We start from the raw sequence: 72089 nt of genomic DNA on the forward strand, positions 1-72089 counted from the left end.
CCATCAATAGGTACTCTTTAATAGTTAAATTTTCTTACATAAAATAGCAGTATTCACAAAATTGATAATTTCATAACTTCTGTTCTACTTGGAATTTTTTCACCAGGTAAAGTGTTTTATATTTCTGAATGTGTATGTGTTTGAGCTAGAATATATTTATTTGAATATATCTCATCGAAAATTTATACCTGAACCCCCTACAATAGGATTACCTCCACAATGAAACGTTTGTTTGCTTCTCTTTTCTTCTCTGTCTAATAAACAGAATATAAAAGCTCTGCTTCCAGGGGTAAATTCTCTACCCCGTCTTTGATAATTTATTACAAACGATCATAAGGGATCACTTACTTTTAGTTTTGAAAAAAAATAATAAGGCACTTAAAGAAGTAAAATTAATTTTGAAAAAAATGGATAAATATATATTAATCTTAATCGGCATTGTGATCCTCTTCTAAAAATCAACCGACATTATTATTCACAGAAGAATGAGGTATGAAAAATCTTGGCAATTAGCAAAAATTTAAAATATATACTAATGCTTATTTATAAGTTTTGAAAATTTGATCAATTCCTAGGGAACGTATTATTAGCTGTGAAAATACTTTTTAAATTTGAATTTATCCAATTTGTCGATTATTATTTTGAGCGTTTGAGAAGAATTAAATTAAAATACAGGTGTTTAGAGGCACATTGATAGAAAAAAAATCAGTGCATATTGTTTAACCGACATATTGAAGAAAATGACACTGATAACTTCTTAAGTTACACTGACTTTTATTGTACATTTGAATTTTTAAATACTAGTATTGATTGATTAGACAACTTTCCTTTTCACATGTTTTATTTGAGAACAATATTGCATATAGAGTATATGGCAAATACACATTATATGTCCTTATCTAGACATATTGTGCAAGACTTCTTTTAAATGATTCTCATATACCATTTACTTTCTTCGAACATTTACTTGTTTGAAAAGTCAATAAAGTACATTTCATAAAGCTTGATAATCTTGTTTACTCGCCAGTCTTCCCGTAGAAGTAGTAGTTCATAATATTTCTAAACGGAAGTATCTGTATCAAAATACAGAATGATCAATGATCGATTTAAGAAGAACCAGAAGTCTCTGTCGAGACTGTAGCTCTACTGGTTTGTACTTATTAAAAACCATTGCACTATTTTATGTGTCTTTGTGTAGTCTACTTGTGTGCCAACTTATTTTGAAATCAAACTAAAACTGTAGAAGGAGTAGCGATTTAAAGGAATTTCAAAGAAAATTCTATTTTTAGTAACCATGGTAACACCGTTCATCGAAATCAAAAACCGATGCACTATTCCATGTGCCTTAGTGTAGTCTACTCATGTGCCAAGTTATATTTAAATCAGACCAGAACTGTAGAAGGAGTAGCGTTTTAAAGGAATTTCACAGAAAATTCTATTTTTAGTAACCATGGCAACACCGTTCATCGAAATCAAAAACCGATGCACTATTCTATGTATCTTAGTGTAGTCTACTTGTGTGGCAAGTTTTATTGAAATCAGACCAAAACTGTAGAAGGAGTAGCGTTTTAAAGGAATTTCACAGAAAATTCTATTTTTAGTAACCATGGCAACACCGTTCATCGAAATCAAAAACTGATGCACTATTCTATGTATCTTAGTGTAGTCTACTTGTGTGCCAAGTAATATTGAAATCAGACAAAAATTGTAGGAGGAGTAGCATTTAGAAAAATTGTTTACAGACAGACGGACGGACGGACGCCGGACACATTACTATCGCATAAGCTCTTCTGGTCTCTGACCAGTAGAGCTAAAAACTGACTCCTGAAAGTTCAAGAGGTGGGATCCGTTGCCTAGAAGAAGTAAGCATCCCTCGTTGACAGGTTACACCCGCAGTGAGCCTACACATCTGGAGCTCTCTGATATCAATAGGTTCCACCCGTGCATTTTAGGTCGAAAGGTGGCGCTACTGTTTCATAAGTGGTATGCGGGACGCTTTGTCTTGAAGACGCTTGAATGTTTTCGTATGACGCTAACTTACTGACTGTATAGGTAACGATAGATTTCATTACAACGAGGGATGCCGCAATATTGTTGCGTTCCTGGGTGTAAAAATACAGGCGGGCATCGCTTTCCGTCTGATAATACACTGAAATTGAAATGGCGAGTTGCTATTAGACGAACGGACCAGAGAAAGCGTCTATGGACACCTGGCAAATTTGACGTTGTGTGTCACGCCCACTTCCTCCCCAGTGACTTCAAGACGACGCTATTAGGTTAGTCACGGTATTAATTACACGTTCATAGATTGTTTTTTGTTGAATTTTCATTTCTTTTTTTCTATGATTGTTTTTTTTTAACTAATAAAATGAATTCCTGTTCGTGTTGCTTTGTGGTTTGTTTTCAATTTCCCAGGTATACGTCCTGTTAAAACAGACATGCAAGCAAGGATTATGGAGATGAAGCGGATGAAACTATTTGGGAGTATTTTAATTCCATTGTATAGGGCCTATAGTAAAAATTATTCAAATATATATTTCGGCAACCTAAGCATAAGCATGATAATTGTTTTTATAATAAATACGAGTACGTACTCAATGATAATTCATTTGATTTTAATTTAAGGAACTTTTGATATGTTTTCCTAATTTTATTTTAGCTTGTGGTTATAAATATCAACATCCAGCTCAATACTTTATAAATATTCAATAAAATTACAATCAAAATTTCAAACTATTTTCCTCATCTTATAAATTAATTTCATTTTATTTCTTTTTGATAAGGTGACAGATCACGACTAAAGGAAGATGCGGTTCCTTCAATTTTTACATTTAATGCAAGTAATGAAGAGTCATCAAGAGAAAAACGATTTAAGAAGAGGCACACACACCTAGAAAATTTAATTCCATTCCAGGAGATTTGCTGTCAGCAAGAAGTAGAGGTTAGTACTGAATCAGAACTTGTTGACTGTGATGATTGTCCAACTGAAGAGCCTGCACTGCAACACCAAGGTATACAATGTGAAATTCCAACATTCGGAAAACTGTCTGTTGAAAGTGTCATGAATAATGATAAAATCATTAACTACTACACTGGGTTTCAAGATTACAACCACTTTATGATGTTTTTTCACTGCCTTGGACCCAGTGCATATGAGCTCACATACCAGTGTTCATTACTTCATCCAAAAGATCAGTTGTTTATGACTCTTATCAAACTTAGGCAAGACAAAGAAGATGTTGAATTGTCAATGCTTTTTAATGTGTCAGAGTCCACGGTATCCAGAATAATTATTACATGGATAAATTTCATGTATTTTCAATTAAAAGAGATTAACTTTTGGCCATCTCCAGTTGTCATCCATGAACACATGCCCCAAGACTTTAAATCAAAATTCCCTAACACCAGAGTAATACTAGATGCCACTGAGATACCTATTGAAAGGCCGTCCCATGTAAACTGTCAGAGTGTGACTTGGTCAAATTATAAGCACAAAAACACTCAAGACCATGATTGGCTGCAGTCCAAAGGGTGCTATAACCTTCATTTCTGATTCTTATGGTGGTTCTGCTTCTGACAGACAGATTATTGAAAAATCTTGTCTTCTGGAGCCTACATTAAAGCTTTTTGAAAAGGGCGATTCCATAATGGCTGATAGAGGCATTATGGTTCAGGATTTATTTGCTAATCAGGATGTTCATATTAATACCCCTACGCTGTTAAAGGGAAAATCGCAATTAGACCCAGACGAAGTGGTTCATGATCGACGAGTGGCGTCTAAAAGAATCCACATTGAGAGAGTCATCGGTTTGTCAAAGAGTTTCAAAATATTAAAGCATGGGATTTCGAAGAGTAAACTTCAGTTAGGGTCTCGTATCATATTTATTTGTTTTGCCATATCAAACTTCAGGAGAAATATTGTTCCAAAGAATGCATAAGATGATATTCAATGTTACTTTTTATTTGAAAAAGAAAAACTGTTGCTAATATGTACTGATAATTTATGGATAAAATTCAGTTTCACCACAGAAATAGTGTTGACTTGAGATTAATACCTTTTATCATTCAAGTTTTTGCAGTATTCAATACATGTATAAAGATCATTCATGTTCTTGTGGAAGCCCTAAACATTACAAACTGGAGGGTTCTAATTCCATTGAGTGTTAAAAAAAACGTAAAATCCATGTAAAAGTATATATATTTTTAAATACTGTAGTACAGTTGAAAATTACATGTATATACTGTACAACATAATATAATGACTAGGATGCACTATTTTTTAAAGAAACATGCTCTTCAAGGCAACATTGAAAATCCATATTTAGCAAACTGTAACTGTTCAGTATTTGAGAGCTGTGGTGGAATATCAGTACAAATAATTTTTGTTTTTGTTTTTAGACAAGATGAAATAAAATATATGTTTGTTTATATAAAAATTTATGACATGTACCCATTGATAAAATAAATATTTCCAAATGCAATAAACATGTATTAACACTGTTTGTTATACTTATTATTTTTATAAGTATCTTGACCATTGACCACTTTGAATGGCAAATGGATTATCGAAAGATAGTTCTGTGCAATGCAATACAAATAACATTTTCATTTTAAAACAGTGATGCAACATAGCTTCTGAAAAACGTTTTGTAAAAAGTTTCTAGCTTAGGAAGGAGACAATTGTTACAGTATTCATCGTCAAACAAGATTTTCTGTACAAACAAATCGCTTAAGGTATATACAACAAAGTAGCACAGAGACCTTTTAGTTACATAAAGCTGGCCTTGTATCTGGTCATAATATTTGCTTGAAGTCTTCAAAACAATTTTACCCTCATCATCATATTTCAAAAATTTGAAATTTTTCCCTGGTTTCACAACATCATTTCTGCCATTAAATGGACATTTAATTTCAACAATACTACTTCCATCAACAACAGCATCAGGAGAAGCACCCAAAAAAGGCTTGTCTAAACAAACAAAAAACCCACATTTCTTAGCATTTACATTAAATTTGCTGTTGAATACTTTCAAAGCTTTTGCCTTATAATTTTTTCCATGCCGCAAAGCTTCACTGTTGATTTGAACATCAGACAATAATGCAGCACACAACTTCTTGGTATTTCGACGAGAAGTGGCCTTGCATATTTCCCCAAACTTTGATGCTGTAAGGCGCCACTTCCTCTCGATGAACCAAATCTGGCTTGCACTCTGTTGTCTTGTGGACTCTTCAATCCTTACTACATCAGATTCTGTAACCTATATATGTGTAAAATTAGCATTAATTGATAAACAACTAAAAATCATAAGAGTTACATTTATTTTAACAAAATCTATCACATGTACCTTAATGGAATCATCAACCCAGTGCTCAGTAAAAGGCAATTGGCAATAGTCGTGGTCTTTGACAGCAGCCTTGAAAAATTTTTTTTGTCATATTAATTACTTGTACATTGTTAAAAAATACAACTTCACCAGAATGTAATTAATTTCTTATTTCATTCAAATATATATACCTGAATATTTGCCTTCCCATACATGTATCGGAATGAAATATCATTTGATGACTGGCTGCAGTAATTGGTAACTATAGATTGTACATAGTCGTTGTATCCAGGACAGTTTCTTCTTTTCTCTGGCCTTGGGTCACTGAGGAAGTCTGCAGCTAACTTTCTCTTTGTTGGAAGGTTTTCAGCTTTGACTGGAGATCATTGAAAGCACACAAAAAAATAAACAAATGCACTACTGTGAAATGAACAAAATTTTTTTTAAAACTAATAAGTTAAATTATACAGTATCAAAGAAACTTACAATATCCAGAATTTACTGAATTATTTAAAGGAATAATAAATTACCATCATAGGAGGATTTTGGTTTTGTAAACATCATTAAAGTATCAGTGCACGACTTCCCTAGTCTGAGTTCTCTTGATTCTGTAAACTCTTTTATCATCAGGAGGACTGCAGCAATGTGTTTGCAGCTTCCATGAGGCCCCTTCCCTGCTGGACACTCACAGTGTGTGTTTACAGGATCTCCAGACTTTTTGTCTAGTTTTATCTTGTATATGTAGGAGACCTGTAGCAAAAAATATTATGTAAGGAATGAATTTAATAGCTACTCAAGTTATACTGGTATAACCTGTGTTGGGGCAGTTTACACTTTAATTTACAAACTACAAAGCAGTTTATTAAAAAAAACATAAACTCTTCAAACTCAGGTTATATGCAAACCAGTATAACTTAGGTAGTCATTTAGTTCATTCCTTATAATTTAATTTTCCAGTTATTAAATGTAGAAAATAAAATGATTGTTCCTTCAACATGTTCAAAATTGCTGTATTTTAGGTGAAACATCAATTGGACTGATATGTTTTTGACGTAGGCAATCCAGGTTATATGATTTATATTCATTCAATTAAATGAGACGTTAACAACTAAAACTGAATCATTATGAAATTGAAATAAATAACATGAAGAGCACTAATGCTCACTTTGTCATGTTGAAATAATTTCAGTCGTACTCGATTAAAAAATATATAACCTTTTTCTTCATTGCTGCTCCTACAATGCCACTTAGGTATATGTTATCATGAATAAGTAACTATGGAGCATGCCAGTACTCTGTCACTTTCATACATCAGTTGTCCTTTTGTTATAGACTTTAAATCATTCCGTGCTTGTCTGTCATCTGAATGAAAGTAACGAAGTACATGTATTTTAAGTTGAATGATATTTCTGAATTCCAGGAACTCTATTGTATCACTGTATAGTTTACTTTCATTTAATTGAGAGAAAAAATCCATATTACTGTATACAGGGTTATTTTCGCCCCGTGTTATTTTCGCACTTGCGAACTATTTTGCCCCGTTTTAAATTCGCCCAGTCAAAGTTTTGTTTAAGAAATTATGCTGTGTAATTTGAATTTGCACCGTTTTAAATTCGCCCATTCAGAAAGAGGGCAAAAGGGGCGAAAATAAAACAGGGGCGAAAATTTCCCTGTATACAGTATTTAATTTTTTCTTATTTTTAAAAATTGAAATTGTATTTACAAAGATTATGTCATGTTTTACCCTTTTATTTTAACATACTATATAAAGAATTTCCCATTGATTTGTGGTAAGATGTGTGATTTTTTATCAAAATTTGATGTGTTTTTTTTATCCCTTTTTCAAGGCTTAAGAACAGAAAATGTTATCTAGTTGAATAAAATTAATATCCAACCATATCCAACCATAAACCATGAGAGATTCTATATTTATGCAAGCTTATTCATTATACCAGCCATTCTGTAAATGAAGTAGGCCTCTATCTGCTCCTTGGATATTTTACGAAGGATAAGATGGTGGTCCTTTTGAAGCTGCTTAAATCCTGATGTGGGCCAGTCCACCACAGAAGGCTCAGGTAGTTTGATGGACGCTGGCGTGAAGTTGTCATTTCTGATGTAGGCTCTTAATCTAATATAGTAATGATTATACATGTACATCTATATAAAGAGAAAAAGGGGAAACAACAGCACTCAAAATCGTTGCTGAGATGCATCTGCCGTACCTGTTCCATCTTGCATTTTATCACGAAATCCTCTCTGTTTACTAATCATGCTTTGATGTATGTATTTGTTGTTTAATATACAGCAAGAAAAATAAATTATTACATGATAAATGAAACTACCTGTCAATAAGCTGAGTCTTTCGCCCAGTTGTCCGAGCTCCGCGATCGACCAACTCCTTTTTTAAGCGCGATACCGGCCAATCTACCAGATCCACAGCGTCGGAATCCATGTTGTTTTTATTAGTTACAAGCGCTTTCGAGATTCAAGCGTCCCGCGTACCACTTATAAAACAGCAGCGCCGCCTAACGTTTAATGACGTGAATGAAAGCTATTCATTTACAAAGTCTCTGCTCAGCCATCTTTTTTTCTCTGACTAGCCAGCTGTAGATCGACACTACTCCAAATCCATTACTAGTAATCTAAAGAATTTAACTTATTTTTTTAGTTGTTTGCTATAGAATACATGTACCAGTAAACACAAACACTTTGGCTATGTAGATTCAAGCCTCGGTAAACAATTCTCAAATTAATTCCACGGCTACATATGGGTCATTCTCAAAAAATGTCCAAATTTCAGTGAAACAAGTTTTTTGGTAAATATTTTAATGAAACAAAAGCTTTTTTTTGTGCTGATGAATTTAACAATGATATAAAATTGAGAGAAAAGGTTTAAGTACGATTAAATATTGATATAAATACTGAAAAAATCCTTCAACATGAGTTAAATTAGAGAAAATTGCGTGTGATTTCGCCAAGGGTATGCATTCAGCTCTCCTTATTGAGACAGTAAATATAATTTGGGAGTATAAAATACCTTTAATGTATTGTAAATACTTAAAACTGTTTAAAAACATGCTAAAATGTAACTGAAAAAGAGTAAGGATATATTTTTTTAAACAGTAAGTGTTCGTTACTTTTGCCGCGTCCTTAGTGTTTCCGAAACATAAAAGTTATCTGTAACAGTTATCTTTCCTCAAGGAACTCTTCAGCATCAGCCGCCTTCTAAACATCTTTTACAAGCCAAAATAAAATCAAAGTACTCAGAAGTACAGAGAGCCGGGCTCATTTACAGAGTAGAATGGATTTCTTACATGAATCACGATTATATTCTGATGAAAAAATTATTTTAAAACTATCAATATAAATGATAAGACACTGACAGTGAGTTTTTCAATCCTAATACCACGGTCCGATTTTGTCAGAATCAGAATTAATCTGGTACCGCAGCTGAATGTAAACAAACAGGCCAGTCTGGTTCCCTCTCCTGCTTTACCTCGTATGTGTAGAGAACTAAGGTAACACTGATTATCAAAAATCCTTACGCTAATGAACTATGTTCTTTGACGTATGAAGTTTTCAAAGTCATTACTTCTAATGTTTATTTTATATAGATAAAACTTCGTTTTATTTTTGTTGCTTTATCTATAGCTTTTGTATCATCTCAAAAGCGGTTGAGAGTAAGAACTATATTTTTGCGCGTAACTTTAAAATGGCGACTATGGGGTCAACATCCTGTCTTGAACAGGATCACATAAGCCGGCAATTGCTCTTTGAGCAATAGGCCCGGCTAAAAAGACACAAAATACACGTGTTTCACCCCGTAGACACAATATATGGTTTCAGTTGAGTTTGGTTGAAAGAGTAATTATTTTTTTAGTCCTTGGAGTTACTTAAATAATGGGATGATAAATTAAAATATAATGTTTTTGATGCATTGAGCGACTTTGTTGTAAAATACACATTCTCTAGGTGCTATGCTCTGTCTTCATAAGTCAACCATTGTTTTTATACTTACAACTTTTAATGTAATAATTCCCTGGCGATACTGTCCATTTTGTTACTGTAGGAAAAGTTACTCGAAGGACATATTTAATTACTCTATGGACAATCTGTACAGAAACTTCAATATTTACAATTTAAAAAATAAAATATAATGTGTAAAGTTTATCGAAAATTATATATCAATAATATTTGTATCATCTGAGCATATGTTTTACATATAATATTTTATACATGCTACAAATTAATTCAATAAACGATACGCGTAACACTTAGGACAAATTTGATAACTCCATGGATGTCAAAATGATGAAACATTTACATCATAAATGTACTCTTGTATTTACACTTGTTTCAGCAGTAGAGTAGAGAGTCTTTATTTATTTTGAGTAAATTGGAATATCAAAATTTCTTATGAAATACATCTTTACCCCCTTTTAACCCTATAATACTTAACTGTGGTAAAATTATAAACAAATTCAGTTACTCAAGGGACACAGCAAGCATTTAAGATAGAAAAATGAAATAAAAATATCACGTATGAAGTCGTAATTGTGTTCAATGTATAAAAGAAAACAATTGTGGGGAGATGATACAATTTGACTTACATTAAAAATAATGAAGTTCTTAAAAACGAGATGGTTAAAGTAGTAACTCCAGGGAAGTTTAGGAACACAAGGGAATAAAATAAGAATGCAGGGTTTTATGATATATAACATGTTTTACTCGGAAATCTGTTGATTCTATGTCATGTTCTCTCGATGAAGATATTGGAAGGACAAAACATTTCAAAAGTTGCATAAAAAAGAGACAAACAGACAAGTGAAAGATCCAAGGAATTCAGACACCTTCAAATTAACGTCAGATATAGAACATTTGACTATTCTAGCATGGAATGAGTATGTCCGGCGATGAAATAGTTACGAATTTTTCATCACTATCAAAAGCGATATCGAAAGATTATAATTCCGAGGAACAATGCATCTGTCACCAATCATGATTTTTTGTTTGAATGTAGATGAAGACGCTCTTCATGCAGATTTGTCTAATTTAGTTTCCCCGTAAAGGTTGGAAATTGTTTGTAAACCTTATACTATAGAAGTATATTAAGGCTTTTGGAATGAAGTCGGAGCAGCTGAAGTTAGAGTGGACATTATAGTAGAGGCAGTACTTAATATGGATCTCTATCTTTCCCAGCATATCTTGAAATTTATATCAAACAACAGATAGGTATTAGGCAAAAGTATATTCTTTTTATTCTGGTGAGTATGGAGCTGATCAACACTTAACATAAAATCAAATAATTTATGAAAAAGGAAAGGCAGACAGTTGGGGTATTAAGAGGACAAAACAGTACATATGAAGAGAAACCAGAGCAACCAGAGTTCCTGGAGAAAAATAAAAATACTGAAAACACTGAGACCCTGGAAAAGAAAACAGATAAAAATGCTGAAACACTGGAAAAGAGACAATCAGAACCTCAGAAGATATGTGTTATCAAAGCAGTAATGAAAAAAAACTAAATACGACCAAAAACTGTAAAAGATGAATATTAGTACAACATAGGTGATGTTTTGGTTATAACTGGTCCTCCACATCCTGTGGGTAGGAAGTATTTAATAGATAGCCCAGTGTGGAAGGAGGTTGTATGTAAAACAACAAACAAAATGAGATGTCCTTTGTGTTACCTTTTGTCTTTGGTTACAACTTCTTTTAGGACATACAAATACTTGTACATGTACCGATCACTGATTCTAGGTCCCATGAAAGTAATCCTTCATTATTCATGCATAACTTATATTTATTTTTCGTCCATGTTGACGTATCTTTATAATTAGATAATTATGTCTTTGTTGTTACTTTTTAATCATTGGTGTTACTAGTCAGACTCCAAATGTAAAAAGAAATGAAATTCCAAGCAATTTTTTTTCGTAAAATCATATACTTTCATTAACATCTGTAAGATAATGTCATTGTTGTGCTTTTTGCGGGGAGAGGGAAACAAATTTATTTTTTATTCTTAAGGTTTGAACAAAATGTCTTTTGTGTTACTTTTATGTCCTTTGTGTTATGAATATGTCCTTGGTGTAACTCAACCATTTTTCCTGAATTTTTTTTTCTAAATCTTTCCACAATTTTATCAAAACTTGCTACATAATCCTGTTGTCTTCTAATACGAAGTATATTTGCAAAGCCCATGTGTTTCATGCTGAGGTAAAATGACATATATGCTTAAGATATATATGTAAGAATAATCAAATTTTATAATTTTAACAACTTTCAGCTTCATGTCATCTGAAATTTCTTTCTTAAGAACCCTCAGTTTGTTTTGATAGAATATTTTTGATCAAGATGTTGAGATTATGATTCTAGAAACCTGAAATTTTTGTTAGTTATTATTTTATTGCGATTTCTAAGTAAGTAACACCATGGACGTTTATTGTTGGATGCACCTACTTAAAATGGATTTTATAGTAAATGTTGATAGAATTCTTAGTGTTTCAACATTTTTTATGCATCTCTGATGTTTCATTACTAACATAAAACTTTAAAGTATTTAGTTCTCAGGATTTATTTTCTCTAAATTCTCTTGATGGAATCTGGACAAAATTTGAGAATGACCCATATCATCATTATTGATACTGTCTTACGTTGAATTAAAGTAATTTTGGAATAAATTTCATGTATAGTCTGCAGTTTGGCATCTGAACGTGAATAATGCAAACGAAAGAGCGCAAACTATACAAGATACCCCACACGTCATACATAACACAGCTTTTGCAATGCATATTTTGTTTACTACAAAACTCCTCGGGTGTTTTGGTTCGGTGGTGAAAACAAGAAACCCATCTGAACTATAAGCCAACATTTCGGAGGAACCATTTTCTTTGGCTAATCGAAGATTCACTCTTACATGACCCCAAATAGAATGTTTTTAGATGTTTGAGAAGCAGTAGCGGATTCGGAACATCTGATTTTAATTAGATTGCATCCATCTGTGACATCAGTTTGGAATGTTATTGGTTTTACTATTAAGTAAAGTATTACAAAAACAGAATGTCTGGGTTTTTTTCTCTGATGGCATTGGACAAAGATATGCATACTGAAATATCATTTCATGCACTTTTTTCGGTACATATTAGATGAAAGCATGCTAACCGCTTTTCAGTACTTTCAGTACTTTGATTAGATATTCCAATATAAGGATATCATGGTATTTGAAGTCCAAGACCAGCTAGAGGGGGTAGTTATGGACTTAACTGTTTTCAAGACAACACTGGTAAGCACATGCGTAAATTTGTAGAGGAGTTGAAGGTCCAAGAACGCAAATTCAATGATATTCCACTCAAAGGTCAAGTCAAAGGTGTGGAGGAGTGGTCATCCGACAGCCATCTTGCAACATTTATAAATGATGCAGTTAATATTTGGAGAAACGGCAAGTTATGATACAAATTTAACAAAATAAATTAAAAAAAAATTAATTCTCATCATGACAGAATAGTACATATTACGACCAATTAAAAAATTAAGAAAAAAATCAACAGTTTTACAACAATGTATAAGTTTAAATTTTAGATTCCAGAACTTTAAGGAGGCGCCCTTGATTTATTTTGAGGTATTCGACTATATATAGCAAATGGACAGCTGCAGCAGATCGGGAAGCATTTGCTATCTTTGGCAGAGACTCCATTATCGGAATCATGTCCTTCTTTTCTTCAGTCTTTCCCCAAGATGATGACTACAAGCAAGACATGCTTAGGCAGTTCAATACGTTGAAAGCCTCCCTCAAAGGAAGGGTGGGTTACAAAGTTGAAGTGCATTTTCTCTTTTTTACTCTGATCTACCTCTGGGTCTCAAGTAAATAGAGTTACAAGCATGCTAAGTTTATAATTATGATAAGCAATTGTGTCTCTTTCAAAATTATGAATTTCATGGCCTCTGGTTTAAAACAGAACCAAATTCGATTGTTGGAAAGTTGTTACATGATACTCATTTGACCTATAAGGCCCGTGGGCCTCTTGTTTACATTACAGACTTATGAGCTGATATTACCTGAAAGACCACACAGACATGACAAACTTGTCCTCATTCTAGAAATTATGTGTGTTCTGAGTCCCTGTACTGCAGAATGTGAACGTGGCTTCAGTCAAATGAAGCAGTTGAAGACTGCATTCCGCAGTACACTGACTCGGAACAACCTCCAGAATCTAATGCAGATTTCACTGCATGGATCTTCTGTCAACGAATACGACCCCTTAAATGATCTTAGGAGCTGGTTGAGTACGGGAGGCACAAAGCATGTTAAAGGCATTACATAAACCCTGCTTTGTCTCTCCAAAGAAAGGTAGCTGAAGAGCTTGAACCATGGGAAAAATGATAGCCTGTAAATGGATGCAGTTGTATTAACATAATGTCAATAAAAAGTTAAAACTCGTGTTTCATAGTTTTTTATTGGGCACGTGAAATTTATTGTATCACTTGCCCTTGAGCAAGTGAGTTTTTTAAGAAAATGCTAGACCCCTGATTTTCATGCATACCTGCCACCGTTCTGCCCACGCGCGATTCACGATCCAGGCGGTCACGTGACATGTTTTGAAGCATTCTATGCATAGACGCTAAAATATTTTCCGAGTCTTATATTTCTAACCATGCAAGTTGATTTTATGACAAGAAAAGTCCATTTGTCAGAAATGACCAAATCTCGGAAATAGGATGGTTGCACAAGGATATCCTTTTGCAGAAAATCAGTCTCTGTCGAGACTAAAGCTCTACTGGTTTGTACTTATAACAAAGGAAGAGAAAAGTACTTAAGCAGTTGGGAATTGAAACTTTACAACAGCAATTGAAACTTTACAACAGCAATGAATAGAATAATGATCCTTGATAAAGTCTCTTTACGTTTTTAGTGTAGTCTACTTGTGCATGTGCCAAGTTATTTATATTGAAATCAGACCAAAACTGTAGGAGGAGTAGCATTTTGAAAGAACTTTACAGAAATTTCTATTTTTAATAACCACGGCACCACCGTTCATCAAAATCAAAAACCGATAGACAGAATTGAGAATTATGTATCTTTGTATAGTCTACTTGTGTGCCAACTTATATTGAAATCAGACCAAAACTGTAGGAGGAGAAGCATTTTGAAAGAATTTCACAGAAATTACTTTTTTTAGTAACCACGGCAACGTCGTACATCAAAATCAAAAAACGATATATATAGAATTATGTATCCTATTGCAGTCTACCTGTGTGCCAAGTTACATTGAAATCAGACCAAAACTGTAGGAGGAGTAGCTTTTGAAAGAATTTTACAGAAATTTCTATTTTTAGTAACCACGGCAATACCATTCATCAAAATCAAAAACTGAGAAATAAAATTATGTATCTTAGTGTAGTCTACTTGTGTGCCAAGTTATATTGAAATCAGACCAAAACTGTAGGAGGAGTACCAGTTTGAAAGAATTTCACAGAAATTACTATTTTTAGTAACAAGGCAACATCGTTCATCAAAATCAAAAACCGATATATAGAATTATGTCTCTTATTGCAGTCTACCTGTGTGCCAAGTTATATTGAAATCAGACCAAAATTGTAGGAGGAGTAGCATTTTGAAAGAATTTTACAGAAATTTCTAATTTTAGTAACCACGGCAACACCGTTCATCGAAATCAAAAACCGATACTCAGAATTATGTATCTTAGTGTAGTCTACTTGTGTGCCATTTTATATTGAAATCAGACCAAATTAAAACTGTAAAAGGAGTAGCATTTTTAAAGAATTTCATAGAAATTACTATTTTTAGTAACCACGGCAACATCGTTCATCAAAATCAAAAACCGATGTAGAATGCAGTCTACCTGTGTGCCAAGTTATATTGAAATCAGACTAAAACTAGTATTTTGAAAGAATTTCACAGAAATTCTATTTTTAGTAGCCACGGCAACACCGTTCATCGAAATCAAAAACCAATACAAGGAAATGTATCATAGTGTAGTCTACTTGTATGCCAAGTTAAATTGAAATTAGACCAAAAATGTAGGAGTAGCAGACGGACGGACGCCGGACGCATTACTATCGCATAAGCTCCTCTGGTCTCTGACCAGTAGAGCTAAACATGGTGACCATCACAACCCGAGTCTTCTGTCATAGGAACGTCGTTTATCCAATATGGATAGAGTTGTGGGGACCTGTTTTTTTTTAATATTTAATATGTTAAAAGTCGAAAATAAACTATATTTTAGAGATTTAATAATTATATAATTGTTAAGATATTAAATCATTTTTCTAGCGTAAGTTCCAAATCTTTCAGAACGAATTGCCTAACAAAGGGCACATCTCTTCCCCCAGCTTGCTTTTGTTGGGCTAGCCTAAAAACAAAGTTATTTTTAACCATCTCCCCCCTTCACTAAAACAACCGAATCCAATTTATAATTGAACGTCTGGAAAGTCTTGTACCAATTATCATAAGATACTTCAAAGGAATTTCCAAGTTATACGTTAAACTTGCTCGAGTAAGACAACCATTTTTATCACGAGTCACGTACATATTGACGTCATTTTCAAATTGTGACGTCACAATTACGGAGAGAATGATTACGTTTCATATGCTATTTATAGAACATGTGCTTGATCGTTGGTGTGTCAAATTGCATTCTCATCGGAATCGTGGTTTTACAGAAATAGTTCGCGAACGTTTTTGATCACCCCTCGTAAATTAATATGTGATAACACAGACAGTTCTGATGAAAATGATGACTGTAAATCTATCTTTGACAATGATGAAGAGTTCTTTGATGCTGAAACAAATATTCTTAAAGAAATTGATAACATGCTAGACTTAAGCAATCACTGCCTAGTTTTGAGAGTATGCCAGGGCATCAACAATGGTGGGAAACATGGGATAATTTGCATAACGGGCTTCGCCCGTTTTGCTAAAATTATCCCATGTTTCCCACTTTTGTTGATGTCCCTGGCATACCCTCAAAACTAGACACTGATTACTTATATTTTCATTTTCATTTGTTTTTGTAATCGTCCAATTTAGCAGATTGGAAATATACAAGACATTCCATGTTATTTTCCATTGGCCGACCTGTGACGTCAAATTTTACTATTAAAAAAATAGTCCCATAAAACACGAAACAATCTTAATGATTATTAAATTATACTGCAGTCAAATATTAACATTTATAATATAAACAAAAAAAAATTATATTACGATCAAAGCAATCTTGCTAACTTTAATTATGTGACCTAGATTTAGGTTGTCGGAAGCAGGAACACGTGTATAGGCACTAGGTCACTTCTCCGCCGCCATTTGAATGCAATGTTGCAGTTGATGAAACAGGAGTTGATCAGCATGGTCAGGAAACAGAATTGTGTGTGTTAAAATAACAGAGGACGTTGAATTGCGTAAGAAGTTGGATGGTAATGACTGAGGGACGATGTCTGTATCGGATGATCTATGTGGCAATGCTGATTTCTCCACGTGGTTCGGATGGGCTGTTTAGTAAACATGTTTACAGAAGTGAAGTTCTCGGTCTCGCGAGGCCTCGGTGATTATGGACAGCGTTGCACAAGTGACTTGTAATCCGAAGATAGTTCATTATTTATTTTGTTTGTAAAAAGATATATAATATCTAATTACTTAGTAAACAATTATACAAAAAATAATTTTTTCCCATATATTTATACGCCAATCATATACATGCAAGTTTGACATTTGACCTTCAGTAGTATTTCAATCTTCAGAGAAATTTATATGCCACAGGAATCACGGCGAAATAAACAAGATTCACTTTTGTAGTGTTTATCATAGGGAAAACGATTGGAAATGGAAATATAAACATGTAAATGAAAATGTGCATGATGTTTTGATTTTAAGAAACAACAAATAGAGCTTTTTAAAAAAGCTTACCGTCTTTAGCAACAATCTTAAACAGTAAACTGATCTACACCTATCAGGCCGTATAATTCTTTTGAATTTCTTGATTTTTAGCTCTACTGGTCAGAGACCAGAAGAGCTTATGCGATAGTAATGCGTCCGTCGTCCGTCCGTCTGTCTGTCTGTCTGTCTGTCCGTCTGTCTGTAAACAATTTTTCAAAACCCTACTCCTCCTACAATTTTTGTCTGATTTCAATATAACTTGGCACACAAGTAGACTACACTAAGATACATAAAATAGTGCATCGGTTTTTGATTTCGATGAACGGTGTTGCCATGGTTACTAAATATAGAATTTTCTGAGTAATTCCTTTAAAACGCTACTCCTTCTACAGTTTTGGTCTGATTTCAATATAACTTGGCACACAAGTAGACTACACTAAGATACATAAAATAGTGCATCGGTTTTTGATTTCGATGAACGGTGATGCCATGGTTACTAAATATAGAATTTTCTGAGTAATTCCTTTAAAACGCTACTCCTTCTACAGTTTTGGTCTGATTTCAATATAACTTGGCACACAAGTAGACTACACTAAGATACATAAAATAGTGCATTGGTTTTTGATTTCGATGAACGATGTTGCCAGGTTACTAAAAATAGAATTTTCTGAGAAATTCCTTTAAAACGCTACTCCTTCTGCAGTTTTAGTCTCATTTCAATATCACTTGGCACACAAGTAGACTACACTAAGATACATAGAATAGTGCATCGGTTTTTGATTTCGATGAGCGGTGTTGCAATGGTTACTAAAAATAGAATTTTCTGAGAAATTCCTTTAAAACGCTACTCCTTCTACAGTTTTGGTCTGATTTCATTATCACTTGGCACACAAGTAAACTACACTAATTTACACATAATAGTGCATCGGTTTTTGATTTCAATGAACGGTGTTACCATGGTTACTAAAAGTAGAATTTTCTGTGGAATTCCTTTAAAATGCTACTCCTTATACAGTTTTGGTCTGATTTCAATATAACTTATCACACAAGTAGACTACACTAAGATACATAATTCTGTGCATCGGTTTTTGATCAGTACAAACCAGTAGAGCTACAGTCTCGACAGAGACTTCTGGTGTATTTCTACATTAGCTTTTTACTGGCATTAGCCCTACCACAGTTGTCGCTCGGTCATCTCCGTAAACTTTGACTGGCCGAGAGCTTCCGGCAAACCTCGGCTGATTCCATTCCCTTCTTCAAATAAGAAAGGGGAAAAGTACAATAACAAATTGTAAAGCCTGCAATAAAAATCAAATTTTATTTATAATGAAACTAAAGAGATCTTTTTATTTATTGCTATACAAAAATCATGTTATTAGGAATTAACTGCTGCTGATATTGTTGTTCATTTTGTCATTTTTTTTAAGATTAAAAATCTTGCAAAATTGTTAAGTCGTACGAAAATTAGACCATCAGAAAGTTATCTCCCTTGCCTTGAACTGCATTTCAACCAATAAAATAATTGAAAGTTTTCTCATCATGCATTTTCTACCAATCACAAAAGAGAGGAAGTGCATAGTCCGAAGACTGTAAAAAACTTTAACTATACAATTACCGTCTTCCTTGGAAGACGGTAATCAATGAATATTGTGACACACCTATGGAAAACGAGGCAAAACTGTTCCAGACACTGGTGTGTTATAAACCAGATATTTTTCAGAATTGGTATGAAACGCAAAGTCAAAAGGTTCAGGAAATTTCAGATGCAGTGTTTCCAAGAGTTGAATTTAGATTTACCAGTAAGCATATGAGCAGCTTTTACAAGGAGTTTAATAATTATTTAAACTCTGAACAATTTCTACAATCCACTTCTAGAGTCATTTATAGTTATACTAGTTCTAAGACCTTTGGAGTTTAAAACCATGTTATGTCATCTGTTGTGTTTAACATACAGAAAAAATTCTTAAAAGATCTAATGGAAACTATTCAATGTGATTCTCTGCCAAAAATTAATTGTAAAGAAAGTGTAAATATTTCATCAGGTGGGAGAGGTAAAATAAGGTACATTGCTGGATACTGTGTGGCAAAATAGACGACTTTCACATGTGCAAAATTTATTCCCCTTAGCTTGGTCAATCTGGGGTCAATCGGCGTAGGGCACTGTTTTCCCTCTATAACCTTACCAACTTTATGGGTCAGTATCTTAGAAATAAAGTACATGTATGTATGAATATATACATTATGTTTTTCATGTTGCCCCATAGTCTGGCAATACAGGTACAGATCAAAATTTTCCGATAACGTTTGAAGATTAAATATATTAACAGGTAACTTACAAAGGACAAAGTGGGAAAAAATGAAAGTTACGCCGACAACGGGAGATAACTCTTAGGAATGTGAAAATCTTTTATGAAAGCCCTCACTCAGGAATAAACTATTCAATATCAAGTTCCTGAGTGAGGTTCAACATTTGCAGAGGAAAATGCAACTACTCGAATCTGTTTGTATATCAGAAACAGAGTTGGCTACATGTACATCTGATGCAGGAATGTTGGAAGAGAAGAAGAGGAGACAAAACATCAAGGAAAGCTTGACCAATGTAAATGACTCTGTGTTTTCCTTTTTTATGTTTCTTAATGAGAAATGTTGGAATTTCTTGAACTATGAAACATTGTTAAGCCATGGTGAAAATCTTTTTCAGGGACTGAAAATGTTTATTCTAAATGACAAAGAATTGACTGTTGCCTGTATAGGTGTCTTTGAAGACAGACTTGTCCCACTGACTTCAAATCTAAATAAAGAAAGTTCTGCAAAAGATATTGTTCAGGATATCGTAATGGAGCAAGTACTAAATTTGGAACTTATTCTTGCCCTGAAAACAGAAATATGTGAACTTTTTATGAAAGTTTGTGCAAGTCAATTCAGAAAAGACTTTTTAAACTTTGTAAAAAAGGAACAGAGCAAAGCTTTGAGGGAAAAAGTCATGGAAAAATCTAAAAAGTGTTGAAAAACTGGATACAGAATTTTTTATTTATAGATGAATCCCATAATAAATCCGCGAGTCATTATCGTATGAAATCTGAACTAGCATCAAATCACATCTAACTAGTAAATAATTTTACTAAAAACAGTTTAATTCTCATTGGAAAAGTCTATGGATTTCAAATACCAAATCGTTTCAAGAAAGATGATATGGCTTCAAAGATTCATCAGAAAATAATGGAAATGAATGAAATGCCACACCCAGAGAAACTCGTAAAGCCCAAAGACCAGATAAACAATATTCCCTGTTCATAGGTAGTAAGAATGCAGAGGCACCCTAGATCAGACAATAATGCTCAACAAGAGACACTTCCTTCAACGTCACGGTCAGGTGAACAAGAGACACTTCCTGCAACGTCACGGTCAGGTGAACAAGAGACACTTTCTTCTACGTTACGGTCAGGTGAACAAGAGACACTTCCTTCAACGTCAGGTGAACATGATGAAGAAAAATTGAAACAAGGTGAACGTAAATGCTCAAGCCTAAAGAGAGTTTGACTAGAGAATACTAGAAAAGGAAATGGTAGGGGAAAGGGGAAGGCAAAGAAAAGTAGACGTCGTACTAATCCCTATGAAAGCTGCACCATCTGCAACAAAGAATATACAGAAGGAGAACAGTGGATACGCTGTGATACATATCATTTCTGGTTTGATAGAGATTGTGCAAAATTACAGAATTATGAACTCTGGCATCAATATTAATTTGAGGCAGCCAATTTTGATTGTCTTCTTTGTCTGTAGTTCAGGGTTGGTAATTTGTAGCATTTTATTGACAAATTTGAAAACTATGACTAATTGTAAAACATACACTTACATTATGGTTGATATATAATCCCATCTATCTAAACTAAACTCTTCATGAAATTTGTAGTATTTCATACTTCTGAAATTTTGCTGTAATTTTATCTTTACATTTTCCCTTTCAGAGGAAATCAGAGCAGTCATATACAGTATCAAAAGGCGGTCAGTTTTGAAATGATATGAATATCCCCAGGTATGATTTTATAATTACATGTAACTATAATTTTCCATATATTTTTCCAGGTCTTCTTTTGTGAAGATGACCCACATGGTATTGCTTTTCATAATAAATCAATCTATGGGTTAATTACATCTCACCAACTAATATTTTGCTTGTTAGTCATCAATCTGCATGCTCAAAAGATGACATAATATACTTGCACCCGTGTGTAAAATTTCCTGAAAAACATCAAAATATTTCCTGCATAATTTGATGCTATATTAACTTACCTCACCTCTTCAGTTTCTTATTGGATGGTGGTACAACCTGAAATGGCTCTGCAGAACATCCTCCAGAATTTGATTTTTTGGAGATCGTGGTTTTACCAAGAAATATGGAATTGATAGGTCGGGAATATGCCAGAAAGGTAGGATTTGTATATGCTCCATTATGTAATGCTCTTTCGTGGCTAAATATATTTTCAATTACATCACTGTTAATTCAACTCGGATTTATGGAGCCATTTGATCGTTGGAAAGTGTTTTGGCAAAATTCTCTGAAACCTAATATCAGGGATGCAATGTCTTGTGTTTGATGAGAAATCAGATACTTTCTGAATTCCTTTTTGAATTATCTTCTTTGATTTCTCTCTCCCAAGAAGTGAACTAATACAGAACTTTGTCATTTTCCAATGGTCTTAAGTCTGAAGCTTCAGATAATGGCCTTGAATCTCTGAATTTTTTGTAAGAATACTTGTGTTCTCCAATAGCAAAATTGAGCTATCCAGCATATATTGCTCATGTAATTCAATACTTTTCCTGTATTTCCTCATCAAATGGAGAATCTCTTCAAGTACATTTTCTGCCAGATGGTTCCTCATATTTGACTCACTTGTGAGGAAAAAATGTTCCTGATTAAGTTTCCTGTGAATGGGAAATGGGTTTGTTAAAATGTCCCACAAATATGCATTTTCTAATGTTCCCAGAAAATATACTTTTCATTACAAATTTAAGCTTTCTTATCTTGTGATTTTTACCACTTTGAAACTTTGTTTCGTATTTTTTTCATTACATGTAAAAAGTCCATGAAGATGGAGATCTTGGGCCTGTTCGGATTAAAGACATTGTGGAATGTGAATGAACCAACTTCTTGATGGTGAAGAAGAATATTCATAATGTCTCTTGGATTGTGCTCCATCCATACTGAGGAAAGGTTCATTGAAACCAAACATAGCCAGGTCATTGACTGCTTTCCAGAAAACCAAGTATAGCTCAGAGGCTGATGCTCAAGTGGATGTGAAATACGTAAATGGGAAACGGAATCCTGTGTTACCAAGGAAAAGAAATTGCAAAAGATATGTTGATAGGCGAACCTCATTTCTATGGTGTATTAGTGTGTCCATAGCAATGGACTCTTCAATAACATCTTTAAAGCCCATCATTTTTAAATTTCCATCTTTCTTAGAGAATTGAATGTCCTGCTCCAGACTCATCTCATCAATGAGTAGACCACCTTCATAACCCTCTGATGAAATATTTTTGTTTCTTGCCTCGTTCAACATCCAGTGGAACATTTCTTTGTTAAATTCTAAAGTTCATAAGTATTGATTTTAACTATGACATAAATTAACACTAAGCAAGTACCACTTATATATTTTTACTTTTCAATAGTGAACAACTGAATAGTTTCTTGTTGCATGTTTAGAAAATGTTTCTGATTTTTTGGACATTCTGGAATGACTGTCAAGAGAATTTTGTCAAAAAAATCAGTGTGGTCAGTGTCAGAAAGAATAATGTGAGATTTATCAGGTTCTTCATTTTTTTGCATTCCTGTTTTGAAACTGAGGTTGCTGTTTTCTTTCGAATGTCTTTGTGAAAAATTGGTTCCTAGGCAAATTGCGTATATACCGGTAGCATGCAAAGACTGCAGGATGTTCCTTTTTCTTTGCGCAGAAACATCTTGAAATTGGTGACTGCTAACAATTAAATTGACAGCCTGAAGTTTTTGCCTAATCTTCTTGTTGAGTGATTTTTGGGTTCTTTAAATTTAAATAATACCAATATTGTAATAATTTGTAAAAGTAAATCTAAATTGTTTTGAAGACAAATAACAAAATTTAAAAAATATATTTTGAAGTGAGGATAAACTATATATACACTGTAGATAAACATGTACATGGTAAACTTAAATGACATTAACTGTTATCAAGAGACATAATTATACAGATTGCATTTAAACATGCATCTTAAATTGCACATGTTATGAATGGCAAGAGAATATCGAAATTATAATTTGGCTAGTTCTCAGTTCCCAGTTTTTGTTTAATCTCTTAAAAATTTTAAATTTATTTAAAGCACGTGATAAGTCTTCTATCTTCGTTCCCGATAAAACTAGTGGAATGGCGTTTTGTTCTAAACAGTAATATTTATAAAATTAGACACGTTTACTTGAAAGACAAATTGAAATATATAAGTGAAAGGCAAACTTTGGTAATGCATTGCTTGTGAGGTAACAGCCCAGAGAAAGATATATCTTTTTTTTTTTTGAAAAAAGAAAATAATTTAATCCTGAAAGGAATTGGTTAAAAGAACAATTCCATTGGAATTATAATATTCATTCAATATAGCATTCGAAAGAAAATTCGCGAAGAGTTATTTTTTGTGACATTTTGTGCGATATGGTTGTGTCATTCCTTTCCTAGCTAGAAACCAATTCATTAACTAAGGCTAAGTTAATTATCTGTAGTTGAAAACGTTTTGTCAATTAGTTGTAAATCTATTCAAATTATTTAAAAATAACATTTTCTAATAGTAAATTTAAGACGTAATTTGCAAAATGTCAATATTCAGGTGAGAATACATTTACAATGTAAATACAATTATATCTAAAATGTAAATGAAGAAAAGTAATAAATAATTTATTTATAATATGTATTGTTTGAAAAAAACACACCGGGGTCTCGAAGTGTGTTTTCACTTTGAAATGACAACACTTTGAATACAATTTTCACTTAAACTTTTTTGCAGAAAATGACAACAATGTAAAAGATTAGTAATCAAATTAAGGCCTGAAAGCCACATATATTAAAATTTCATATACTTTGTATAAATTGCACTGTTAACATTAAAATTGTAAACAGTGTCACATCTTCTGGCAACTAGTTAATCAATAAACCACAAGATCCTAAATGCAGAAATAATAATAAAAGTTCCTAAAACACGAAAGAAGAGGGGATTTTTGTGTTATTTTACATTTCAACGATGACGAAATCTGAATATTATGAACTGTTGTACAGAAACGTCATAATATACCATTATATTCCACAACGTTAAGATTAGTCTAAAGCATATCTATAAATGAGGGCGTTCGCTTGTACTTGTTAATTGTTTATAACAAATCATTGTCTTTGCACTTCTTGGCGATTGATAATTAACAATGCAAAGGCACAATTCAGTTGTCAAATTCACATTAATGTCTCCAATGTGCTAATGAAGCTCACTCGGGTTGCACTTTGGTTTGCTAGTTTTTATTCTTTTGTGGTAATCCCCTTTCCGTGGGTGTATTGCGAACACCCTATCTTAACAATGTTTCCACATGCCTCTTCCTCCTCCCAGTTCTTTATGACGTAAGTAACGTTGCCAGCGTCATCTAGAATCTCGTCCTCAGCATAACCTAAAAATACAATTTTATACATCGGTGTACTGCAATGCAGATGGGATGTTGGTTCTATAATGTGCATCGTTTGAAATTAGAGACGTTTGCGTTTTATTTAGTTATAGGGTGGAACGATTTGAAATCATAAAGATGTTAAATTCCCTTTTTAGCAAAAAAATAAATAAAAAAATAAAATACGTTTTAAAAAGTTCAAACTCATTAAAACCTCATAAGAATTGTAAACCTAAAAGAAAATATATTTCGTCCCTTTTCCATACAAAAGGCCCATGGGCCTTACAGGTCACCTGAGCATCATGCAACAACTTTCAAATGATTGAATTTGGTTCATGTTTTAAGCTAAATATTGTAGCATTCACAATTTTGAAAGAGACACCATTGCTAATCATAACTATACACTTAGCAATTGTTTAGTTTGTTTACTTAACACCAATAAGCAGGGTAGGGGAACAAAAATGCATGTCAACTAATCAGTAATATTCAGCAATAATCACAAGTGTCCCTACCACACATGAACCCCTGACCCTAAGTCTACACATTGCACAATTTTTGAAAAGACACACTTGCTTATCAAAAATGTTTTATTAATACCAAGGAGCAGATTTCAAACAATTCATTTTCAGTATATAAGTAGCGCCCCCCCCCCCCCCCCAAAAAAAATAAATTTGGTATCCCTGACCCAGGGGCCTTGAAATTCACAATTCTGGAAGAAGAGCCCTTGCACATCATATCTATATAACTAGTTCATCTGCTTATTATCTAGGAGTAGAGAAAAAGATTTTCATAGATGTAATGAATTTTCACTATATAATCATTATAGAGCCACACCCTAACACCATAACCCCTGTCCATGGGGCCATAAAATTCACAATTTTGGTAGAAGCATTCTTTCTCATCATAACTGTGTACTTAATTAGTTTACTTAATACCCAGAAGCAGAGAAGCTTTTCAAAGAATAAATGCATTTTCACTATAGAATCAATAGAGCCCCCGCCCGCCTTTACACCAGAACCCCTAACACTGGGGTCATAAAATTCACAATTTTGGTAGAAGCACTCTTGCTCATCATAACTAAGTACTTAGTTAGTTTATTTAATTCTTAGGAGCAGAGAAGAAGATTTTCAAAGATTAGATGCATTTTCACTATATGTTCAACAGTGCCCCCGCCCTAACACCAGAACCTCTGACCCAGAGGCCATAAAATTCACAATTTTTGTAGAGACACTCTTGCTCATCATAACTATGTACTTAGTTAGTTTATTTAATACTCAGGAACAGAGAAGAAGATTTTCAAAGAAATAATGCATTTTCACTATATAATCAATAGAGCCCCGCCCTAACACCAGAACCCCTGACCCTGGGGCTATGAAATTCACAATTATGAAAGAGGCACTCTTGCTCATCATAACTATGAACTTAATTAGTTTATTTAATACCCAGGAGCAGAGAAGATTTTCAAAGAATTAATGCATTTTCACTATATAATCAATAGAGACCCGCCCTAACACCAGAACCCCTGACCCTGGGGTCATGAATTTCAAAATTTTGGTAGAGGGCTCAATGCTGATTACAATCATACCAACAGTTTGACTGCTTGATGTCCAGGAGTAAAGAAGAAGATTTTTAAAGATTCCACTAATTTAAGTGGTTTTTACCCCACCCCTAGGCCCCAGGGGGGCAGGGACCATGAAATTCACAATTTTTGTTCCCCTTCACCCACAGATGCTTTATTCTAAAATTGGTTGAAAGTGGTTCAGCGGTTTCAGAGAAGAAGCTGAAAATGTTTAAATGTTAACGGACGACGAAAACGAATAGCAACACTCAGGTGACCTAAAAATACAAACCCTGGCACTTGTTCAACAGGGAAGAGGTTAGTCGTTACACCAGACCTCGGTTTTTTAGGTCTCAAGCAAAGAACCATTCGTCATTATGAAAAGATTAATATGCATACTTTTTAATTTCAATAAGACACTACCATGAATCGTTGCTATTTAGTAATTTAATCATTACCTGGATGACTGACCGCCTCTGTCGTGTAATGATTATTCCAGATGCATTCTGGGTCGCCTAGTTCCTCTCCGTTTGTGCGGTTATCGTTATCCGAGTCCATCTTACACAATGTTGGCCAGTCATACTTGGAATCTTTAAAATCCTATAAATCACATTATGACATTTCAAAAAGATATTTTTTCTTCGTTTGTTAATGTATAGACGATGGCATAATTTGTAATTTGCCTGTTTTGGAGATATATATAAATACAGTGAAATATCAGTATCTCGAATTTGAGGGGACTCGGGAAAAACTTCGAGATATCCGGTGGTCCTAGATATCCAAAGTTGTCTTAAAATTTCGAATCAATAACTCCCCGTCTTGTTGATACCGGTATACGAGTGTATATCTTTTAATGCATAACACATGTGACGAGTCCTTCCGTTTTAAAGTCTCAATTATATTCGCAATAAATATACAGAACAAGAAGTGTTTGTGAAAAACTATGCACCTGGCGGCAATAAAGTTTTAAAAAACATATTTTTAGCATACAGGTTACAGTCAAGGTCACAAGGTCATTGATCTTGGTGTCATTTGAAAGAACCCGATTAGTGTAGTATGCATACCAAATATGAAATCTCTATCTCTCATGGTTCAAAAGTTATGGTGAAGGTTCAAAAAAAGCTATCTTTAGCCATATAGACACAGTAAAGGTCACAAATTCATTGACCTTGGTGTCATGTGAAAGGACTTAATTAGTGGATTATGAATGCCAAATATTAAGTCTCTATCTTTCTTCATTCAAAAGTTAATGGCGAAGGTTAAAGTTTGCAGACAAAAAAACTATATTTAGCATATAGGTCACAAGGTCAATGACCGTGGTATCATTTAAAAGAGCTGAATCAGTGGTGTACGCATACCAAATATGAAGTCTCTATCTTTTATGGTTCAAAAGTTACGACGAAGATTAAATTTTGCAGAAAAAACTATTTTTAGCATATAGGTCACAGTCAAGGTCACAAGGTCATTGGCCTTGGTGTCATTTGAAAGAGCTTTATTAATGGAGTGTGCATACCAAATATGAAGTCTCTTTCATTCATGGTTCAAAAGTAATGGCGAAGGTTAAGTTTGCAGACAAACAGATAAACAGACAGACCGGACAAAAACAATATACGCCTCGGATCTTTCGATCCCGGCGCATAAAAACAATGAGGTTGTTTTCTTTAATGTGTATAATCATAATATAATTATAAAACAATCTTTTTTTTAGGAAATTGCTACTATGGTTATCTATTTGTACGAAGATATATATCGAACAATCATTCATATCACTGCGCATTACAACTCGCTTAAAACCTATTTAATTAAAGTTGATTGTAAATTTTTATGCGCCCGAAATTATTCGGGGCGTATATTGTTTTTGTCCTGTCTGTCTGTCTGTTTATCTGTTTGTCTATCTGTTGTCAACTTTAATCTTCGCCATAACTTATGAACCGTGAGAAATAGAGACTTCGTATTTCGTATGCATACTCCACTAATTAAGCACTTTCAACTGACACCAAGGTCAATGACCTTGTGACCTCGACTGTGACCAATATGCTAAAAATAGCTTTTTCGAACTTTCGCCTTAACTTTTAAATCATAGGAGATAGAGACTTCATATTTGTTATGCATACTCCACTAATTAAGTGACTTCAAATACCAACAAGGTCAATGACTTTTGAACCATAGGAGATATAGACTTTATATTTGGTATGCATGCTTCACTGATTAAGTGCTTTCAAATGACAACAAGGACAATGATTGTGTGACCTTGACTGTGACCTATTTGCTAAAAATTGCTTTCTAGAACTTTGTTGCCGTCGGGCGCATAGTGTTTTCAAAATACATCTTGTTTCTTATATGAATTCACAATGTTATAAATAAGTTGGGTTTAACTATCAAAACGAAACAGATTTTCAGATGAAAAATGATTTCTGTAATTTTCATTTTCTTAAGCACGAGACACAGATTCTCCGATTTGTTCGTTTTAAAATAGGAGCACATTTCTTCCCTAGTAATTTTAATTTTCTACCTGTATACCAGACCCTGGACCTGAAACGAGGGCAGTTGTCACTCACTCAACCGCAGGTCAAACTGTTTGGCAAAAAATTTGGCATGTCGCATTTAGGTGTTTGGTAGCCATAGTACAAAAATATTAATCTTCAGTGATGTTCTACGACCCTTCGCCTACATTATACTTAATACCTAAATTATGAAGAATGGAACATTTCATGCTACCTTAACACAGGAAAGATGCTTGCATCTGTAAGTTGTATGACAAAGTTCTGACGTCTTACTTTTCATTCATGAAATTATTTGCAATAAATGGTTTATGTAGCATACGAAAAAAATCACGCACATTTATTGAGATACAAATCGCATGGTCTTTGTTTTATGATCTTATGTATGCTAAGATAATTGTGACTTGGATAATTTTAATAGATGGGCTTTAAAAACGCACCCATTAAATCTAACTAAAGGATTAACCTTTTGTGGCGAAGTGCTTCTGTTTGAAGATGATATCAAAATAATCCGAACTTCATGAATCTCTTTTAAAAATAAAAAGATTTTAAACTCTTAAATCCTTAAACGCCAATGATAAACTAGTGCTAATTGTAACGGGGACCGTTACAGATGTTCCCCAAACGCTCCCCAACTCTCTTTTTGTGCCATATTACCTGTAAGCTTCATTAAATAAAACAAACTTTATGTATTTGAGACTTTAACAACATTTACCCGGAAGTGTTCGAAGTTCATTCAAATTTTACCATTGCATGCGTGCGCATGCGAATGCCTGTGCGTATTGACCATATCATTTTGTCTACACAATCCATATATTTTAATATACTAAAAATTAAAGTATTTAATCCAAAAGTGTTAAAAAATACGCTCATTCAAGTGTATTTTTGATTTTGTTCATTTCACGTGCACGCACGTGCATACATGAGCACGGTGACCATACCTTCTTGTAGAAGTCCATTACATCTATCTATGTTCTAAATCCCACCCCATATGGTTGAAAACTAAGGGCGTTATACCTGTTAAAAGTTTCAGCCAATCAGATTGCAGCGCACGTACATGCACGTGTATGCATGTGCATGGTGACCATACCTTTCTTGTAGTAGTCCATTATATCTATCTATGTTCCAAATCCCATCCTGTTTGGTTGGAAACCAAGGGAGTTATAGCTGTTTAAAGTTTCAGCCAATCAGATTGCAGCGCACAAACACGCACGTGTATCCATGTGCATGTTGACCATACCTTCTTGTAGTAGTTAATTATATCTATCTATTTTCCAAATCCCATTCTGTTTGGTTGAAAACCAAGGGAGTTATGGCTATTTAAAGTTTCAGCCAATCAGATTGCAGCGCACGTGCATGCACGTGTTTTCATGATAATTGCTACACATCATATTGTAGGATATCCTAATGCATGGCTATGTTCAAAATTTCAAAGCATTTCGTCAAAAAACAAAAAAGATATTGAGATTTTTGTTTCAGCCAATCAGAGTGCAGCGCACGTGCATGCGCGTGAGATCTTGCAATTTTGACCATGTCATATTGTCTATGCTACTAATGTATCCTTATATTATGAGTTCTAAAGCATTTCATCGAAAATTTAAAAAGTTATATCTATATCAATTAAATCGGTCATTTATCATGTTGCACGTGCGCGCTCTTGCAAGCACGTGCGCGCAAAATGACCTTCGTTCCGCAAATCTACATTACATGTCTACTGACCCTAAAAACATTTCACCTTAGTCTGATGTGTAGTTTACAAGATCACTCGCGGACAAAATTTTCCCAGGAAGAAAAATAATAAGAACTAGTGCTAATTGTAACGGGGACCGTTACAGATGTTCCCCAAACGCTCCCCAACTCCCTTTTGGTGCCATATTCCCTGGAAGCTTCATTAAATAAGACAAACTCGATGCATTTGAGACTTAAAAACGTTTACCCAGAAGTGTACAAAGTTCATTCAAATTTTAGCATTGCACGCGTGCACATGTGAATGCATGTGCGTAATGACCATGTCATCTTGTCTACACAATCCATATATTTTAATATACTTAATATTAAATTATTTAATCCAAAAGTATTAAAAAGATACGCTCATTCACTTGTTTTTTTTTTATTTTGCTCATTTCACGTGCACGCACGTGCAAACATGAGCATGGTGACCATACCTTCTTGTAGATGTCCGTTACATCTATCTATGTTCTAAATCCCACCCCGTTTGGTTGAAAACCAAGGGAGTTATAGCTGTTTAAAGTTTCAGCCAATCAGATTGCAGCGCATGTACATGCACGTGTATGCATGTGCATGGTGACCATATTTTCTTGTAGTAGTCCAGTATATCTATCTATGTTCCAAATCCCATCCTGTTTGGTTGAAAATCAAGGGAGTTATAGCTATTTAAAGTTTAAGCCAATCAGATTGCAGCGCACGTGCATGCACGTGTTTTCATGATAATTGCTATATATCATGTTGTAGGATATCCTAATGCATGGCTATTTTCAAAATTTCAAAGGATTTCGTCAAAAAACAAGAAAGATATTGAGACTTTAGTTTCAGCCAATCAGAGCAAAGCGCACGTGCATGCGCGTGAGATCTTGCTATTTTGACCATGTCATATTGTCTATGTTACTAATATATCCTTATATTATAAGTTTCAAAGCATTTCATCAAAAATTTAAAAAGTTACGCCTATATCAATTAAATCGGTCATTACACATGTTGCACGTGCACGCTCTTGCAAGCACGTGCGCGCAAAATGACCTTCGTTCCACAAATCTACATAACATGTCTACTGACCCTAAAAACATTTCACCTTAGTCGGATGTATAGTTTACGAGATCATTCCCGGACAAAAAAGTACCCAGGAAGAAGAAGAAGAAAAATAATAATAATAATAATAACTAGTGCTAATTGTAACGGGGACCGTTACAGATGTTCCCCAAATGCTCCCCAACTCCCTTTTGGTGCCATATTCCCTGTAATTTCTATTAAATAAGAAATACTTTATGGAATTTAGACTTAATCAATGTCTTCCCAGAAAAATTCAAAATATATTTAAAAATAGGCATTGCATGCGTGTTCTTGTGCGTAACGACCATATAATCTTGTCTACACTATCTTAAATTTTAATATACTTAATATCAAAGCATTTAATCCAAAAGTATTAAAAAAATACACTCATTCGAGTGTATTTTTAATTTTACTGATTTCACGTGCACGCACGTGCATAATGACTACACCTTCTTGTAGGAGTCCCTTATATTTATCTATGTTCTAAATCCCATCCTGTTTGGTTGAAAAACAAGGGAATTATAGCCATTTGAAGTTTCAGCCAATCAGACTGCAGCACACGTGCATGCCCGTGATTTCAGGATTTTTTTTCTATATCATCTTTTAGGATGTCCTAATGCATGACAATGTTTTAAATTTCAAAGCATTTCATCAAAAAACAAAGGAGATATAGCCATTTAAAGTTTCAGCCAACCAGATTGCAGCACGTGCGCATGCGCATGCTTTCATGAACATTTTTATATATCATGCTGTAGATCTTCATAATGTAGGTCTATGTTCAAAATTTCAAAAGATTATGACACGAAACAAGAAAGATATTGAGACTTTAGTTTCAGCCAATCAGAGCGAAGCACACGTGCATGCGCGTGAGATCTTGCTATTTTGACCATGCCATCTTGTCCATACTACTAATGTATCCTTACATTATGAGTTTTTAAAAAAATCATCCAAAAAAAAGAAAAGTTACAGCAATATCCATTATATTGGTCATTTAACGTATTGCACGTGCGCGCTCTTGCAAGCACGTGCGCGCAAAATGACCTTGACTAGGCAAATCTACATAACATATCTACTAACCCTAAAAAGGTTTTACCTACATCGGATGAACAGTTTACAAGATCATTCCCGGACAAAAAAGTACCCAGGAAGAAGAAGAAAAATAATAATAATAAGAAACAGAGTAAAAACAATATGTTCCCCAACTTCATTTGGGGAACATAATAACTAGTGCTAATTGTAACGGGAACCATTACAGATGTTCCCCAAACGCTCCCCAAATCCCTTTTCGTGCCATATTCCCTGTAAGCTTTATCAAAAAGGCAAACTCTATGCATTTAAGACTTTATCAACGTTTTCCCAGAAGTATACCAAGTATATTCAAATTTTAGCATAGCACGCGTGCGCATGAGAATGCATATGCATAATGACGATAACATCTTGTCTCCACTATTTAGAAATCTTGATATACTAAATATTGAAGCGTTTAACCCAAAAGCATTAAAAATACGATCAATCAGGTGTATTCTTAATTTTACCAATTTCACGTGCACGCACGTGCATGCATGTGCATGATGACCATACCCTCTTGTAGGAGTCTATTATGTCTGTGTAAGGTCCAAATCACATCCGGTTTTGTTGAAAAACAAGGGAGTTACAGCCATTTAAAGTTTAAGCCAATCAGATTGCAGCGCACGTGCATGTGCATGCATTTATGAAAATTGTTACATATCATATTGTAGGATATCTTAATGCATGCCTATGTCCAAGATTTCATAGCATTTCGTCAAAAAACGAAGTAGATATTGATATTTTTGTTTCAGCCAATCAGATCAAAGCGCACGTGCACGCACGTGCATGCATGTGCATGACGACCAAACCTTCTTGTAGCAGTCTATTATGTCTGTCTATGTTCTAAACCCCATCTTGTTTGGTTGAAAAACAAGGGAGTTATAGCTATTTAAAGTTTAAGCCAATCAGATTGCAGCGCAGGCGCATGCGCATGCTTTCATGACAATTGTTATACATCATTTTGTAGGACATCCTAAAGTATGCCTATGTTTTAAATTTCATAGCATTTTGTTAAAAAACAGAAAAGATATGGAGGTTTTTCTTTCAGCCAATCAGAGCAAAGCGCACGTGCATGCGCGTGAGTTCGTGCTAATTTGACAGTGTCATATTATTAACACTATTAATATATCCTTATATAATGAGTTTCAAAGCATTTCATCAAAAAATGTAAAAGTTATGACTATATTAAATATATCAGTCATTTCACTCATTTCACGCGCCCGCACGTGCAGGCGTATGCGCGCAAAATGACCTTCGTTCCGCACACCTACACTACACACCCATTAACCCTAAAAAGGTTTTAACTTAGTTTGGTGAACAGTTTCTTAGAACACTCGCGGACAAAAAAGTACCGGAGAACAAATAAGAAAAAAAATAATAATAATAAGAAACCGAGTAAAAACAATATGTTCCCAAACTCCGTTTGGGGAACATAACTAGGGCTAATTGTAACGGGGACCGTTACAGATGTTCCCCAAACGCTCCCCAACTCCCTTTTGGTGCCATATTTCCTTAAACTCTATCAAATAAGACATACTTTGTGCAATTTAGACTTAAACAATGTTTTCCCAGAAGACTATGAAATATATTTAAATTTTAGCATTACATGCGAGCTCATGTGAATGCATGTGGGTAATGATCATATCATCTTTTCTACACTATGTATATATATTCAAATAGACTTAATATCAAAGCATTAAATCCAGAAGTATTAAAAAATACACTTATTCAAGCATATTTTTAAATTACCCATTTCACGTCACAAGCATGTGCATGATGACCATACCTTCTTGTAGGGGTCCATTATGTCTATCAATATTCTAAATACCATCCTATTTCGTTGAAAACCAAGGGAGTTATAACCATTTAAAGTTTAAGCCAATCAGATTTCAGCGCACGTGCATGCGTGTGATTTAATGACAATTGTTATATATCATATTATAGGACATCCTATTGTATGCTTATGTTTTAAATTTCGTAGCATTTCGTCAAAGAACGGAAAAGATATTGAGATTTTTGTTTCAGCCAATCAGAGTGAAGAACACGTGCACGCACGTGCATGACGACCATACCATCTTGTTGGAGTCTATTATGACTGTCTATGTTCTAAATCCCATCCTGTTTGGTTGAAAAACAAGGGAGTAATAGCCATTTAAAGTTTAAGCCAATCAGATTGCAGCGCACGTGCATGCGCATGTTTTCACGACAACTGTTATATATCATATTGTAGGACATCCTAATGCATGACTATGTGTAAAATTTCAAAGCATTTCGTCAAAAATTAAAAAAGATATTGCGATTTTTGTTTCAGCCAATCACAGCAAAGCACAAGTGCACGCATGTGCATGCATGTGCATGACGACTTCACCGCCTTGTAGGAGTCCATTATGTCTGTCTATGTTCTAAATCTCATACTGTTTGGTTGAAAAACAAAGGAGTTATAGCCACTTAAAGTTTAAGCCAATCAGATTGCAGTGCACGTGCATGCGCGTGCTTACATGACAATTGTTATATATCATATTGTAGTACATCCTAAAGTATGCCTATGTTTTAAATTTCATAGGATTTCGTCAAAAAACAGAAAAGATATTGAGCTTTTTGTTTCAGCCAATCAGAGCGAAGCGCACGTGCATGCGCGTGAGTTCGTGCTAATTTGACAGTGTCACATTATCTACAGTATTAATATATCTTTATATAATGAGTTTCAAATCATTTCATCAAAAAATGTAAATGTAATAGCTATATTAAGTATATCAGTCAATTCACTCATTTCACGCGCACGCACGTGCATGCGTATGCGCGCAAAATAACCTTCGTGTTGCACACCTACACTACACACCTATTAACCCTAAAAAGGTTTTAGCTAAATTGGGTGAACAGTTTCTGAGAACACTCGCGGACAAAAAAGTACCGGAGAACAAAGAAGAAAAAAAAGAATAATAATAATAATAATAACTAGAAACTCTTGTTGCTACAGCAACAAATAAGGTCTTCCGTTCTCCTCTATTTTTTTCTGTAAGAAGGATATTTTTCTATTTAAACAAAAAAAAAAAAAATTCTCCATCTGGTCTCGATCCCAAAACCATTAGTTGGAAAGTCGGACACGCTAACCACTGAGCCAACAAATTCCACAACATTTGAGGTATTTTGTAAGCTTATCATTTTAAGGTTGAAGGAAATAGTTTCGAATCGAAAGAAAAAGTTTCGTAGTAAAGTCCCGGTCAAATTTCTTAAAAAAACTGAGATATTCCCTGTTTGATGTAATATTGCATGTAGGAAAATGATTAGAATAATTATGAGACACATTTACAGTGCAACATGTAGGTATTACTATGACACCTAGCATATACAGACCTGTAAATGCGAAACTAATACACGTGGTCAGTTGCAGAGGAAATTAAGCTGAAAAGCCGTAAGCCTTAGAAGAAGGTGAGTGACCCCATATCTATTGGTGAATTTTCTTTAGGGCATAGATTGAGTTACAGAATACTGGGAGTTTTACCCTGCTCGGAAAAACAAACCAAAATCTGGGTAGTCCCAGGGTGCATTTTTGGTACATGTGGACTCTACTAGGCAGATTACATGTAATTTGTTGTCATAATGTGTGAGTCACGGGCATTTTCTCAACACTTCAAAGTACAAAGCGAGATAACTGCAATCTATCTGAATTGCTTAGAAATTCATTTGATAGGAAAAATTGTCATTTCCGAGATTCCTTCAATTAATATTAAATGTAAATAAAATTGAAATAAATTCTACATATAAAAGAAATCAAGAATACTTGGTGTTTAAATTTCGTATTAGAGCAAGAGAATCGAATCGAATGCTGTTGACAAAAACTGAAGAAATAGCCAATGCAAGTTTTAATTCATTTTTATTCCCATCAGCACCTAGATTTCAGACAGAAAAAAATATAGTTTTTTCCGATACTTATTAGAATTTCATTAAATACTTCAGAGACTTACCGCTACACTCTCAGGATACTTTCTTTGATGTGTCTTCTACTGCAGTCCTTAAATTTCATGTCGATATGTCGTGTCGTTTGAGTTATACAAAATTTTTCTATGTTGGTATTGATTTTTTTCAAGAGAAAAAAAAGGGGGGGGTATATAAGTATTTGTTAAAGTGAGAGATGTAAATATGTCCACGAACTCAAGCTTGATTGTGACCTTTGGGTGAATGGGGTTAAAGGTCAAGGTCATTTATCAAGGTCAAGATCATAAAAAACCTTTTTAACTTGAGTTTAACACTTGAAGCTGAATCAAGCTAAATATAATAAAAATATTTTTAACTATTGAGTAAGGGTCAAGGTCAAAGGTCAAGTATCTACGGTCTTTTGGGGGAAAGACATATATAAGCAATTTTAATACTTTTCCAATGACCTTGACCTTTTGGTCTTGACGCAGTTTTATTTCTTATAATCGGAAATTGTTTTTTTTTGTTTTGATTTTGGTGGGGTTGGCGTATTTCAAAACTACTGATTAGATGCAATAATGTAATGCAAAAAAAAAAAATGGAAGAAAAGTTGAAATTTTCGATTTTTTAAATCACTTCTTGTGACGACCGAAAGTGACGTCGGAGGCATTTATCCCAATATCTGTAGCCCACTCTCCAAGGTTTATTATTCATATTATAAGTTTATTGTCTTGATCTGTTACCATTGCTAAGATCTGGCTTTGCTTACTACTCAGTTTGAGGACCAGATATCAAGTGACCGGAAGTCAATTTTTAAAAAGATATTTGTACTTACTCGAGACATTTGCAATCTGAATAACGTGTCAAAAATCATTTCAAATGCTCATTCTACAAAATATATTTATGGAATAGTATGATACTCAATTTATAAAGTTTTTCTCTCATAACCGGAAGTTGCTGTTTTTGTTTCTTTTGGGACGGACATATATCGGAACAACAATTAAGATGCAATAGTGTGATGCCAAGTATTCCAAAAAGAAAAGTTTAAACTTATGATTTCTTTGATCACTTCCTGTGACGACCGGAAGTGACGGCGGACGATCTTATCCTAACTAGTTTTGCCTACTCATGACGATATACAACTCCTATAAGGTTGGTGTCTTAATCTCTTACCGTTTACGAGATCTAGCTATGATAACTTCTCATTTTGAGGACCGGTAATCACGCGACCGGAAGTGAGTTTTGCAAAAATTCTTGACGTTAATGTAGACAGTTGCAGTCTTAATAACATATCCACAAATCATTACAAATACTTTATAAATAAATGATATTTATTGGAAAGAAAAATACTGAAATTATGTAGTTTCCCTCTTATAACCGGAAGTTGTCTTTCTTTGCTTCCGGTGGTACTGAAACATTTGAAAACTACAAATAAGATGCTATAATGTGATGCTATAACACTTTCATGAAAGAAAAGTTGAAAATTTTGATTTTTAGGATCACTTCCTGTGACGACCGGAAGTGACGGCGGACGATCTTATCACAGCTGATTTTGACTACTCATCAAGATCTATCAATCTAGGTAAGTTTGGTGTCTTAATCTCTCACCGTTTACGAGATCTAGCTATGATAACTTCTCATTTTGAGGACCGGAAATCACGCGACCGGAAGTGAATTTTACAAAGATATTTGACGTTACTGTAGACATTTGCAGTCTGAATAACATATCCAAAAATCATTACAAATACTTTATCTATAAAAAATATTTATGGGAAAGAAAAATACTGAAAATATGCAGTTTTTCTCTTATAACCGGAAGTTGTCGATTTTTGTTTCCGGTGGGACTGATATATTTCGAAACTACAAACAAGATGCTATAATGTGATGCAAAAAAAGTTTCAAAAAAGAAAAGTTGAAATTTTCTATTTCTTTGATCACTTCCTGTGACGACCGGAAGTGACGGCGGACGATCTTAACCCAAATGGGCTCGCCTACTTATCAAGATCTATTACTCATATAAGTTTGGTGTCTTCATCTCTTACCGTTTCTGAGATATGACTATGACAAAATATTTCTGGAAAAACAGGAAATCGGACAAATCTGACGACCGGAAGTGAATTTTGAAAAAATGAAAAAAACGCCTGAGCGTATTTTTATTCTCTATCATCCCTGAAAATTTCAAGAAAATCCGCCCAGTCATCTCTGAGAAATCCGATTTACAAGAAAAGGGGAAAAAAATAATAATAATAAAAAGAAACAGTACAATCACTATAAGGTCTTCCGTCTGAAACGGAAGACCTTAATAACTAGAAAGTCTGCTATTGCAAGCAATAGCATATGTCGCCCCGTATTAGACAAGACTTTCATTTTTATCATCACTAAAACAAAAGTCCATAAGCTAAGTTTGAAAACCTTTGAGTTATATCAGTCCTTTCCATTGGAAACGAAAGACCTTAATTCGGTACATCCCTCTCATTATTTTTAGAATCGGTAGGAGAATAAAGTAGTGCAGGAAAATTACAAGTTCCTCAATTTGCAGACTTGCATAAACGAAATCTGGCAGATGTACTGAACTGAGCCTCATACTTGTTAATTGGCAGTATCTTTCCTATCATAAAAGCTTGGGAAATGTAATTTATGAAGAAGATCAGCCGAATTATTTTGTGTATTGTAACGCCAGTGGGAACTCTGAAATTTCCCTCTTTCACTTTCATTTTAGAGGTTCTACCGAAAAACGAATCTGACATGCCACCATCAATTCGAGCATTTCTGCATTGCAGAGAGCTGATGTGTGTTATGAGATGATAAATCATGTGTGAACTTTCTCAGTTTAGCGGAATCATGAACATTTTCGGCGAGATGAATGTTTTGTATACAGTGGTGATCAAGGCTTTGCGAACCATCAGGAGCGGATCAAAGAATTTATGAATGAATAAAAACTATGGAAATGACGTACCAATTTTTTAATTTATACTTGCACTATCTAATGAAATGAATAATATACAAGTGATAGATATACAAGAAAACGCGAAATGATAATAAATGCAGCTGACAATCGTTATTTTTTTTTATATAGATAAAATAAAATATTTATAAATTCAAGAGACAAAACAGAAGGAGAATGAATGATGGCAAAATATCACATGACGGGAACTGAATTTTATGAATGAAGATTTTAAAAAGTTACTTGTAAGTTGTATATGTTATATCTGTGTATTCTACTTGGCTGTGTGCTTCAAAAAAAAGGGGGGGGGGGGTCGTCTTGAACATAGTAAATAGCCATAACGTTTGAACGGTAAGTACTAGGGCTTTCGTATTTCAAATATGTAATCCTTGTGAAAAGAACTTTTATTGGATACGACGAACTTTGACCCTTTGACCTAGACCTTGGAGAACACATGTGTACATCTGAATCTTTTTTTCTGTTTCGTTTCTATGGCAACCGTGAGCGACTCATTACAATTATTTTGAAAGTAGAAATCACTTTGACACATTGCAAGGAATAAACATTGAAAGTTTCAAAACGATTGCCTGAGTAGTTATTGAGAAAATCGAAATTAAAGAATTTTTACTTTCACCCGGTTTCCATGGCAATAATCGATTATATGAAAATTTTAAATACGAGTTGCAGAACTACAGATACTAATCCTTAAAATAAGAAAAGTTTCATGACGAACGTTTAAGGGACCAGAGAGAACACTCTCGGACAAAATTTGTCGCTTTTTACAGGTTTCCATGGCAACGGTAGACATATTGGAACTGAACGACCTCACTGCACAACTACAACCAGTGATCGTCCTTTGAGGAAAGTTTCAGGAAGATTGTCCCAGCCATCTCCGAGAAACAGCCTGGATAAAAAAAACATGCGTACAATATCAATATGTCGTCCCCGACTTCGTTCGGGGCGACATAATAAGAAACCGAGTAAAAACAATATGTTCCCCAACTCCGTTTGGGGAACATAATAAGAAACCGAGTAAAAACAATATGTTCCCAAACTTCGTTTGGGGAACATAATAAGGCAGGAAAATTCAAATTCTCATTTCTTTACATTTTTACATCGGGCTCGGAGTTGGTTTTATTCAGAAAGACAGGACTGGGTTCAAGACGACTAGGGGTACCACACCGGTAATTGACCAATCAAAATGAACTTAGTCAATTGTAGTCCCATACATACAAAGCCGATTTCCCTTTCTTTTGAGATTTTTTTTTATTTCCTTCCAGGCCATTTTGACAACTCTGGTACCTGTGCCTAGGAAATTTTATCTACTCTGTAAATAAATAAAGTTTTTTGACAGGAACTATTTTCCCAGGGCATAGGAGGCTACTTCCTGGGGTGCTTTTGAGATGTTTATAAAGACATTGAAAACACGTGGATTTGAGGGTAGCCTTGTTTGCAGATGCAAAAAAATCAGAAAATGTCGTGTACGTACCCTGGTTTTTTGGTGTCAGTTAATGTGACAGGTATTGTTTAACACCCCCTCATTAATATTTTTTTCATGAATTCAAATACCTGATGTTTTACGGGGAAAGAAACGTGTATTGCTTTTTAATATACCGAAACTCGCTGTTTCTGGGGATTGTGTAATTCTAAAAAAAATTCAAATAAATTTCAAAGGTAAAATAGAAGAAGAATGCTTGGTATTAAAATATTAATTCATATCAGTAGAATTGAATGCTATTAACGACATCTAGAGATATAGGCTTTGAAAGGTTTATATCATATCTTTGTTCGTCTGCACTTAAATTTCAAACACGACAAAATTTGTCATTTTTGCCGTAAAAGTTCATTATTTCTATATACTTTAGAGACTTACCGTAAAACTTTCAGGAAACTTTCTATGAAGTCTTTCCTGCACCTTAAGTGAAATTTTATGTCGATCCCAGGTGTTGATTGAGTTTCAGGGAAATTTTCTACGTTGTTATTGATTTTTTTTTTCAGGAGAAAGGGGGGGGGGGGGTTTGACTTACTTATTGTAAGCATTTGTTAAAGTGAGTTTGTAAATACATCTACGAACTTCAGCTGGATTGTGACCTTTGAATCAAGAGGTCAAAGGTCAAGGTCAAAGGACAAGGTCATCAAAAGCATTTCATAAAGAAATATAAAACTAACGGCCATGTCAAGTATACAAGTCATTTGAACATTGCACGCGCGCGCAGGTGCAATGCATGAAAGCCATATCATCTTGACTGCACTTTTAATATGTTTCTATTCTTTGAGTTTCAAAACGTTTCATCAAAAATTTACGACTATATCAAGTATATCGATTATTTAACGCATTGCGCGCGCACACGTGCATGCATGCCCTTGCATTCAAGTTTGATAGTAGCATGATGTAGGAATCCGTCATATCTATTCATATTCTAAATTTCATCCTGTTTTGTTGAGAATCAAAAAAGTTATAGACATTTAAAGTTTTAACCAATCAGATTGCAGCGCACGTGCATGCGCGTGTTTTCATGAAAAATGTTATATATCATACTGTAGTATATCCTCATGCATGACTATGTTTAAAATGTCAAAGCATTTCGTCAAAAAACAAAAAAGATATTGAGATTTTTGTTTCAGCCAATCAGAGCGCAGCGCACGTGCATGCGCGTGAGTTCGTGCTAATTTGACCAAGTCATATTATCTACACTATTAATGTATACTTATATAATGAGTTTTAAAGTATTTCGTCGAAAAATGTAAAAGTTATGGCAATATAAAGTATATCAGTCATTTCACTCATTTCACGCGCCCGCACGTGCATGCGTATGCGCGCAAAATGACCTTCGTTCCGCACACCTACACTTCACACCTATTAACCCTAAAAAGGTTTTAGCTCAGTTGGATGAACAGTTTCTGAGAACACTCGCGGACAAAAAAGTACCGGAGAACAAAGAAGAAAAAAAAGAATAATAATAATAACTAGTGCTAATTGTAACGGAGACCGTTACAGATGTTCCCCAAACTATCCCCAACTCTCTTTTGGTGCCATATTCCCTGTAAGCTTCATTAAAAAAGACAAACTGTGTGCATTTGCAAGATGATCATACCTTCTTGTAGGAGTCCCTAATATCTATCTATGTTCTCAATCCCATCCTGTTTGGATGAAAACCAAGGGAGTTATAGCCATTTAAAGTTTCAGCCAATCAGATTGCAGCACACGTGCAATCGTGTGATTTCATGAATTTTTTTTCTGCCATATTGTAGGATATCCTAATGCATGACTATGCTTTAAATTTCAAACCATTTCTTCAAAAAACAAAGGAGATATAGCCATTTAAAGTTTCAGCCAATCAGATTGCAGCACACGTGCAATCGCGTGATTTTATGAAAATTTCTCTATATCATATTGTAGGATATTCTAATGCATGACTTTGTTTTAAATTTCAAAGCTTTTCGTCAAAAAACAAAGGAGATATAGCCATTTCAAGTTTCAGCCAATCAGATTGCAGCGCACGTGCATGCACGTGTTTTCATGATAATTTCTATAAATCATGTTGTAGGATATCCTAATGCATGGCGATGTTCAAAATTTCCAAGGATTTCGTCAAAAAACAAGAAAGATATTGAGACTTTAGTGTCAGCCAATCAGATTGCAGCGCACGTGCATGCGCGTGAGATATTGCTAATTTGACCATGTCATCTTGTCTATATAACTAATATATCCCTACATTATGAGTTTCAAAGTATTTCATCAAAAATAAAAAAAGTTACGCCTATATCAATTAAATCGGTCATTTCACTGTTGCACGTGCGCGCTCTTGCAAGCACGTGCGCGCAAAATGACCTTTGTTCGGCAAATCTACATTACATGTCTACTGACCCTAAAAACATTTTACCTTAGTCGGATGTGTAGTTTACAAGATCACTCGCGGACAAAATTTTCCCAGGAAGAAAAATAATAAGAATAATAATAATAAGAAACAGAGTAAAAACAATATGGTCCCCAACTTCGTTTGGGGAACATAATAATAACTAGTGCTAATTGTAACGGGGACCGTTACAGATGTTCCCCAAACGCTCCCCAACTCCCTTTTGGTGTCATATTCCCTTTAAGCTTCATTAAATAAGACAGACTCTATGCATCCGAGATTTTAACAACATTTACAAAGAAGTGTACAAAAATCATTTAAACTTTAGCATTTCACGCGTGCACATGTGAATGCATTTGCGTCATGACCATATCATCTTGTCTACACAATCTATATTTTTAATACACTGAATATTAAAGTATTTAATCCAAAATTATTTTAAAAATACGCTCATTCAAGTGTATGTTTGATTTTACTCATTTCACGTGCACGCACGTGCATACATGAGCATGGTGACCATACCTTCTTGTAGAAGTCCATTACATCTATCTATGTTCTAAATTCCACCCCGTTTGGGTGAAAATTAAGGGAGTTATAGCTGTTTAAAGTTTCAGCCAATCAGATTGCAGCACATGTACACGCACGTGTATGCATGTGCATGGTGACCATACCTACTTGTAGAAGTCCATTATATCTATCTATATTCCAAATCCCATCTTGTTTGGTTGAAAACCAAGGGAGTTATAGCTGTTTAAAGTTTTAGCCAATCAGATTGCAGCGCACGTGCATGCACGTGTTTTCACGATAATTGCTTTATTTCATGTTGTAGGATATCCTAATGCATGACTATGTTCAAAATTTCAAAGGATTTCGTCAAAAAACAAGAAAGATATTGAGACTTTAGTTGCAGCCAATCAGAGCGAAGTGCACGTGCATGCGCGTGAGATCTTGCTATTTTCACCATGTCGTCATGTCTATACTACTAATATATCCTCACATTATGAGTTTCAAAGCATTTCATCTAAAAAAAAGAAAAGTTGTGGCTATATCTATTATATTGGTCATTTCACGTGTTGCACGTGCACGCTCTTGCAAGCACGTGCGCGCAAAATGACCTTGATTCCGCAAATCTACATAACATGTCTACTAACCCTAAAAAGGTTTTACCTACATCGGAGGAACAGTTTACAAGATCATTCCCGGACAAAAAAGTTCCAGGAAGAAGAAGAAGAAGAAGAAAAATAATAATAATAATAAGAAACAGAGTAAAAACAATATGTTCCCCAACTTCGTTTGGGGAACATAATAAGAAACCGAGTAAAAACAATATGTTCCCAAACTTCGTTTGGGGAACATAATAATAATAATAAGAAACAGAGTAAAAACAATATGTTCCCCAACTTCGTTTGGGGAACATAATAACCACTGCTAAGTATTATATAATGTAAAGTCCAATAATTGGGATATCCCCCTTCACTGCACACTAAAGAGTTCTGATTCTAAATTAATACAGTATTTTTTGCAGTTACATGTAGAGTGGCCTGCCCTCAGATCTAAATTTCAATGAATAGAAATTTGAAATACATCATTCAAATTGTAATAAATCCAAATGTTCTTAACATTTTCAAAGACCAACATAAATTAGTTTAACGTGTTACATGTATTTTCTCCATGGAAGTAAACAACAGTGATACTGATTTGCGTTTCCTGGGGATAAATGTCATACATCATATATTGCAAATTATATAAATATTAAGCTAAATATTTACACCTTAATTCAATATAATGTCCAAAAACATTTTGCACAGGTGTAGTGAGGCTCCTTAAATTCTAAATACACTTAAAATTTTATAAGCTTTTTTTTTTTTTTAATTTCTCTGTCATTCATAACTGATCATCAGCCAAGTTAACTTATCACATAAAAACACTATAATTGACTGCCGTCACGAGAAAAGGGCCCTAAGGTCAATTTTTCACAAAAAGACTTTTTGGTAGATTTTGATAGGCGGACTCTTTCTGAATGCAAATATACATAAATTTAGAAAATATCTCACTTTTTCGGTATTTTATGAGCATTTTAGTGAGGCGCTCCAAAAATAACTTTGACGTTACCCACTGAAAACGTAATGACGTCGCCTGCGTCTAATTCAGTTTTCAAAAAATCTTAAAATTACATGTTATTTGAATAACCTCGATCGTTTTGAGAATTAATAACTTGAGAAAGTATTTAATTTTTCTTTCAAGTGACTAGTTTGTAACTATTCCTAAGGGATTGTGTATGTAATTACTATTTTCATGATAATTTTAGAGCAGGTCTAGTAATTTCGTAACAGGGGGGGGGGGGGGGGGGTCTAGACAGAATCTACAGTGTATGGACGGTTTATAACATAATCAGTAGGGAAATAATATTTGTTTAAATCCATACAAATTATTCTTTTTATATAAAATAATCTAATTCAATTTATAAATTTATAAAGCACTTGTAACCATTAAGATTAAAAGAAATATAAAGAGAGAGAGAGAGAATCCCATGCAGAAGGACACCGCGCGCAAAAAGGACATCGATCCCGATATTAAAAAAAAATCTTATGAGACAGCATTCACTCACCAACACACACGCACGTAACTTTATTGAACTTTATTCCCTATAACTGTTACGCACAGGCACTTGTTTCAAAAATAAATTTTTAACCTGTAGTACAATAATAACACATGTGTTATTATTATACTACAGGTTACAAATTTATTTCCGAAACAAGTGCCTGTGCTGTTACGATAAAAAAAACACCATGTATTTTCTGTGGTAAACCATTTTCTGTATCACCGAAAAATTCAATTGAGAAATAAATTCAGATACACCAAGATATGTAAACTTGTTTTTAAAACGTTTATTCCTTTTATAAACATTCGTGAAAAAATATACGTTCCCTTCTTCCATGCAAGCGAATTTTAAAATTTTTACGTTTTTGAATATTTTATTAAAAATGTATAAAGCTCTAAGTTTCCATTGTTGATACATTTCATTTTCTTCGCCTGTCTTAGTTATGGAGTAGAAACGTAGTACTTGTAAATAGGCAAATAAAGGACAAATGAATGATTTATATACCGTACCTTAAATTGGAACTTTCTTTGAATTTATAGCTCAAATTGAAACCGTATTTTAACTTCTTATTTTTTTTTTAAGACAATGAAAATCGGTTTCAAATATTTCTGCACATTAACCTTTTTTTTTTATTTTGTGGCACCTGTACCCTGTTTCACTTGAAAACAACATTAATTTTGTATATTACTTACAAGGACCGCTACTATGATCTAAAAAAATGATTTATGTATACTGTTGTATAATTTAATCAAAGAGATGGGAACTGTGCTGTTCTTGTCTCTTTTTATTATATGTATACTAAACGGTGCTTGACTTTTCAGTGTGAAATTACAGTTCCATTAAAATTTTGACGACATCTATTTGAAGCTGAAACTGAATGAATACTAGTATATACCTACGCAAGAACGACAGGCCCCTAGGAAGCCATTTCAGATGGGGGGGGGGAGGGGGGGCAGCTATATTTTTTCAGTTGTGGGCACTTTCAACCATCAAATTTTCCTTGACAAGCAAAATAATTTTTTTACGGCCACGGACGGTCATCTATTCATTTTCCTCCGTGACAATGGCTAATTAACTTGATACCTTATAAGCTTTTCACATTTCGATGAGATTGTCTTATCCAATAATGAACAATTACGTCCAACATACGTTAATGCTTTTTGTATGAGGCGATGCTGTTAATTAAGTAATAATATACCGCTCTAATTTGACTCTCTTTCGCTGAAACTAATTAAGCAAACCATTTTTTCCCTAGTTATTACTTCAGAACATACCAAACATATTAAATAAAAAAAAAAACATTTGACTCGTACCTTCGCCTGTCCCCACACAACTCGTTTGAAAAAGAGGGGGGAGCGTTCAGCCAGAAAAAAATTATTTACCTTAAAAAACTACTCAGCAAAAAACAAAAAGGGGGTGTCGAAACTCGAATCGCCGTTGGGGAGGGGGGGGGGGTAGGTTCAGTCTTCTTTCATTATCAAATTTTCTTAATCAAACATAATACATTGCCTTATTCTTTTGCCCTATAGTGCACGAATTTGACTATGCTGCAACAAAAGTGTATGTGTGTGTAGAGGTTGGGGGGGGGGGGGGGGGGGGGGGGGGAGACCGGACTTTCAATGTAAACCCCCATCCCCCACCCCCGTTGCGTCGAGATATGCGGGGTATTTTGATACATGTATCAAGGTTAAAGATTTCAACGCAAAATGTGACTTATTTATTTCATAGCATGAATTCAATAGTCATTGATATATATTTCACGCTCATTAAAGTTTTTAAACATTTTCACAACTTTTGGAAATTACACCCATAACAAATTGTAACATACTTTTTGCTCTTTGAGTGATGTATTCTCAAGAGATGTAGCCATATATCTGATATTATCCAGAAATTCGTACGTTTTTTTTTTTTTTTTTTTTTTGCTTAATCTATAGTTTTTTCCCTTTTGGTTTATAAATATCCTTATTCATAATATCACTGTCAATGTAATATTGTTAATTTCTTCAACATTGGGTATAATGCTTTTGGGAAAATTCTACAATTAAAGCTGTATTTAATTTCTTAACATATTGCAAAATAGGTTCCAGTGGGCTTTCATTCATTCATTTCATCGGAACAATTTCTGAAATTTGAAACAATAGTAATTTCTACCATACCATTCCTTTGAATGTATTTATTTGATAATTTTAAATTAGTTTTTGAAACAAAATTTATTTTAGCAAAATTTTCGTGGCATCCCCATCATCCGTATTTTTTTCCTTAGCATATTCTATTACCGTTAATTTAGTAAATAATTATTTATTGTTGATGTACATGTAGAAGGTTTGGATCTCCCATGTTAGCAGTATCTTTATTCAATCAAAGAGGTATTATGTTTCTCAGCGTTAACTTTTACCGGTCTTTTTATTCGGAGATTTTTTTTTGGCTCGTTTTCTTACCCCCCCCCCCCCCCTTTTTTTTTTTTTTTTTTTTTTTTTTTTTTACACACATTTTAAAATCGACAGTTCAGCGAACGCTGGCTATCGGGATACATCAGTATGATTAACTATGGATTATGATTAAAATGGCTAAATACGTTTTAAATTATGATATATATTTTTCAGGAAAAAAGTAGCGCTCATAAGAACGGTAATTACTATATGTGCATAGATCTCTCGCTCGCGCTTCTCTCTCTCTCACTCTCTCTCTGAAAAAAAATACATGTATGTGGAATATACCTTTAATATTAAGACTTCTTAACGTGAATTCAAATTTAAGCATGTATTTGTAAATTGCTCAATGCTCAGAAAACAAATTTGCAGCATCTTTAATTTAGTCATGCATACAGTAGACATCGTTTTAATCGCTGTTCCAGAGCTAGCAATGTGCATGTCCAATTCCCCTATATCAACATCAAGTTAAATACGTAAACAAAATTATGAATAAATTTACGTACTAAATTGTAATGATATTACATACCTATTAAAAAAAAAATGTCCGCATCAAGTTTCAAATTTTTGTTACACTTTGAAATTTTATTTCTTGTTTACAAAATGCAGTCAACAAAAATTACTTCCGTGTTTACAATAACGCGACTTTGACGTCGTTTTCTGAGCATTGTGACGTCAAAAGATAAGGGCCCTTTTCTCATGACGGATTCATATATTAGCTCAAATGCTATTACTTTTTTAAAATAGATAATTAATGATCAAATATAAGGAGATAACGGAGCAGTATTCAATCTCAAAAGTCTATTTAACACTACAAAAAAGGAGAGGATAAACCACGGACCTCCAAAACATAAGAGGTGGGATCAGGTGCCATGGAGAAGTGAGCCGATCAGACACATCTGCTGTGTGCTCCCTGTCATGATGGGGAAATAACGGAAAGATCCGTCGTAGATTCAATGTGTAAACAAGAAGTCTTTGAGCCAGTGCTCACTAGTAAAACTCCCCGCTCTGATGTGAATATACACTATCACAGTAAAAAGCACAAGTTCAGTTACGAACACACGCACGGATAAATTGGAAGTTGACATCATATTTATACCAAAAATTCCACCATACGGCATGCCTTTATAAAGAATGTACTCAAATTTCAAGCATCTGCAAAGAGTAGTTGCTAAGAAAACTGCGACGAAAATCTGTTACGGACAGACGCACAGATAAACACAATTTACAGAAAGTTGACATCGAATTTTAACAAAAATGAAATCTCATTATATAACATGCTTCAGCAAAGAATGTGCTAAAATTTTAAGCAGCCGCGATGAGCAGTTGCTGAGAAAACTGCGACAAAAATTTGTTATGTATGGTATGGAGAGATGCACGGATAAACAGGAAGTTGACATCGGATTTTAACAAAAATGAATCCCACCATATGGCATGTCTCAGCAGGGACATAATCTAGGGCATATTCACTACCAATATTCGGTGTTTTCCCCTTGAGAAAATTAACTCTGAAGATCTAATTTTCCCCTTTTGATGAGTAAAATATTCCCCTTCCAATAACAAAAACCTCAAATATCTTTTTTCCTTGATGAAACAAAAAATTTAAAGTTTAAATTTTCAGAATATGAGAAATATGTTTTTACTTTGCTATTTTATGCTCTTAAATTTTATTTGGCCCCTGCACTCGCTCGAGTGGTTCCCAGACCCCGGCTGATTTTTCCAATTTCTCCAGAAAGGGTAGATTCCCCCAAAATCTAGATTAATCCCTGCTCAGCAGTCTAAATGAATGCTTTTCTGAGGGAGGGGGTGTATTTAGTGTTATTTGGAGTTAGATACCTTTTGTTATTATTATACTATGGCTTAAAAATTTAGTACCGAAACAAGTGCATGTGGCAGGTGATGAAGGTACTCAGTATATTGCTGCATTAGTAAGGGAAGCTGGGGATAGAAAATATAAAGTCATCACGATTATCATTCAGCTTGGTTGTTAAATTACCATTAACGTCTTTTTCAAGTAAAATATCCAAGTATGAAACAGATGACTTTGTGTCAGACTCTGGTATCTTTTATCTCAAGCTCACCAGGATATATCGTATCGACGTAGGAATGGAAATTACCATTGTTAATTGACAATACGTCATCCATATATCTAAATGTAGAGTTCAAGGCCACCACAAGTGTTTTCTTCTTTTCACGCATAAGATTTTGCACAAATTCTGCTTCATATGAATACAAATATAGGTCTGCTTACAACGGAGCGCAATTGGTACCCATGGGAATTCCAACAGATTCTTGGCAGACCTGGTCTCCAAAAACCGCATAGATATTGTCAATGAGAAACTCGAGCAGCTTTTTGATGTCAACTTCAAAGTATTTGTGTGTGCAATCAGAATGTGTTTTAACAAAATAATTTTGCAAATGACCAATAACCAGGTAAGTAAATTTACGAGTTCCATTTTTATTGAAAAAGCAGCTGTCAATGATATCAAAAAGCCTAGAATTTAATTTACTGTGGGGAATGGTTGTGTATGAAGTTGAAAAGTCGAGAGTTTTTAAGCTGTTGATTTTGGTGAAATCTTTCGATTTCAAATTGTCCAAAAGTTCTTTTGAAATTTTGAGTATCCACATCTGATTCACACTACTTCTTGAATATATGAAGTTTTTCATTCACTATTGTCAATATTTTAGTGAGAAGTAACGAAAGAGGGTTGGTTGAACATTTACTGGAACCCGCAATGTATCTTTGTTTGTAAAGTTTCTGAATCCAATATATATAGGGTAGTTTAAATTCATTTTGGCTCTGTGGAATATTAAAACTGACATACGATTTTGAAGAATTCCTTCCTTAGAAAGGGAAGTATGAGCATAAGTAGGATTACCACTTGTAGAATTAAATTCAAGTTCTTCTAATATACAATTAATATAATGAGCCTTACAAACGAAGACAATGTTGTTACCTGCTTTGTCGGCAGGGACCAGTACGTACTGATCATGTAATCTATCTAATTTTTTTTTTGTTTTTTTTTGTTTTTGCTTCTGGATAATTTAACACAGAAAGATAGATGGTTTTCATATTGCCCCTCAGTCTTTTAATACGCGACTTTAACGTGGATCTGATACATTTAATCCATTCTGAGAAAGCGTCAATGTTTTTTCATATCCATCCCATCGTCTGGCGTAATCTTTGAGAGAATCCATAATATGAAATTCCGACGCCAGTTGAAGGATCGGGGTTCCCTACATTTAGGATCTTTTAAATTAAGTGATCTAAGATTCTCATTATTAACTGCATATTTACGTCACCTGTAAACGTCTATTTAAAGTAAATTATTATTTTTCTATATTGTTCCAACTATCTGATTGGCTCAAACTGGATCACATGATCAAGTATGAAAAGTGTTACAGACTGGATGTTTCTATTTTAAAAATTTATTAACCTGCTGTTTCTAAAATTGGAAACGTTCTTCCGTGAAGCAACAATAATGCTGACGTCACAATAGTCTTCATAAACTGGATGTTTCTAAAAACAGATACTACAGCTGGTTTTCATAGCTATGACGTCATAATGCAAATGACATAACAATGCCTTGCATGAGAAGGTACTGAGAACTAGAAAGTAGAATTTTAAGACATTTCTTATTAACTGATAAAAAAATAATAAAACAATTGTAGCCTTTTGATTCGGTAAAATCCCTTGATATATAGACCTTAGAGAAAGCATATCGACCTCGCACTTCGTGCTCGGTCGATATGCTTTCTCTAAGGTCTATATATCGAGGGATTGACCTCATCAAAAGGCTATAATTGTATTATATACTTATATGAAACAGATGTGTCAGATTTTGTAGTATTTTCTACCTCAAAAATAACATACCACAAGAAATTCGAGCATTACGTCACTAGATTCAAACTTTTCTAAAAATTTGCGGTATTTTTAATCACCAATCAAATGTCAATTTAATAGACGCGAAATTACCCTGATATGAACAAAACTTTTATGGTGTTAAAACTTAATCCTAAATTTTAAATTGTATATACATAACTTTGTTAACTTTTGGGGCAGCCAAACTGATATTAAGTAAAATATGTAGGGTAGGAGGGATTCAAAATTGCAAGCGGTTCTTAATAATGATTTCCCATTTACAATATAAAAGACCACTGTTATGTAACTATTCTATGGAAAGAAAAAAGCAACTCTGCATGAACACAAAAGAATTATTTTACATTTGATAGTGTAAAACAAAAGTATAAATATACCCACTTTTCCGAATTGATTCAGTTTGTCTTTTTTTATGTAAAAATAATCCTCTCCACATAACCGATGTCCAATAGCTGTAACTATATACACTGTTCTGTTTCCGCCACAGTTAACAGGGGCCATATTGGACGGCAGATGGTGATCCGCAAAAAATGGAAAGGACACAACTACATAGACACAAGTAAATCCAACACATAACAGAATTCGTAATAGTCCACAGGCTGCCATAATCACTTGTTTCAGCAGGTATATATATTTAAGATAAAAAGTTATGGCTTGCACCGAAGTGCTTTATATTTTTGGTATATCTATGCATAACATTTCAGTAGGTGTGACGCACTCTTTGCGGTTCGTGTTAAGATGACAACCTGTGACAGATTCACCTGAATTTTAAGAAGGAAATTACATAAAAGTAAACCAAAAGGATCACCACCTTCTCAGCTCACACATATTAATTAATTATTACAATGCCCTGTAACCACTTAAGCATGATCTTTCACAAGACATTTATAAACATAACAATACGATTTTAAGGGAAATTTGCTTTATTGTCAAGGAGTCTTATAAACCTGGAACTCGAAATACAGGTTCAAGTTCAATTTATTCTCCCGAACCAAAATATTAGTACATGGGGTACAATAAAACATATATACATATCAAACAAACTAGTCAGAGGTACAAAAAAATATATAATACATGTATATACATGTACAATACAAAATATAATAAACACTATCATGTTAATATATACATGATCAATTACAGGCAGATGCACAGAAAAATTTGAAGTTGACATCAGATTCATATCAAAATTAATCCCATTATATGGCATGCCTCAACAAGGAGTGTACTAAAATTAAACATCTGCTATGAATAGTTAATGAGAAAGCTGCTCGACGAAAACTTGTTATGTATGAAACAGGCAGACGCACAGACAAACAGGAAGTTGACATCAGATTTAAACAAATATGTATCCAATTTTATGGCATGCCTTAGGGAAGATTGTCTTTAAATTTCAAGTATCTGCGATGAGTCAATGAAGATTTGTTATATTTGAAACGGACAGATGCACAGACAAACAGGAAGTTGACATCAGATTTTAACAAAAATGTATCCCATCATATGGCATGTCTCAGAAAAGATAGTGTTAAAATTTCAAGCATCTGCGATTAGTTGCTGAGAAAACTGCGACGAAAATTTGTTATATATGAAACGGACAGACGCACAGTCAAACAGGAAGTTGACATTGGATTTGAACAAAAATGTATCCCACCGTATGGCATGCCTCAGAGAAGATTATGTTAAACAGGGGGAAACAGACAATAACAGAGAAAGTACATGTAATATATAAAGGAGGACAGACAGCGTCATAAACTTTAAAAATAAACATACATAATTTTTTCAGGACTTGTTCGTTTTGAGTTGACGTATTAAGTTCTGTAAATTTAATAACATTTGGTCTATTACAATTATAATTACCTATAGGTATTTTTCCTTACATTATCTAAAGCTTTACATACTAGAATATAATAAAATTCATCAGCAATTTGACCATCTTCGCTAGCCAAGGAATTCTGATACGCTACTCTCCTCATAATCCCTTGGCATACGGTGTTGACAGAAGTTGGGTTTTTTTTTCTCGAGTTCTGATTGGGATTGGGTACACCCGGTCGACCAATCAGCAATTGTTTTTTGTAAATGACGATATCTGCGTTCGGGATACTTCTTGACTCTCGATGAAAAACGCAAGTAAACAATGATCCGTAAGCTATGAATAGCTATGGTGTCATCCAATATCTTCTAAATATGCGGTTAAAAATCTATTAAGTTCAGATTTGTACTATAAATAATAAATAAGCATGACTCAATTATTGCTTCTTAATTATTCTTGAAAAAAACTTTGATTTTAATTTTTTTTAAACACGCGTCTTTATTTATGTCGATGACGCAATCTGTGCGTACCTGATAGATTCGAGATCACGTGACGAAAATAATCCCGTCTTTTGACTTCACCGTATGCCAAGAGTTCATGAGGAGAGTAGCGTATCAGAAACCCTTGACTAGCGAAGATGCAATTTGACCGTTATTACAAAATGTACAAAGTCTTTCAGAAAATGGTATACCACACCACCTTCCAGTTTCTACTGGTATATGATGATTTGCGGTGCGAAATTTTAACAGTATTTTCTTTGGGGGATAATTTACAAAGATAGTTTTCAAATCCAAAGTTTGGTTTAAATAGTATGTAATTTTGTCCTTTTAAGGAATTATTTATGTCACTGAACCAATTTGAATAAATTGATCTTGTAGTATTTGCTTAACAATAGCACTTATCCATTCATAATTAATATTGGCACCTTGTTGGTTCCATACATTTGAGAAGTCACACGTTACAGATTTTCTGTATACAGTTTAACCAGGGATTTGTTAAATTTCCATCACAATAAAGTTTTAACGTATATTTGTATAACACATTTACAATTTTATTTTGCGGGCCTGAAAAAAAGGTTGGCCCAGTAAGAAATCATTCTACTGTACATGCATATTGAGATATACTAGTATAGAGGAAAACGACCTGTTTCACCATAGACCATATATGATGGCGTGGAAGTTTTTAAATTAAATACATGCTTTAGAAATTTCAAAGGTAAACGTTCAATAACAGCTAGATTTTCATAACCCTATAAATAACAATATTTTCAAACAAGCCTTAAATACTAAATACATGGCAATTTTTAGTTCAATTATCAAAATTAACTTAAGAGTTTGTCTATAGTGAAATTATATAGTTAAAATAATCAATCTTTTTATTATATTTTATCAAAAAACTGCCAAAAAAAAATGACTGCAGTAATTTAAGACCTCATTATTTTAAAACAGTTTATTACTCAATATCAGTTGCCCGCATGGCACAGTGGTTAGAGCGTCTGCTGTAAGAGTCGAGGAGAAAGGGGTTGATTTTAAAGTCGCAGTTTGATTCCAATGCGGCACATGACGACGGGTACTTGGGATGAGATCGTGTAAATCGAGGTCCTATATGTCGAAAAGGATGTTGGCACGAAAAATGCCGTGTATAAATTTGCCCCCTGAAGTGGTGACGATTGAAAACTTCTCGAGAGGGATCTTAAACATCAAACATACAACCAAATGATTCTTATACCCCTTGCATATTTTAGATAATATATTTGGCAGTAAAAGACACATATGCGAGGTCGAAAAGTTCGCGAACTATTTACAAATCCTCTATTGACGCTCGAGTGGCGCGGTGGTAGAGCGTCTGCTCTTGAATCGCAGAGAAAGAAGTTAAACCTTGCGACACGGGTTCAAATTCCACTGAAGGACTTTCGGATGAGACCATATAAACCGAGCTCCCGTGTACAGTGGATGCTAACATGAAAAAGATCCGTTTTTAATCAATGGTCCTAAGGCCGCCAGCGATAATTGATGGTTAAAGCTTCTGATCTAAGATCGCAAAGTCAAGAGCTCATCCTTACGTCGCGTGTTCGAATCCCACTGTGGGATGTGGAGATTGGTCCTTCGGACGAGACCGTAAAAATTAAGGTCCCAAGTCGCAGCAGGTGGTACATGTAGAACGAAAATGATCCTTCACTGCTCAATAGCCGTAAGTGTCTAGTATAGGACAAAATTTACAGCTCTCCACCGACAAGTGGTGGCGTCTCCATATGAGTGAGAAATTCAAGAGAGGGACGTTAAACCAACACGAGAGGCCCAAGGACATTAACGTTCACCTGAGTATAATATATATACAAGAACTTAGTGGATCCATAGAATATATGATAAACTGATAGATGAACCTTTGTTTCTAAAAAACAAGAGAAATATGATGACCAGGACGGAAAGCCAAATTCAGTCTCTTTCCCCAAGCAAATCTAACAGTTAATCAAACCGTTCAATTTTTGCTGCACGTTGCTTTTTCATTTCTTCAATAATTTTGTCACCCCGGGATGTTAGTTTTTCGAAGGACTTTGATAGGGTACCTTTCTTTTCAAATTTGTGTTTTTTAGAATTCAAGTCGCTCTGGTCCGTCTGACTATTTCAGGTTTGTTCTCTTTCTTTGGGATGTTGATAGCAAACAGGCTAAAGAGGACTTACGTCAGATTGGGGACTGTTCATTATATCTTTTGAGCTTGGGACTACATTGTACCTTTCGAGCTGTCGTACGCTATTTTTGCTGTTGAAGAGGCCCTGTTACCATACGAAATGAACTCTTCAAAAATTTCCAAGTCGTCTTCCCCATTCTAGTTATTTTTACCGTCATCAACAACCTTTTTATATGTTTTTATTCAAATTTTTCACATTAATGTAATAAGAATTTTGTGCGAGTTTAGAGTCTTAGTTACTTGTGCCCATAGTATGTCATGATTTTCAACATCTTGAAATTTTTCTTCCATCTCTTTGATATCATCAATATCAAATCCCTCTCTAAATTGTCTTTCCAAATATGGATCTCTTCAAAGAAATTAAAGCTTAAATTGTTACAAGACAAACAATGAGAATTATGTATTGAAAAAATGTTTTATCCCACATTTCTTGTGTGTTATGAATGGTTCAAATTTACAATTGGCTGAGGAAAAAAATATGAAACAAGATTTGAAAATTCATTTCCACTAACTTACTGTTTCATGTTGACAGAACACCCCACCCCCTTCACAAAAAAACAAATTAGTACCTTTTCAGATCAAGGTTCTAGTGTGTTAGAATCCTCAGGGGAAGAGGCTGCATTGTTACAGTTGCTGCTAGTGTTGGGTTACTCCTCAGAAATTGTAGATTTCCTCTTTAATTGCTGACAAAGACAATTAACAGTTACATGCACTAAATACAGATGAATTATAAGAAAACCATACTTAGTCTAAATTATAGGACAAAAATGCCCATATAATATATATATATATATATATATATATATATATATATATATATATATATATATATATATATATATATATATATATATATATATATATACTACAGTTTGGTTCATTTATCATGTCATACAACTCTGGATATTAGGACTGTATATACTTTGGTCCCTTTTGTGAGGGTTATTCACACTAAAATAATAAAAGGAAAATGAATCATATAATTACTTGGTTAATTTGATTGCAAGATGTTTCCTTACAAAATCAGACTCTTTGAAATAAATTTTGTGTCTTAAGAGTTAACTTAGAAACAGGAATTCACATATAACTATGATAAAGCTAAGTGCCCAAAATCATGAAATGGTGCAAGTTCGGTACAAAGATAAAGTACAGTTTTCAATTAAGACTTTTTTTTTAAAGAAAGCAGTGCCCTTTAAATGTCTATCCAACCACTAAATTTCTATCAATAAGCCATTATATGATTGATGAGAGTGATTTATATAACCTCCTTTATATGTTTTTATGATGTATTTGTTTATACAGGGGGTATATACATATATACCTTGTTAAGTCACATAACGGCTTATTGCTTACCGGTATTGATAGTACTTCAAAGGCCTGTGAATCAACTTTTAACACTTAAAGGAACAAATCCGTGTTGACAGTTTCTTTTCTTTTCTTGCTGTGGCCTTCAATTCGACATTTAGATACCGGGTATATCGACGACGTATTGTAAATTAACAATTTTAATTTCCATTCTTATTATCCTTGTGAGCTTGAGGTTAAATATGCCACAGATCCTGACACATCTGTTTCATATTAGTTCATTTTACTTGAAAAAAACTTAATTGTAATCTAACAACCAAACTATATGATAGACGTGATGGCTTTAACTTTTCTACAGTCAACTTCCCTTACTTATGCAGCAATATACCTTCATCACATGCATACGGTGTTAATGTGTCTCAGTTGATTCGATACGCAAAAGCATGCTCAACGTTTGAACAATTTCTCAAATGAGGTAAATTATTGACAAACAAGTTGATGAAACAAGTATATTAGGTGTCTCGTTTAAAGCAATTATTTCGTAAGTTCTGTGGTCGATACTATGACCTTGTCAGCAAATACAATTTATCACTGAGTCATATGCTGACTGACGTTTTTCATACTTATTGTTAGTCCTTTATTTATACACTAAATTGACGACGGATTTTTCCGTTATTCCCGATCATGACAAGGAGCACACGGCGGGTGTGACCGTTCGGCAGGGGATGCTCACTCATCCATGGCACCTTATCCTACATCTGATGATTTGTAGGTCAATGTTTGCTCTGCTCTTCTTTTGTAATGTTTTATGGACTCTGATATTGAATACTGTTCGTTATCTCCATATCCTTATTGATGGTGTAAGAGTAGTCTTTCTTATCGTTTCTCATTCGCACGTTTTGGAGGAGAAAGGGTATTTGCTATTATTTCATTTTATTATCCCCTCGCGCGACTAGCATCGCACCTGTGCGTATGTGTATATTGTGTCCGTTACAGCTTGTGGGCAAGATTAAGAAAACAAAAGGCCCACGGGCCTTATATGTCATCTGAGTATCCCGTTACAACTTTCCAACAAATGAATTTGATTCGTGTTTTAAACCAGAGGCCATGAAATTCACAATTTTGAAAGAGACACCATTGCTTATCATTATACATTTAGCATGCTTACTTTGGTTACGTAATACCCAGAGGTAGATCAGTGCAACAAAGAGAAAATGAATTTCTATTTATAACCAGTTGATTTCAAAGCATTTATTTAAATTCAGACTATGTATCCTCCCCCTCCAAATACGTCTGACCCAGGGGCCTGGAAATTAACCATTTTGGAAGAAGCAGCTTTCTTCATCATAAATATGTACTTACATCATTGGCATAATACCCAGGAGCAAAGGAAAAGTTTTTCAAAGAGTTCGTTCATTTTCATGATATAAACATTAGCGCCCGCCCTAACACATGAAGCCCTTACCCAGGGGCCCTGAAATTCACAAATCTCAAAGAGGCATCCTTCCTTCTCATAATTATGTACATAGTTCATTGGTATTAAACCCAGGCGCAGAAAAGAAGATTTTCAAAGAAATAATTCATTTGCACTATAATAATCTATATATCCCCGCCCTAGCAATGAAACCCCTGACCCTGGGGCCATGAAATTCACAATTTTGGAAGAGGCAGCCTTATTCAACATAACTATGAACTTGGTTAGTTTATTTAATGCCCGTGAGCAGAGAAGAATTTCAAAGAATTTAAGCATTTTCACTATATAATCTTTATAGCGCCGCCTTAGCACTAACCTAAAAAAAAACCTTTTGACTATCGATTCTCAACTTCCACATACGTATGTGGCATTGTAAAAGGATGAACTCTACTTATTTTCAAATTATCAGTACATAGTGAAACATTTAAAATATTACGATTTTACTCTATTGTCAAGTCGTACATGAATATTCAGGGTATCTTCATACCCTGAAAATTCATGTACGACTTGACAATACTCACATCCGCTACTTCTGGTTAGGAGGCAGAGGACAGTTTTTTTGCAATCAAAACGTTTGACTGACGGTTTACTGAATATTGAGTTGCTTTTAAAATGTGCATTGAAAAATTCTGAATTTTCTCTAAATGGAATAATAGTATAGTCGGAGAAAGGATGACTGCACTTAACGCTGTGTTTTGGGTCTTTTTCGGTCACTGCTGTTGCTTTTAACTCTTAACCTAAGTTCCCCTTCATACATTTACTACAGTGGTCTATCAATTAGACACACAATTTTAATGTTAAAAATAATTTTAGACTGTAATGCAATAACTAATTTCATGCTTTTGTCATTACAGTTTTCCAGATATAGAGAATTTGCATTTACCTGCCCTTGATTGAACATTATGTATGTATGTATGAGAGGCGGAGCTAGCAGATCGTAAGAATGAATCTAAAATTAGACTGGGTGAATAACAATGACATGTATTAAAAAATACGAAAGATCTCCATTTTACATCTTCCTATTTATTCTGTACGGCACAAGTACATTATTCACTAGAGTTTAAACCGTAGGAACCCATCCATCTAAATAAAGAATATTTCAAATCGATGGCTGACTATTTAACGTGTTCGAACACTGTGTCCTACTTAGCTAAAACATGCTACCTATAAGTCACCTGACGGAATTTTGTATTCACAAGGGCCCACTTCGACTGGAACTATAGTAAGTGCCCGAGTTACTCGAGTAACAGCCGAACTGATAGAGTTGCGACTATAGTGACGTCATTTCAACTTTGAACTCTACTCTAGTACGGCCCACGTCTAGGCCTGGGTTATTCGAGTTTCAAGATGGCGGCGTGTGGAAACAACATGGACTTGTTAGTATAAACACTTTGAAATATCAGAGATATTATAATTAAAAGCTGATAAAACATTACGTAGAAAGATAGCTTAATTAGCAAATCTTAAACTGCGAAGGTTTCTATCTATAGTAGAGCGGGTTTTTTTATGCATGAACAAAATTAATACAAATACGCTGTAATGAATCTCTGATATTTCCAAGTCTTTATACTTATGGAACAGTATTTTCTGCATATCCTAATACGTTTAAAGGCGTTGATCTCATTTTCAGTAATAAAAACAGAAAACTATGCCTAATGAAAGCATACAATCGTTTTACATATATATTCCCCTCCTTCGTCGTCAATTATAGTTTAATAGGGACGAAAGTTTTCCATTTTTGTATGCATAATATGCATACAAAAAGGGAAAACTTTCGTCCATGTTTACTCGGGTAAGATCTTTTGCTATTAATGCTATTCGGCTGGTATTAGGGTAAGTTTAACAAAATATCTATTTTTAGAATTTGTTGACGTAACTCGAGTACGAACTAAAGTTCCAGTCGAAGTCGGCCAAGATTACCTGAGGAAAGATATCACGTGGTGAATTATAAATATTCAACGTGTCACAGTCCTTGGTTACAACAGATAGACCGAGTGTAAGAAGAAGCACTTTTTTTTCTCTTTGTCTATTAATCTCCTTTTAATAACAAAACATAATCAAGTAAAGTTGTAGATTAGATGTTGATCATTCCTGCAATTAAAAGAAAAATGTCTGTTTTGAAAAGTTTATTTTCACGCAAATTTCGCAGATCCTTAAGTGCAGTCATCCTTTGAAGCTTTTAGGAATAAAACATGTACAACTTACACAATGAGCCCTAATGATGGCACAGGGACAATCTCAAAATTTCATGTAAATCAAGCTATTTTCAATATTTCGCCGCTACCGCAACTGCTTCCAGGCCCGTGCTAATGACTTAAGCTACCACACAAATTGCAGAAATACCACTGAACAAGCTACAATTCATCCTATGAACCCACCCCACTTTTCTGGTGAAATACCGGAAGAGTGATTTTTGCTGTAGTCCATATCCCATTTACAGTAGTAGTGACATTAAAGTGTCATATTTCAATAAAATGTACAAAGCCACCAATTCCCCCCGAATGCACCCATAAAATATTCTAGCTATAAAATTTACGGTAACCTATAATATGCATACAAACCTTAGGTTTCTCTATTTTTTTGATCGGTACTTAATCCGAAACTATCATCTGCCACCTTAGAAGGCAATTTTATGAACGATTGACAATTTTCACTCCCGCTCATTCAACCTGGTCGTTTCGATAGACTAAGTACTTTGTAATTTGCGTGTTGTCATATTATTTAGCGTATCTTGAGACAATCTGTATGAATTACAATGTCATATCGAATGCTGATTAATTAAAATAATTTGATGACCGTCGAAATTTGCAGTTCTCATCAACAAGTGGTGGCGTCTCCATATGATTGAAAAATTCTCGAGAGGGATGTTAAAGCTGAACACGATTCGTAAAAGGAATGTGTCTGCCATTTTTGTTCGAAGAATCCCTCTAGACCTCTATATAAAAGTGGGACTTATTCTCCTTTCAGTGTAATCAGTCGACACTGGTGTAGATGGGCGTATGCTATACAGACTTCGTCTTGTGCAACAAAAGTAAGATATTAAAGAAACTTACAATTATTGCCTGACGTCACGGCGTCAGGCTGTATAAGGATTGACGTTTGCAAGATCCGAATCTAATAGATCATATCTAGAGAGCTAGATTTTGTGCAAGCTGATTTACATTGGAATTCTTTACCTATATTTTAAAAGAAACAGTTTTCAGAAAAAAGAATGATATTACTAAGGCAAAATACTTTAGTGTTTACTTCCTTTAATCTTTTTGCATATTCCATGTGATTCACCGTTTCAACATGTCCGTGTATCCTTTTTTTGCATTTTTATAGTACTGGATCAGTCCATTTATATTCTACGAAAGGGGTGAATCGCTCTTTTCGCGCCAAATGTCATTTAGTAAGCTCGTGACTTTTCCTTGGATTGTTTTAGTGTGTAAATGGGTGTGCTAACTTCTTTGGAATTAAATGAAATGACCTTTTTACCTCCTTCTAATACTTCAGAAATTCTATCCACAAATTGTATCTCATTCTTTTAATTGTTTAAGTAACATATATCGTACGTATTTATCAGTCTGTGGACAAGGAACACTAAAGAAAAGATTTTTTTCTATTTTTCCCCCGATCCCGCGGTTGTTTACTACATAAATGGACTAGTCCAATAATAATCAACGCAGTTCAACAAGTCGTGGTCTCCAGTTGCATTTGTATTCCCGTTTCAGATGCACACAACAGATAAGAAACCAGTACAAAATCTTGGATTTTTTATTCCACAAAGGCCTAAATATTGGATTTTCATATTTCTTTTTCAATATATATGATAGTGACACAACCCCACTCCCCCCCCCCCTCTTTTTTTAAGAGGAAAAATTAATGAACACTTTACTACTGTTTACTTCAGTGAAATAAATACACTCCGACAAAATGTGTATTTTTAATTATATCCATCGTTTAAAATGTTTACAATGCATGATTTCATCTAAGATATTATTGATGTATAATAATAGGTGTAATGTAGCTTTCAATTTAGATTCAAGGGCAGATCACTCCACTTGCAGACCCCCCCCCCCCCCCCCTTAAACAGAATAACAACTCTTTAGTATGCAGTTTAGAGATAATTCTTCTGTAAGTTAAATAAAATCAAGGATTTCATTTACACAAGGTTTTCAAAACATAAAGTAAGGATCGACATATTTTAAACCCACAAAAGTATTGCTCAAAAGGTTTATCACTCCTCATGCAGATATTGATTGGTTTAGTCAGGCAAGCTTTTTAAAAAGCTGTTACTTGTAGTTGTACAGGTCAGTGCAGTATACCAACAACCACAAATACAAGTAACTGCAATAAAATGTAAACAAAGTTAATGCATGATAACCAGCACGAACACGGGTCGCCATTCCACGCCGATACACGTGACAATAAAGCAGTCAGGCGTGACGAATCTGAAGAGTATACCCTAGCTGGTGTTGATGTATCGTAGATAATGATATCGAAAATGGCGTATGCCTATTTACGAGTCGTGTTCAGCTTTAAACAACTTTCTTTTGTGCAATCAATCTTTAACACCTCTCTCGAGAATTTATCTTTCAGAAAATATTGCCAATACCGGTGAAGTTCCTGTCGCGAGGGGGATGCTCTGCTTAGTGGTGCTCTTATTTTAAATTTCTAGTAGTCTCAGTTTGCATTCAATAAATTCATGCATGCCAAAAAACTTTTCTTACCAGTAAAGATATAACTGCAAGTTCTTATATATAGTTTCTTTAAAATCACAGTGGTGTTAATATTGCTTCGTGTTCTGGACACAGCGGTTACGACATATACGAATATTGATATTTGACTAAAATAGTTTACAGTAAAACTTGTTTAGTACGAACACGGATATAGCGAATTCACGGTTATAGCGAAGTTTTTCTGAGTCCCCGGCGAAATTCTTTACAAATCTTTGTAAAATTTAACGGTTATAACGAACTCTGATATAACGAATTTACGGATATAACGAACTGATTTTGAGTCCCGTTGAGGTTAAATATAATGAAATTTACATCTTTTATAACGAACTTTCAAAGATTATTTTTAAAATGATAAATTGAACTTACTTTATTTCCTTTTAGCATTTGTATGTAAAACTCAATTCATAAGAAAACCTTAGTTATCGAAGATATGTTTTGTTATATTTGCTTCACTAACATAGTTGGTAGTAATACTTGAAAGAAACATGCATATTGCGAATTCGCTGTAATGGTAATACGAATTCGTTATACGGATATAACGAATTACGGATATAGCGAATTAAATTCACAGGTCCCAAGGACTTCACTGTAACCGAGTTTTACTGTATATTAGATATTCCGTCTAAGAAGAGAAAGCACTGCAACATGTCGTAATTAATGATTTTCAAGTCGGTATGAAAGTTCTTCAGAGCCATAAATATGAATAATTATCATACTTCATCAAAATTACTTTTACATGAACTACCTTCGAGGTGTTTTACTTGCCTTTCGTAATCAATTTCTGTCAGTTTTTTCCCATTTCTGCACACAAAAAGCGAGCACGTTAAATCATTTAGTTTAAATTTCACTTCTCGAGTTTTATTTATAGAACGAGAACAATGTTTTATGCACGAATTAAATTTTTCAAAACGGCGTAACACGTTCATTCTACCTGCGGTTTAATAAACATTTGTCTCTTAATTTAATTCACCTAAATTTTAAGAAATACAACTCATATTTTATGTTGTAAATATCTTTTTGTTCTGTCTCTCTTTTAAAAACATTGTATATTTTCCTTAAAATGAAAAGCTTTCCAGCACGGTGTTTTGCACAGGATTTCGATATCTTATACTATGAAATAGAGAAACCAAAAAGTTATTTATCTCAAAATACAAAAAAAAAAACAAAAACAGTACACATCTCAAATCTGATTTAAAATCGGATCTGTAAGGGTGGCTTATGTATAAATTTTATCTTGTGATAGAATATGGATCATTAATCACAATTCTCGAAGAGAAGAGAAATCTCGAGATTTGCAGTCTTCTTATTCAAAGTGTGACAAAATTAAAGATATTAACTTTTTTCCCTTATTGTAACAACATTTTCCTTTTTCCTCAATAAATAAATAAATGGGGTCTCATTGTAGATTGATTATATATTGTTTAACGTCCCTCTCGAGAATTTTTCACTCATATGAAGACGCTATTACTTGCTGGTGGAGCACAGGCACTTGTTTCGGAAGTAATTTTTTAACCCATAGTATAATAATAACACAAGGTATCTAACTCCGAATTACATACAGTACCCCCTCCTCAGAAATGCACTCATTTACACATTCAGGGGAAATACACTGGCAAACTTATATTACCATTGTCTTGTATGATAATTTATCTACACAACCATATGCGGCATGCATGTTCTTGTTTTTCATTTATCTCCAGAAACAGCGTCAAAACTCTGCCCGCCGAGTGGAAAGTGGAACTCAACCACGAAATGGTATGTGCTAATCTCGGGCTGACTGCAAAACTAAATTAATCATTGAGTTTAAAAATTCAATTCCAGATTTAAAATATTGCATTGAATAAATAAAATTTGATTACGTCTCACTTTTCATAAAAACACCACGACATTATTTTAATGTAATTTTAGATACAGATTTTTAGCCAATCAAAATTGTCGTGCGGGATCAGCACATACCGTTTCGTGGTTGAGTTCCACTTTGCGGTGGAGACCTATAATCGGCACTCAGGGCCATTTTGCAGGGAAGTATCTTTTTCGCGCCAGCACCTACTGCTACACAGGACTTCGGTTTATACGGCCTCATCCGAAGCACAGGCACCTGAAGTATGGATAATACCCCCCCTTTTGTTAATGAAAATAAAATGTAAGAGTGTATAATATCTCTAAAATATAAAATTTCCCCGTCAAACACATCTATATGTCGTTATATGCAAGCAGATTGTACTTTTTCTCACGTTTAAAGAATGACCCTATTCGGTATAATAAAAATACACAAGGTAAGAAACAAAAATTATAAACAAACGGGGGGTTCCCCTGCTTCGAGACAGATTTCCAAGGTAATAATAGTGTTGCCTATCATAATTTTGCAAGCACTCTGTCAGGGAGATGTTCTCCTACTGAAGTATTAAACCTAAACCCCGCCATTAATGTTTAATATGCCGTAATCGGACTATTTATTAATCGGATACATAAAATTTTCTCCATTGGCAGCGTTGGAGGAGGTTTTGGAGTCGCACTTCTGTTTCACTTTATCTGATTGGTTAATTGTAATATAGTTTAAATATCTAAAAATGTGTCAAACTCCAAGGTCAAGAGGTGAAATTTAGTCACAAGGAATACAACTGTGAAATATTAAAGTCATAGTTCCACCCAGTCTAAGTTATGGGAAAGGATAAAGTTTTTGTGGACAAATAGACAGACGGACGGACAGGACAAATAGTATATATATTCTGAAAACTCCAATTACGCGGGCTTTAAAAGAAATTATTGACGTTGTCGGCAAATACGATCTGTCATTAAAGGGCTGGGGGTTAATTTAAGACTATTGATCTCTTTTAGAAGAAGAGCTCCATATGATGATATACAAAAATGATCAAATGTTAAAACTAAAATCTAAGAAATTTTTCCGACAAAGCAGGTAACAACATTGTCTTCGTTTGTAAGGCTCATTATATAAATTGTATTTTAGAAGAACTTGGATTTAGTTCTACAAATGGTACATGTAATCCTACGTATACTCATACTTCCCTTTCTAAGGAAGAAATTCTTCAAACTCAAATGTCAGTTTTGAATATTTTTTAATTTTCCACAGAGCCAAAAGGAATTTGAAATACCCTACATATATTGGATTCCGAATCTTCATTAAAATCCTTATAAAGATACATCGCGGGTTCCAGTAAATGTTCAACCAAGCCTCTTTCGTTACTCTTCACTAAGATAATTACTGACAGTAGTGAAGGAAAAACTTTAGGAGTACTGTGCAACAATATATTCAAGAAGTGGTGTGAATCAGATGTGGATACTCAAAAATGCAAAGAACTTTGACAATTTGAAATCACAAGATTTTATCAAAATCAACAGCTTATAAACGTACGACTTTTCAACTTTATATACAACCATTCCCCACGATAAATTAAAGTCTAGGCTTTTTGATAAACACATTCTGATTGCACACACAAGTACACTGAAGTTGACGTCAAAGAAAAGCTTGAGTTTCTGATTGACAATATCTATGTGGTTTTGGGAGACCAGGTATTCCAACAATCTATTGGAATTCCCATGGGTACCAATGGCGCTCCGTTATTAGCGGACCTATTTTTATATTCATATGAAGCAGAATTTGTGCAATATCTTATGCGTGAAAAGAAGAAAACACTTGCTGTGGCCTTCAACTCGACATTTAGATATATCGACGACGTATTGTCAATTAATGGTAATTTCCATTCCTACGTTTATACGATATATCCTGGTGAGCTTCAGATAAAAGATACCACAGAGTCTGACATCTGTTTCATACTTGGATATTTTACTTGAAAAAGACGTTAATGGTAATCTAACAACCAAGCTATATGATAAACGTGATGACTTTAACTTTTCTATCGTCAACTTCCATTACTTATGCAGCAATATACCTTCATCACCTGCATACGGAGTATATATATCTCAGCTGATTCGATACACAAAAGCTTGCTCTACGTATGAACAATTTCTAAAACGAGGTAAATTATTGACAAGCAAATTGATGAAACAAGAATATAAGGTGTCTCGTTTAAAGTCATCATTTCGTAAGTTTTTTGGTCGATACATTGACCTTGTCAGCAAATACAATTTATCAATGAGACAAATGCTGACTGACGTTTTTGAGAGACTAATTGTTAGTCCAATATTTACACACTGAATTAACGACGGAGTTTTCCGTTATTTCCTGATCATGACAAGGAGCACACGACGGGTGTGACCGGTCAGCAGGGGATGCTTACTCCTCCATGGCACCTGATCCCACCTCTGATGTTTCAGAGGTCCGTGTTTGCTCTGCTCTTATTTGTATTGTTTTATGGACTTTGAGATGGAATACTGTTCGTTATCTCCATATCCTTCTTTGACAAATGTTAGTTGACAGATTAAGATATCATATCTAAAAATGAAGTTATATCTGATAGTTAATTTGTTGACCAAAGCCTCCTTAAGGTAGGATTCTTCTCTGGTCTCTGTCTAGATGAAATGTTCAAAGTACATTTGCTTATATGTCATATATTCATGTGTAAGAGATTGAAAGGACCATATTTTTTCTTTCCTCGTCACAATTGTACCACTTTAAATTGAAATGGTAAACCGCGTTTGAAAACTAGCAGGGGCTATATTTTTCGCGGAATGGTGGCGTATGAAAATATTTTCTTTTCAGTCTCTCAAAATTATTATAGAACAATGATTTTAGTCATAATTTTTACACAATCAAAGACTTGTAGAAATTTTAAAATGCAATGTAGTGCAATGCAATGCAAGTTTAAATTATAATAAGGGACTAAAGTTCTTAAATATATCAAATAAATATGATTTTTCAAACAAACTAGAACTGTATTAGCTTTTATAAGCTCCTTATATGAGTACAGATTTGAGCCAAAAATCCGTAAAAAGTATTTTTTCTCTCTTAGTAAACGATCAATTTTTAGCTCTACTGGTCAGAGACAAGAAGAGCTTATGCGATAGTAAGGTGTCCGTCGTCCGTCCGTCTGTCTCTCTGTCTAGCTGTCTGTCCGTCTGTCTGTAAACAATTTTTCAAAACACTACTCCTCCTACAGTTTTAATCTGATTTTCATATAACTTGGCACACAAGTAGACTACACTAAGATACATAAAATAGTGCATCGGTTTTTGATTTCGATGAACGGTGTTGCCATGGTTACTAAAAATAGAATTTTCTGTTAAATTCCTTTAAAACGCTACTCCTTCTACAGTTTTGGTCTGATTTCAATATTACTTGGCACACAAGTAGACTACATCAAGATACATAAAATAGTGCATCAGTTTTTGATTTCGATGAACTATTGCCATGGTTACTAAAGATAGAATATTCTGTGAAATTCCTTTAAAACGCTACTCCTTCTACAGTTTTGGTCTGATTTCAAAATTATTTCACACACAAGTAGACTTCACTAAGATACATAAAATAGTGCATCAGTTTTTGATTTCGATGAACAGTGTTGCCATGGTTACTAACAATAGAATTTTCTGTGAAATTCCTTTAAAACACTACTCCTTCTACAGTTTTGGTCTGATTTCAATATTACTTGGCACACAAGTAGACTACATTAAGATACATAAAATAGTGCATCGGTTTTTGATTTCGATGAATGGTGTTGCCATGGTCACTAAAAATAGAATTTTCTGTGAAATTCCTTTAAAACGCCACTCCTTCTACAGTTTTGGTCTGATTTCAATATGACTTGGCACACAAGTAGACTACACTAAGGTACATAAAACAGAGCATTGGATTTGGATTTCAATTAACGGTGTTGCCATGGTTACTAAAAATAGAATTTTCTGCGAAATTCCTTTAAAACGCTACTCCTTCTACTGATTTCAATATTACTTCACACACAAGTAGACTACACTAAGATACATTAATAGAGCATTGGATTTTGATTTCGATGAATGGTGCTGCCATGGTTACTAAAAATAGAATTTTCTGTGAAATTCCTTTAAAACGCTTCTCCTCCTACATTTTTGGTCTGATTTCAATATAACTTGGCACACAAGAAGACTACACTAAGATATATAAAATAGTGCATCTTTTTTGATTTTGATGAACAGTGTTGCCATGGTTACTAAAAATAGAAATGTCTGTGAAATTCCTTTTAAACGCTCTCCTTCTACAGTTTTGGTCTGATGGCAATGGATTCTTTTCTCATCCTTTGTTTTAAGTACAAACCAGTAGAGCTACAGTCTCGACAGAGACTTCTGGTTTTTTGATTTTGTATCATTTTGTATCTTTATGTCACAACTTTACTATACGTGAAAGTGTGAAACTTTACTATATGTGAAAATGAGAAAAATTTAAATATAGGAAGCATTTAAAAATAACTTAAGGATGACGTGTACTCAGGTTTCAGAAAACAGACAGGAAATTTTCTAAAGTATAATATGTTAAATCAAGAATTGTTCTAAATGTATAAAATAACCAAGTTTTACCTCAATATCAAGTTAAAAATTTCATATTTTATTATTTGAAGAAAATATTCATGAACAAAAGTCAATGTATGGTAATGCAGAGGAATTTCGGACTAAATTTAATTTTTTTTTCATTTTTGTCAATTTTTTTCATTTCTTGCAATATTAATCACAGTGTAAAGATTAAATGTATTTTTAGACATCATTTGGCAAATATTATATGTGTTAAGGTCAAGATCTAGTAAATGACTTTAGAATAACTTTTCAGTGCTAAATCCATTATGACGTCATAATCACTTTCAACTTTCTTTTTCCCGTACTTTACGGCTTTAATAAAATTATGTAGAAAATAAAGTATTTTCATGAAATTCAATTTGAAATCACATGAAAAGTAGTCCCGATACCTATCTTAAATTTTTTTAACATTATTTAAAAAAAGTTGACAAGCAAAAAAAGAACATACACATAACCCTTTTCTGAAAAACTGTAGGCAATCTGGATACATTTTCTTTGTCTGATATGGAAAAAACTCCCATTTTCAATACTGGTTTTCTTAATTTTTCATTGAAAATGACAGTTTAAAATATGATTTTTCATCTTGTTTTTTTTCTTATTATTCCGAAACTGGCTATTTTGTCAAGCTATTGTTATAAAGCATCATTAAAGAAATTAATTTCTTAAATCTGAAAAATCTGTAGGCACCTTCCATTTACTAGATCTTGACCTTAAAGCTCATAAATTATTTCAAAAAATTGAATGCCATGAAATAAAGAAATTCAAAAATATGAATAAAAACCATTCCAGGCAACAAATCTCAATAATTTGATCATTGACCCCATGTAATATTAATACCATCAAAATAAGGGCAACAGGAGTAACCTAAGGTTATAAATAATTTAGAGTTCTTACCAGTCAGATTTTCGTAATATTCAATTCAAAATGGGGGGAAAAATATAAATATGACAGAGGAAATTCGGACTGTAATAATTTTTAAGTTTTATGGCCCAAACTCAAATCGTTTCTTTATATGCAGCAACGCTGTTCCATTACTTTAATATTTCATGATTAAAAGAGTTTTGTTGCTTATAATATTTTGTGAGTGCTGAAAACGTTGGTCATAGTGTGAAAAAGTGGGGTATTTTCCGAGAAATACTCAGGGGCCACTAGCATGAAAAGTAGGTCATTGACCTAGTTATTTGAAAATAAAATTAAACACAAG

The 72089-nt window shown here is 34.1% G+C and overlaps 2 protein-coding genes and 1 long non-coding RNA gene across 3 annotated transcripts; 1 reads left to right on the top strand and 2 right to left on the bottom strand.

Annotated features, from left to right (window-relative positions):
• Positions 1-4610: 4610 nt before the first annotated feature.
• Positions 4611-7791, bottom strand: LOC134265512 (uncharacterized). The gene is made up of 7 exons (XM_062747733.1): positions 7667-7791; positions 7277-7452; positions 6619-6686; positions 5855-6074; positions 5516-5700; positions 5346-5414; positions 4611-5258 (listed from the first exon to the last, which is right to left on the bottom strand). The coding sequence occupies exons 1-7, from the start codon at positions 7774-7776 to the stop codon at positions 4611-4613; spliced, it is 1476 nt and encodes a 491-aa protein (XP_062603717.1). The 5' UTR covers positions 7777-7791.
• Positions 7792-20243: 12452 nt separating this feature from the next.
• LOC134265257 (uncharacterized) lies at positions 20244-22911 on the top strand. The gene is made up of 3 exons (XR_009991707.1): positions 20244-21003; positions 21183-21250; positions 22299-22911. It is a non-coding gene; the product is annotated as an uncharacterized LOC134265257 (long non-coding RNA).
• Positions 22912-24113: 1202 nt separating this feature from the next.
• Positions 24114-53138, bottom strand: LOC134265620 (temptin-like). The gene is made up of 3 exons (XM_062747853.1): positions 52806-53138; positions 26900-27041; positions 24114-24889 (listed from the first exon to the last, which is right to left on the bottom strand). Exons 1-3 carry the CDS (start codon positions 53028-53030, stop codon positions 24744-24746), a joined length of 513 nt encoding a protein of 170 aa, XP_062603837.1. The 5' UTR covers positions 53031-53138; the 3' UTR covers positions 24114-24743.
• Between the last annotated feature and the right edge of the window lie 18951 nt (positions 53139-72089).

This window comes from Saccostrea cucullata, unplaced genomic scaffold (genome assembly GCF_032062105.1).
Source record: "Saccostrea cucullata isolate Sc308-1 unplaced genomic scaffold, CSIRO_AGI_Scuc_v1 ctg157, whole genome shotgun sequence".
NCBI classification, from domain to species: Eukaryota; Metazoa; Mollusca; class Bivalvia; order Ostreida; family Ostreidae; genus Saccostrea; species Saccostrea cuccullata.

Bases quoted from the DNA above. Each gene is read 5' to 3' on its own strand.
- LOC134265512 (XM_062747733.1), bottom strand. From the start codon at position 7,776: ATGGATTCCGACGCTGTGGATCTGGTAGATTGGCCGGTATCGCGCTTA. The intron at 5,701-5,854 runs GTAATTTATTAT...AATGATCTCCAG, and splicing joins ACCAAAATCCTCCTATGATG to TCAAAGCTGAAAACCTTCCA. The intron at 5,415-5,515 runs GTATATATATTT...AAATTTTTCAAG, and splicing joins ATGGGAAGGCAAATATTCAG to GCTGCTGTCAAAGACCACGA.
- LOC134265620 (XM_062747853.1), bottom strand. From the start codon at position 53,030: ATGGCAGCCTGTGGACTATTACGAATTCTGTTATGTGTTGGATTTACT. The intron at 27,042-52,805 runs GTGGGTATATTT...TGTGATTTATAG, and splicing joins AACTGAATCAATTCGGAAAA to GATTTTAAAGATTCCAAGTA. The intron at 24,890-26,899 runs GTAATGATTAAA...TTGTATTTTTAG, and splicing joins AGAGGCGGTCAGTCATCCAG to GTTATGCTGAGGACGAGATT.